A 72,089-nucleotide genomic window follows, 5' to 3' on the forward strand; every position below is an offset into this window, starting at 1 on the left:
TCGCTGAGATAAGCGTTTCTGTGCAACGGTTTGTTCCAAATGCATCTCCAACAGGCCAAATAAGCTTTCTTTCACACAAACATTGCAGATGACACAAAAAGTCTTTCTCCAGCTCAAATACGTGTTTTTCTCAGCATGTACTGGCAAGTTTCAGTGGTTTTACATAAAGTGAAAGTGTAACATTTAAAAGATGTCAATCATCAAACAGACACTGCAAATCACTCAAAAACACTTTTTCTGACTGATTTACAACAGTTCCCACTTAGTTCTTGCAGTTTCCCAACTTTTCTCTTACACTGACACTGTTTCTACTAAAGAGTGACTGTGCTTGTTCAAAAGACGTATCTCGCTGAGATAAGCCTTTCTGTGCAACGGTTTATTCCAAATGCATCTCCAACAGACCAAATAAGCGTTCTTTCACACAAACATTGCAGATGACACAAAAAGTCTTTCTCCAGCTCAAATACATGTTTTCTCAGCATGTACTGGCAAGTTTCAGTGGTTTTACATAAAGTGAAAGTGTAACATTTAAAAGATGTTAATCATCACACAAACACTGCAAAATCACTCAAAAACACTTTTTCTGACTGATTTACAACAGTTCCCACTTAGTTCTTGCAGCTTCCCAACTTTTCTCTTACACTGACACTGTTTCTACTAAAGAGTGACTGTGCTTGTTCAAAAGACGTATCTCGCTGAGATAAGCGTTTCTGTGCAACGGTTTGTTCCAAATGCGTCTCCAACAGGCCAAATAAGCTTTCTTTCACACAAACATTGCAGATGACACAAAAAGTCTTTCTCCAGCTCAAATACATGTTTTCTCAGCATGTACTGGCAAGTTTCAATGGTTTTACATAAAGTGAAAGTGTTACATTTAAAACATGTTATTCATCACACAGACACTGCAAAATCACTCAAAAGCACTTTTTCTGACTGATTTACAACAGTTCCCACTTAGTTCTTGCAGTTTCCCAACTTTTCTCTTACACTGACACTGTTTCTACTAAAGAGTGACTGTGCTTGTTCAAAAGACGTATCTCGCTGAGATAAGCGTTTCTGTGCAACGGTTTGTTCCAAATGCATCTCCAACAGGCCAAATAAGCTTTCTTTCCCACAAACATTGCAGATGACACAAAAAGTCTTTCTCCAGCTCAAATACGTGTTTTCTCAGCATGTACTGGCAAGTTTCAGTGGTTTTACATAAAGTGAAAGTGTAACATTTAAAAGATGTTAATCATCACACAGACACTGCAAAATCACTCAAAAACACTTTTTCTGACTGATTTACAACAGTTCCCACTTAGTTCTTGCAGCTTCCCAACTTTTCTCTTACACTGACACTGTTTCTACTAAAGAGTGACTGTGCTTGTTCAAAAGACGTATCTCGCTGAGATAAGCGTTTCTGTGCAACGGTTTGTTCCAAATGCATCTCCAACAGGCCAAATAAGCTTTCTTTCACACAAACATTGCAGATGACACAAAAAGTCTTTCTCCAGCTCAAATACATGTTTTCTCAGCATGTACTGGCAAGTTTCAATGGTTTTACATAAAGTGAAAGTGTTACATTTAAAACATGTTATTCATCACACAGACACTGCAAAATCACTCAAAAACACTTTTTCTGACTGATTTACAACAGTTCCCACTTAGTTCTTGCAGTTTCCCAACTTTTCTCTTACACTGATACTGTTTCTACTAAAGAGTGACTGTGCTTGTTCAAAAGACGTATCTCGTTGAGATAAGCGTTTCTGTGCAACGGTTTATTCCAAATGCATCTCCAACAGGCCAAATAAGCTTTCTTTCACACAAACATTGCAGATGACACAAAAAGTCTTTCTCCAGCTCAAATACGTGTTTTCTCAGCATGTACTGGCAAGTTTCAGTGGTTTTACATAAAGTGAAAGTGTAACATTTAAAAGATGTCAATCATCAAACAGACACTGCAAATCACTCAAAAACACTTTTTCTGACTGATTTACAACAGTTCCCACTTAGTTCTTGCAGTTTCCCAACTTTTCTCTTACACTGACACTGTTTCTACTAAAGAGTGACTGTGCTTGTTCAAAAGACGTATCTCGCTGAGATAAGCGTTTCTGTGCAACGGTTTATTCCAAATGCATCTCCAACAGGCCAAATAAGCGTTCTTTCCCACAAACATTGCAGATGACACAAAAAGTCTTTCTCCAGCTCAAATACATGTTTTCTCAGCATGTACTGGCAAGTTTCAATGGTTTTACATAAAGTGAAAGTGTAACATTTAAAAGATGTTAATCATCACACAGACACTGCAAAATCACTCAAAAACACTTTTTCTGACTGATTTACAACAGTTCCCACTTAGTTCTTGCAGTTTCCCAACTTTTCTCTTACACTGACACTGTTTCTACTAAAGAGTGACTGTGCTTGTTCAAAAGACGTATCTCGCTGAGATAAGCGTTTCTGTGCAACGGTTTGTTCCAAATGCATCTCCAACAGGCCAAATAAGCTTTCTTTCACACAAACATTGCAGATGACACAAAAAGTCTTTCTCCAGCTCAAATACATGTTTTCTCAGCATGTACTGGCAAGTTTCAATGGTTTTACATAAAGTGAAAGTGTTATGTTCAAAACATGTTATTCATCACACAGACACTGCAAAATCACTGAAAACCACTTTTTCTGACTTATTTACAACAGTTCCCACTTAGTTCTTGCAGTTTCCCAACTTTTCTCTTACACTCTGACACTGTTTCTACTAAAGAGTGACTGTGCTTGTTCAAAAGACGTATCTCGCTGAGATAAGCGTTTCTGTGCAACGGTTTATTCCAAATGCATCTCCAACAGGCCAAATAAGCTTTCTTTCCCACAAACATTGCAGATGACACAAAAAGTCTTTCTCCAGCTCAAATACATGTTTTCTCAGCATGTACTGGCAAGTTTCAATGGTTTTACATAAAGTGAAAGTGTTACATTTAAAAGATGTCAATCATCAAACAGACACTGCAAATCACTCAAAAACACTTTTTCTGACTGATTTACAACAGTTCCCACTTAGTTCTTGCAGTTTCCCAACTTTTCTCTTACACTGACACTGTTTCTACTAAAGAGTGACTGTGCTTGTTCAAAAGACGTATCTCGCTGAGATAAGCGTTTCTGTGCAACGGTTTATTCCAAATGCATCTCCAACAGGCCAAATAAGCGTTCTTTCCCACAAACATTGCAGATGACACAAAAAGTCTTTCTCCAGCTCAAATACATGTTTTCTCAGCATGTACTGGCAAGTTTCAGTGGTTTTACATAAAGTGAAAGTGTAACATTTAAAAGATGTCAATCATCAAACAGACACTGCAAATCACTAAAAAACACTTTTTCTGACTGATTTACAACAGTTCCCACTTAGTTCTTGCAGTTTCCCAACTTTTCTCTTACACTGACACTGTTTCTACTAAAGAGTGACTGTGCTTGTTCAAAAGACGTATCTCGCTGAGATAAGCGTTTCTGTGCAACGGTTTGTTCCAAATGCATCTCCAACAGGCCAAATAAGCTTTCTTTCACACAAACATTGCAGATGACACAAAAAGTCTTTCTCCAGCTCAAATACGTGTTTTTTCAGCATGTACTGGCAAGTTTCAGTGGTTTTACATAAAGTGAAAGTGTAACATTTAAAAGATGTCAATCATCAAACAGACACTGCAAATCACTAAAAAACACTTTTTCTGACTGATTTACAACAGTTCCCACTTAGTTCTTGCAGTTTCCCAACTTTTCTCTTACACTGACACTGTTTCTACTAAAGAGTGACTGTGCTTGTTCAAAAGACGTATCTCGCTGAGATAAGCGTTTCTGTGCAACGGTTTGTTCCAAATGCATCTCCAACAGGCCAAATAAGCTTTCTTTCACACAAACATTGCAGATGACACAAAAAGTCTTTCTCCAGCTCAAATACGTGTTTTTTCAGCATGTACTGGCAAGTTTCAGTGGTTTTACATAAAGTGAAAGTGTAACATTTAAAAGATGTCAATCATCAAACAGACACTGCAAAATCACTCAAAAACACTTTTTCTGACTGATTTACAACAGTTCCCACTTAGTTCTTGCAGTTTCCCAACTTTTCTCTTACACTGACACTGTTTCTACTAAAGAGTGACTGTGCTTGTTCAAAAGACGTATCTCGCTGAGATAAGCGTTTCTGTGCAACGGTTTATTCCAAATGCATCTCCAACAGGCCAAATAAGCTTTCTTTCACACAAACATTGCAGATGACACAAAAAGTCTTTCTCCAGCTCAAATACATGTTTTCTCAGCATGTACTGGCAAGTTTCAATGGTTTTACATAAAGTGAAAGTGTTACATTTAAAACATGTTATTCATCACACAGACACTGCAAAATCACTCAAAAACACTTTTTCTGACTGATTTACAACAGTTCCCACTTAGTTCTTGCAGTTTCCCAACTTTTCTCTTACACTGACACTGTTTCTACTAAAGAGTGACTGTGCTTGTTCAAAAGACGTATCTCGCTGAGATAAGCGTTTCTGTGCAACGGTTTGTTCCAAATGCATCTCCAACAGGCCAAATAAGCTTTCTTCCACACAAACATTGCAGATGACACAAAAAGTCTTTCTCCAGCTCAAATACATGTTTTCTCAGCATGTACTGGCAAGTTTCAGTGGTTTTACATAAAGTGAAAAGGTTACATTTAAAACATGTTATTCATCACACAGACACTGCAAAATCACTCAAAAACACTTTTTCTGACTGATTTACAACAGTTCCCACTTAGTTCTTGCAGTTTCCCAACTTTTCTCTTACACTGACACTGTTTCTATTAAAGAGTGACTGTGCTTGTTCAAAAGACGTATCTCGCTGAGATAAGCGTTTCTGTGCAACGGTTTGTTCCAAATGCATCTCCAACAGGCCAAATAAGCTTTCTTTCCCATAAACATTGCAGATGACACAAAAAGTCTTTCTCCAGCTCAAATACATGTTTTCTCAGCATGTACTGGCAAGTTTCAGTGGTTTTACATAAAGTGAAAGTGTTACGTTTAAAACATGTTATTCATCACACAGACACTGCAAATCACTCAAAAACACTTTTTCTGACTGATTTACAACAGTTCCCACTTAGTTCTTGCAGTTTCCCAACTTTTCTCTTACACTGACACTGTTTCTACTAAAGAGTGACTGTGCTTGTTCAAAAGACGTATCTCGCTGAGTTAAGCGTTTCTGTGCAACTGTTTGTTCCAAATGCATCTCCAACAGGCCAAATAAGCTTTCTTTCACACAAACATTGCAGATGACACAAAAAGTCTTTCTCCAGCTCAAATACATGTTTTCTCAGCATGTACTGGCAAGTTTCAATGGTTTTACATAAAGTGAAAGTGTTACGTTTAAAACATGTTATTCATCACACCGACACCGCAAATCACTAAAAAACACTTTTTCTGGCTGATTTACAACAGTTCCCACTTAGTTCTTGCAGTTTCCCAACTTTTCTCTTACACTGACACTGTTTCTACTAAAGAGTGACTGTGCTTGTTCAAAAGACGTATCTCGCTGAGATAAGCGTTTCTGTGCAACGGTTTGTTCCAAATGCATCTCCAACAGGCCAAATAAGCTTTCTTCCACACAAACATTGCAGATGACACAAAAAGTCTTTCTCCAGCTCAAATACATGTTTTCTCAGCATGTACCTTTCTAGTTACTCTAGTAAGCACGGTTTTAGTAGAGTGAAAACACCTGAAGCAGGACTGAAATATTTCAAAGAGACTGTTTGAGGAAATATGGGCTATCAGCTGAGCAGCTACAATTTTTTCAAGTATTTCTGAAAGAAATGGGAGATTAGAAATCGGCCTCAGGCTTCAGGGTCAAGGTTAGTTTTTTTAAGTAAAGGCCTGATCACAGCCGTTTTAAAAGTGGAGGGTAAAATGCCAGATTTAAGTGACATTTAAGTGACATTCAGGCACAGATTGCTGTAAAGCTGCTTTGAGACTATTTTGATTGTAAAAATCGCTATACAAATAAAATTGAATTGAACTGAACATATTTAGAAGGTTAAGCATTGTTAGCCCAGGGACTGAGAAAAGTTCTATGTAAAGTTTAGCAGGTAGGGGGTAAAGCAGGCAAGAGACTGGATTAGCAGAGTGTACCAATTTGGACAGCGCATCTAGACAGATAAGGTTAAACTCAGTTAATGGGTGCACATCCTGAATAATCAGGAGCAGTGACGGAGAGCATTCAGGCAGTCTGATTTGATAAACTAATTTGAATATCACCACGAATTCAGTCTATTTTTGTGTGAAAAAATTGTTTGCAGTAAAAAGGCTAGATTGAGGGGAGTGATTTTGGATAAGTTTAAATACGGTATTAAAAAGGAAGCTAGGGTTATTTTTGTTAAGATTAATGATTTCCGTGTAATAAGTGGAGTTGGCTGTGGAGAGGGCACGTTTATAACCTTTCAGGCTGTCATGCCAGGCAAGGCAGCAGTCTGTTAAATAGACTTAAACTGTTAACAGTAATTGCTTTTAAGATCTATAATTTCAGCTCCTTGGTGGCTATATGCAGATCAGAGGCTACTCCCTGTTTAAAAATGAGTTTCTTTTTCTTCATGCCGAACTTAATGGATTTGTTCACCCATGGTTTGTTGTTAGGGTAAATTTTTAATTTTTTAATGCCTTCTCATTTAACCCACCTCCTCTTCTTATCCCTCTTTGCACCACAGGTTGCATGAGAATCTCTCAGAATAAAGTCTGGTAACTGTAACGTGATGCCCGTCACGCCACTAAACTCGCAAAATTCAATTGCAGCAGGATATCTCTGGTGTACTGTGTCCTGTCCCAGTAGGCAGCCCCATTGATGTTGCAGGCAAACAGTAGATATGACAGTATCCATGAAGTGGCAGGATGAAGAAGATCCATTTTAGTTTAGCAGCACAAGGAGCATTCAATCATAACGACACTCAAACACAGAGCCGGCCCGATGTATAAGCGAACTAAGCAGCTGCTTAGGGTCACCGTGGCCACTAAAGGGCCAACAAGAACGCTTGAAATGTCCCACTATAAGAGAACTTGAATTTAATTTTTTTATCATATATCAGTGGCAATCATACAAAAATGCAATATTACGGCTAGCTAATACATGGTGTCATATTCATGTGCATGCGCACTGTAATGGACGTTAACTGCATTTGACGCAAGCACAGTCAGTCAGAGTAACGTTAGGTTACAGTCCTCTCCTCTGCATCAATGGAAAAAGCAACAATAAAGTAATGTCGCAAAAGGGACATATCCCTCTGTTTATCTAAGTTATTTGATTTTAATTATCGTTGATTGTTGTTTTTACAACGGAGTATATAGGGCTGTATTGAGGGATGAAAAAATTCTGAGATTTTGATAATAAGGTCAAAATATTACTAGAAGTCGTTGGCTAATATTACGAGAATAAAGTCGTAATTGTAGGCTACATGTTACTTTAGAATGGAAACATCAGAAGAGCAGCCTGCCATCTGCATTAAAATGAACAAAACTGTAAACCTGTGCTTGTGTTTGCTCAACAAGCAAAACCGCATTTATCAAATGTTTAATGATAAGATAATTAAGTAAAGTTACCTGCTGACTGATGTGTGTGGCACGGCATGACGCCTGAGACAAACAACAGTTACCAGAAGCAGGCTAAGGCTTAAATTGACTGTCCTCTCACCTGTTTTGTTGGTTGCTGGTAATATATTTTCCAAACAATTTATGTTTTTTTTCTTGAAATTTTACGCTTTTCTTCTTGTAATATTATGATTTTCCTCGTAATATAATGACTTTATTCTCGTAATACTATAACTTTTGTTCTCAATTAAGACTTTACTCTCGTAATTTTACAACCTTATTGTCGAAATCTCATAAATGTTTTTCATCAGTATGGCCCTTATACTCCGTCTTATGTTCTGTGCTTTTGCACGTGGCAAATTTTTTAAACCAAAAAATCTGCTGGCTTATTTTGTTACTTTTCAGTACACCATGTTCAGTATGCTACTTAGTACTAGGGGCATAAGAAGTCGATACTCTTGAATATAGCAGTATTATGTTTTGTGATACTGTATCAATTCTCAAAAACACTGTATCGATTTTTAATTGATAGTTACACGCAAAGATCGGTGGCAGACGGTGGTTCATTTTGTGTTGTGTTTAAACCCCCGACCACTAGATAGCAGTGTACAAGATAGCAGTCTTCAGGCATTTCACTCCTCTACTTAAACACAACAACGTAAACTGAGACAGGAAGTAGCATAACTGCGCACCGCTAACATTAGCATTAGGTTTGCTAATGCTAACATTAACCCCGATGGCAGAATCCGAAAGAGTTACACCGGCTCCCACGTCATACAGAGCTGAAGTGTGGGCTCATTTTGGCTTCTACAACAAAAAAGGCACTAAGCGGATCAACAAGAGCCATGCCGTTTGTTAAATCTGTCATGCCAAAATCAAATACTCAGGGAACACAACGAATCTGAGAGCACACTTAGCAAGACCCCATTCTGATTTACAGCGTCACGATGGAACAGTAAATGGCGAACGTTAAACGAGGGGATCTGAAATTAGATAAAAAAAAAAAGATTGCAATCTATCACCTTGCTTACAGTACTGCAATATGTCACAATATATTGAATCGTAACCCCTGTATCGGGATACATATTGTATCATGAGATTCTTGCTGAAACACAGCCCTACTGAGTACTGTATCACTTTGAATATTAATGCAAATTAACACCAGACCATACTTCTGAGTTTGCTACCTTTTAAGATTAAAAAGCATGGAAGGGTAAACACATGCCAGGCTGACATTGGTATGATGTAAGCAACACAGCTACTAATTAAAATAGATAATGGGTGTGTTAGATTTACAGTAGGTGTGCGAATGATCAAGCATTGACAATAATCAATACTATTTGCAGAGGTGGGGGGCCCCCAAATCAAATTCTGCTTAGGGCCCCATAAGCGCTTGGGCCAGCCCTGCTCAAACAAGTAGTTTAAGAAAGTAAAGGACACGTAAGAACCTTTAAAAACGAATATAAAACAAGTATAAAACATCCAACGCAACTCTCACTGCTGGTTGAGGCGTGTGCATGCACCATCCCCCTCATCCTGCTTTTCCTGTCTTTATTTTGTCTGCTAATGTTTTTGCATTATGTTTGTATTACTTGTAATTGCCCACTGGGTCAACACCTATTGCACACCTGTCTGGCCAGGAGGGGGTCTCCTCTTTATGTGGTCCTTCTCAAGATTTTTTCCATTTTTTTTCTGTTACACCTGGTTTTGGGGGAGTTTTTTCTTGCCCACTACGGGGAGTAAGTCAGGGGGTGCCGCCCTGTTTTGTTTGTTGTGAGAATGTAAAGCCCTTTGACAATTTAAATAATGATACTGGGCTCTAAATAAACTTGAATTTTGAACTTTGATATGGTAGTTAAGGCTAATGAAGAGTTGTTTTGTTGAATTTTAAGGTGTTCAGAGGGCTGAGAGGGCTGGGTTTTTTTTAGAATAAGTAATTTCACTCTGTTTAGGTTCTCAGTGTTTGTGTGAGAAATAAATGGTCTGGTGAAACATTATTTTGAGTAAAAACATCAAACATTTCAAAGGCTGCCTGAGTGTTTTTGACAAGGAGAAATGCTTTTTAGCACAAAAGAGTTGTTGGAAGCCAAAACATTGAAACTTGCAGGAACTAACGAAAAAAGGTGTAATTCACGAAGAAAAGTGTTTTTTCAGTCATTTGCAGTGTTCCTGTGGGACATTTTTTTTTTTCACACCAGAACTTTGACTAAGAACATTCAAACTTGAATGTACAAGTTGATCTTGGCTATGATAATTAACCATACACCTGGCTGAACAGGTAAGTCTTTAGATTTAAACCAAGAGAGTGTGTCAGAATCCCAGACATTAGTTGGAGGACTATTCCATTGTTTAAGAGCCATGTAGGAGGAGGAACTGCCACCAACTGTGGATTTCACTATTCTGTGTAGTGAAAGAAATTTTGCATTTCAAACACCTGACAAACTTCTTGGTGATAGTCTGATGGCATGCTTGATGGTGTCCATGAAATTTTCATTCATGAAATTTTGCATCACACTGCTGGATGGTTGATGTTGTTTGATGACAAAATATAATGAACTGTCATCAGTTTCTTGTGACCTCAGTGATAACAAAGAGCATCACTCAGGTGTTGGGCAGTAACTGGAGGAGAGACTTTTTACATTGCAATGTGTGAGCTAATAAATGCTCCAGTTATTCTGAAGTTAAACATTGTACAGACTGTCTCCCTGTTTCTCTCTCTCTGACCCTCTTTTCCTCCCCATCTGTTTCTTTGACCCAGCACCGATATGAAGTCTCGTTCACAGTCTCCTTCTGCCAACCTCAGTAACTCCAGTCTCTGATACCTGAATGTGACTGAGCCTGCTTGTAGGTTTCCAATGAATGAAGCCTTAGTGTGATGCTCTAACGTTTCCTTTCGTCCAAGTCCACATCGAGAAAAATATCCATAGGACCAGTCAATTTAACTGTTTACTTCAACACAAAAAATATTTTATACAAAACGTTCATTCCAAAGTTATCAAATCACTGGACAAAATTCAAGAGAGCATAATAAATGAGAAAGAGACCAGGACAAAAAAAGAGGTCAAAAAACTGTGTGGCTCCACTGTATTCTTGCCTGACTTCTCTCTCGCAAGAGTAACACAAGGCAATTAAAGGCGCATGTGGTTGCTAGAACAAACGATCAATCACCTATTCTCAAATATTACAAATGTAATACAAATGAAATCTTATGCATTTTAAATCATTCACAGACCTTTTAAGTGCAAAGAATCAAACAATTAACTAATTGGATTACTGTAAATATGAATTTAGTAGTAGTAAACTACTATTGTCTTACATATGAACTTAAATTATTGCATGCTAATTAATCAAATATTTATATTTTATCAATAAACTGCATTTAGACTACACTGCTCTTCTTCCCCTTTTCCTCTCCTTCATTCACTACCCTTTTGTGTGCGTCTCCACTAGAACATCACTCAAGTTTCTTTTGGTTAAGCGTGCCTCTTCGTGAATAATAACTCAACGTGTAGTTGTCCATGCATACATACTCTAGGTAGCAGGGCTATTGTTGTTGCCAACTGTTTGTCTTCTTGTGAGTAGTTTAGATGCTGTTGTATGTGTGTATAGCGGATGTGCTTTCATTCCACCTAAATTGCAGTTTATTCAACATTTGATTCATTCTGTACCGTTTGCATTTGATCATTGATCATAATAAATGTGTACGTGCACATTCCTACTCTTTGAGTACGTGATAAATTATTTCCATGTCAATGAATGTGGGGAAATTAGTTAACTAGAAGTATTGAATTTGAAGAGTGTTATTGTACTTGCTACTTTAATACTATTACTTAATATATGTTAAGGCTAATGAAGAGTTATTCTGAATAATTTCTGGGTTGAGTGTTCAGAGTGCTGAGCTATAAACAGAGTTTTTCAGAATAACTAATTCCACTGGGTTCTTTTTCTGAAATAAGGTTATGGTTACAGCTAAGTGATATTAGTATTAAGTCCAATATTCACAGTCAACCATTAAACAGAATTTCCCTATACCATTGGCATGACAGGAATATAGACTTCTGTGAAATAATATCAAGGTCCTTTTATTCCATTTTCAGGCACAATTGTTTGGTTTACTGATGTTTACCTTTCCAGCATCATGCTCATTACAGTCATACTGCAGGACATGTTTCATGTGTCCACTGAAAACAGTTTTAAAAAAAGGTAAATATGTAAATACACTGCCCTTCATTTTTAAGGAAAATAAGAAAATGAAAATGTTTTTGAGCACTGTAAAATCAGCTGTCATGTCAACTAGCCATGTACATTCATATGGATCCCAAATGACTTGATAAAGAATGTGGTGAAATGGAGGCCACTTTAATTAAAAAGGAGAAGTAAACAAGATTCTGAAAATGTTTTAGTTACAGTTATATTTCAAAGTAACACAGACTGCATATTTTGCAGAGACATCCATGTCATATTTACATTCATGTATTTAGTACTTCCATGTCATAATAAATGGAACTGACTCACCCCTCAGACATTAACATGACCAGCATAGTAATAACAACAATAGAGAAATATAGAATAATGTTCTAAGCACCTCATAACAATGTGTCTACTCCTAACAGTCTCATACTGTGCTGGCTGGGGCAATAAAACATTCAGCTGAGGAGCCCATGTGGTTGACTCCACGTAAACTGATGTGAGATGCAACAGTTCAGCATCTCTCAAACACTTTGTAAAGATCAGGAAGGTTGGCGATCTGAAGAACATTGCCATCCTCAGTGAGATGCTTTGGAGGGCTGAAGAGAGTCCGCAAAGCTTTGAAGAGGACATGTTCCACTTTCCACTGCCAGGTCATCTTGGCCTCCTGAAAGATAATTCTGGTAAGTCACTGTTCTTTGACAATGATTTTATATCAGCGCTACAGGTGGTTTCATAAACAGATGTCTTTAAATAAACCAACTCTAACCCTTAGAGTGGACCAAAAATTGAACCATTTCTCTCTCCATATTTAACTGTCCATTCACTTGATGAAGGATTCAGGTCTTTACCTGGTTCCCTCCTGCTCTCATGCAATGTCTGCCCGGTTTCCATTTATACTCTTTTGAATCTCTAAATTATTTTGAATACTAGATAGTCACTAATACTGCTGTCCCATGAAAGATAGACAGTGAAGTGTTACAAATCTTAATATGCTTGTTTGTGAAATATTATTACCTTTTAAAGCGAGACCGCCTAGGTATATTAATCACCGCCAAAGTACATTTAGCAACCCATTTTCGCATTTTTTATTTTTATTTTTTTATCCGTCCAAGAGAACGATGGCATCCGCAATCGAATAACTAGTGGACAATCTCCCCTTGCTCTACCCCTACCATACCTGTTCATTTTGCTATCACAAGAGGGGTATACTGACAATCGGACATGCTCTGCATTTACTCAGCAGATATGACTTGAGAAACCCACTGAAAGAGGAGCACCCAGCTGCATGTCTGCAAGCTCTTTGAAAAACCTAGAGAGATTAAGTGCTCTGACAAACAGTGCCATCTTTGTACACACTACAGAGTGTTTTATTCTTAATTTTTTTCCCTTTGTCACCATCAGTAATTTCATTACTGATAGTAATGTCCACACTGTTATCTAGTAAATGACAATAAAACTTGAAACTTGAAACTCTTCCTATGTGAGTAGATGGAGGGGAGAAGTAAGGGGTCGGATCTGTGAAAATGTGTTATGTTAAATTAATAGAAATATTCAATAAATCAAAATGTTGTGTTAAAGGTCACACATATGTGTTGTTTGTCATATGTAGTAGATCATTTTTGAGCCAGCAGGTAATGCTGGCCCTCTCTGCCGGCAACCACAACAAGTATATTTCAGACCTGTGGGAAACACAAAGCTGTTAGAAAAAGTTTGTGAAATTTGTGTCGGGATATGCATGAATAGCTACTATAATGCAATCTGATCTTCATATAAGTCATAATACTAAATGCAGTCTTATTTAACAAACAAAGCACATATTACACTGCCATATCCATATTGAACAGACTTATACATCTGGACCTTCCTTTACCGGCAATAAACTCAACTAAGCGTTAGGAGACATTCTGTCTCAGCCCTCTACACCAGTTGTTGTGTATTTTTGGGCTTCAGATCATGCCACAGTGTTTAAGTGGGACAGTGGTCGGGACTCAGCCATTCTAAAATAGTGATTGCCATTCAGGCTCTGAGGCTGCCAAGCTGACCCACACTATTATAATCCCTCCGCCACTCTTCACAGCAGGGGTAAGCTTTGGTGCTGGTATGCAGTGTTTTGTCTTCTCCCGATATAACACTGTGTACAATTACAAAAAAATTCAGCATTTGTCTCATCTGTCCAGACTAGTGCTGGCCCCGAATATTCGACTATTTGGATATTCGTTCAAGGGTAGGTACTCGGTTTTCAATTCTGGGATTCAAATATTCATTTTTTTGTTTTTGGTTTTTTGCTAAATGTAGGCTACCAATAAGGGCAAACTGCAAAATAACTTTTTTTCAGCACATTTTTGTACCATATTTATACATTTTAATTACACTGTTAGAATGTGAAAATAACGTAAAACTTCCAATAAACGCCAATGCATTTATTTGCTCTAATTACTTAACTTTACTGGTGTTTATTGGAGACTTAGCAATAATAAGAGACCTGTGTTTATTTCACCTAAAGCCCTCAGGCTCTGCAAGTTATTGGTAGCTGAACTTACCAGGAAAGTTCACCATGTTTTTTTCTCCCGAAGTAGCCTACTTAAACATTATACAGTGCTCTTTGGTAGCAACTGAAACAGGACTCACTAATAAACTAAGTTCAACATTGTCCTTGCAACCTACGATGGGAGAGCACAGTCTAAATAGCAGTATCACTGTGAATTCAGGCTACCATGATCCGAAAGAAAGCTGCTTTTGATCGTTTATGTTGAATTTAATTTGTGAACAGATGAACACGCATAAGGCAAACTGAACTCACCAAAACAACCTCATTTTTTTTTCAACCTATGTGCGTTTCATAGCCTGGAGAAACAATAGGGCTACTTTTTCAAAACCAGTGTTATTTTGTTTTTAGACACAAAAAAATAAATGACTATTGCAAGCATTTTACTCCTTTGCTCTTTCGTTTTATAGTCAAGAAAAATAAATACCGGTATAATTTCCCTCTGCATTTATTTGAGGCAGATGTTTGTTGGAGACTTAGCTATTATTTAAAGTTTTATGGTATATACCATCTCAGCTTGGGCGCCTGATATCCCTCTCACTCACAGCAGTGAACGTCACAGCTCAGTTCACGTTGGCCCGTAAAGGTAAGACAAAATGACGAACACATGGTGACAGCACCATTTAAATGAAGTTACAGGGGAGAGAAAGTCAAGGCGAACTGGTGGTAACAGAATAACAGAATCCTTAAAAATAAATGCCTTTAAGGAAACCGAAAGACAGATGTTGCAGTGCTATGTTGTCCATCTCAGCCAAGAACGAAGAAATGTTTGGCTGAGTCCTTCCCGAGTCATACTCAACCAAACCCCCGCCCCCGAATATTCGAATATTCGCTGTTGATTACTACCAAAGCCTTGGAGCCCAAAAAAAATGGTATTCGGGACAGCCTTAATCCAGACATTGTTCCAGTAGAACTATGTAATATCCAGGCGGTCCTTAGCAAATTTCAGATGTGTAGTAATGTTTTTGTTTTCTGGAGAGCAGTGGTTTCCTCCATGGTAACCTGCTATGAACACCACTGGTGTTCAGTGTTTTTCTTATGGTAGCCTCATGAACATGACCATATCAACTCAAAAATATCACAAAAATTCTAAGGTGTCACAATCTTTTTCCCTCATCTGTAGAGTGGTCCTTGAAATGTTGTGCTTTCATTTTACTGCAAAACTTTACTGTTTTTAAAATTGACCTTATAGACTCTCCATCCCAAACAATTGATCAATCCGCTGTGCAACAATTTCCTCCCACAACCACACAACTCCTAGGCTGCAAGCCATACTGTCTGTTCATCAGAGCACTCTGACAGACCCTGGATTTGAAGTCCATTTGAAGCTTTCACATGTGGCACAAAAGTTTGGCCAACACACACAGTTCAGTGTTTTAAATTCCAGATTTTCACCATGAAAATCAGAGACCAAAATAAACAAAAAAGTGCAATTGTAACGACCTCGTCTCCTCCCGCACCGACTCCAGCCATTCAGCGATCGGCGTCGCCGGTTTACTAATCATCGGCCCGTCCCTTCATCATCCACACCTGTGTTCACTTTTGTTTTCCCTGATTTTCCCCTCTTTATTAACGCCTCTGTTTCACCCCTTGGTTGCGAAGTCTACACGTACCATATGTGTATTCTGAGCGTCTAGAATCTGTTTTGGATACCGTCAGTATTATTCTGTGTTGTAACCTGTTTGTTTTCCGTCTTGTTTGGAATTCGTGTACTCGCTTGTTTTTTCATTAAAATTTCAACCAACTCTGCACTTGCGTCCGGCTACCTGGTGATCTCGTTACAGCAATATAAAAAAGGGTAGAGGAACGCAAAATCTGAATCTAAATTAGCAAGTGGTGAAAAACAAAATGTTTCATTAAAAACAACAACAAAAAAAATGCTTCAAGTAAAGTTTAGCAGGTAGGGGATCAAAGGGGCAAGAAGCTGGTTTAGCAGAGTGTACCAATTTGGAGAGCGCGTCTAGACAGATGGGTTAAATTGAGTTAAAGGGTGCACATCCTGACTAATCTTAGGCGCAGTAAAAGAGAGCGTGCAGGCAGTCTGATCTGATAAACTAATTTGAATATTACAACGAACTAAGTCTATTTTTTGCGAGAAAAATTCAACAAAATCATTTGCTGTGAAAGGGTTAGATTGAGGGGAGTGATTCTGGGTAAGTTTAGATATTGTATCAAAAAGGAACCTGGGGTTATTTTTGTTAACATTAATTATTTTCGAGTAATATACTAAGGGTAGAATTTATGCTGTCCGTCAAGTCGTTCAAAGATCTTTGATGATCACTGAAAGAGTTGAGAGCAGTAGGAAGCAGATCAGCGAGCGCAGGAGTGGTGGAAGCATTAACGCGACGGCAGCTACGAACCGCAGTAGAGACAACTGCCGTGAACGAACCTGAGTTACTTGGAAAGTAATAAGAAAATGGTCTGAGAGAGCAGCGGAGTAAGGAGAGACGACAACGTGAGAGATATCTAGTCCACGAGCTAGAATAAGATCTAAAGTGTTGCCATTGAAATGAGCTGATTCGTGGACATATTGGTTAAAGTCAAATGTGTCTATGATAGCAGTAAAAGCTTTATTAAGTGAATCAGAATTGTTATTGATGTGAATATTAAAGTCCCCCAGGATCAGGATTTTATCCACTCTAGTAAGAATAACAGAGATAAATTCAGGAAACTCATCTAGAAATTGACTATAGGGCTCCGGAGGACGATAGAGCACTGCTATGAGAAAAGTTGAGGCAGTACCATATTGCTTCACGGAGAGCAACTCAAAGGAGTCAAAATTAGGTAAACTAAGGGTGTTAGGAGTAAATTTAGTATTATAGATTAGAGCTACACCCCCACCTTTCTTTGCTGCCCTAGCAGCACAGGAAAAAGAATAGTTAGGGGGTGGAGCTTCATTTAAAGGGAGAAAAATGTCTGGCTTTAACTAAGTTTCACACAAACCCATCATGTCAAGGCTAAGATCACTGATCAGGTCACTAACAAGCAACGTCTTAGGTGAAAGCGATCTCCAGCGTAACCGGGCTTACAGTAATCATATCGGAGGAGGGAGTCCATTGAATTGGAACTAAATTGCTACGAAATATGGTCTGTTTGACTCTAGACCGAAATGAGCTACGTGGGCGTGAAAATACACTAATGGGAAAAATGTCACGACTAGCTTTATACATAGTCACATTAGTCTCAACATTATGATGTTCATTACAATGAACATTATTCGTTAGAAGGATACTTAGAAGAGGGCGACGGTTTTCTCATTGTTTCTGTTGTCTCTGCCTGACCAGTGCCCCTGCTCTTTTGCCTCGCTTCCTTCTCCGGCTCCGTTTACAAGGTGTAGCAGGTAGGCTAAATAATTTAAATGTAAACAAATGGAAGTCCGCTGAGTCCGTTGAACAAGTTTTGGTTATAAAATGCGTATCGACTGTAGATCTGATGTCGATCAAAGTCTCCCTATCGTAGGTGATCATAACGTTCAAAATTATAGTGTTCTTGCATAAAATAGTGTGACTAAATGAACAAAAAAAGTTCAACTTAAGATAGCTGTCGTTCTCTGAGCTCTATCTTGACGGTGCGTTACCACACTGTACCACACTACACCACACAATACCACACTGTACCACACTATACTACACTACACTATACCACACTGTACTACACTACACTACACGGTACCAAACAGTACCACACCACTCTACACCACACTGGTTCTCTGCGCTGCCATACACTCTCACTGCAGAAAAATAATATTAATAATGATGAGAATAAAGAAGATAAATCAGAAGAAGAAGAAAACTAACCATTAGCATTGGGTTCCTGCACTTTGTGGACTGTAGTTAATTTATATTGTAGCTTAATTTACGGTTCACAGGTAACTTCTTTTCTTTTTGTTTAAGGGGAAAACCATATAATAACACATATTACATATCCTAAGGCTTATACACTACATCCTGATATGTGCAAAACCATACAGGCAAATATATAGGTTGATACCTATGCCCCTATGAAGATCAACGTTATTTTTGAATCCACTTGCTTTTAAACAAAATATCAGAACACCATTCAGCGATTAATTGTTAAATGTGTGCATTTTGACCCACTGTAATAGCCAACACAGTGCCTAGGCTACATTGGGAGAAAACAAAAACAACAAAAACAAAAAACACGTTTTCAGTTGTGATGTTGCATTGAGAAAAAAATAACACTTGATCTTGAAATACACCTGTATAAAGTAGTCAAACTACTTAGAATAAACAAAGCTTACAAACAGTACCACAAACTATAATCTCCCAAGAAGAAAAAAAAAGTCTCAAGCTGGGTGAAAACTATCAAAAACTGCTGTATCGGTTACTGCTTGATTCTGGTCAATAGCATACTCTGCTAGCGCTGTCAAAATCTTTTAAGTGCTAAGTGTATTGAGCTACAGATTGTGACATGGCTTACAGAGAGGTGAAAAAATGGAAAAAGAAGGGGAATGCCACTTGTGCTCTTTGCAAGAAAGACTGCACAGGATCATCAATCAACTGCTCTGAATGCCATCTCTCATATCATGCACTTTGTGTACCCGTGTCCTTGAAACAGTTGCACTTTTGGTCCAGTTCTGAATTAGAGTTCCTTTGCAAGTCTTGTGTTGGACATCCATTTTCTCTGAGACAAAGTCTCAGAAGGATCTGTAGTGCATGTGGAATAGAGGGAGTTCAGCAGAGGAGCAAAACCGAAAAAGCTCTACTGTCATTCTATGAAGTACACCTCCCTAAGATTAGTGGAGGTTCTAATGACTTTACTAAATGGCCCACTGATTTACGTTCATTACAGATATTGGAAAAATATCAGCCAAATCTCACACTGGAACTTAGACCACTGAAGACCGGTGCTGATGGGAACTGCCTTTTCTGGGCAGCGTCTCTTGCGTGTTTTGGGACAGAGGAGTTTCATGAACATCTCAGGCTGCTAGCTGCCATTGAAATGGCTGAGCATCCCAGTTGGTATGACATGGAACACAAGGAATACTGTTCCTCCCTTTGCAACAAACCTTATGTTGTTCTGGATGAGTACAAGAATTATCTGGGCAGCCGTGGTCTAAAGGTTAGAGAACTGGGCTTGTGACCGGAGGTTTGCCGGTTCGATTCTCAGGCCCGACATCCGTGGCTGTGTGCCCTTGAGCAAGGCACTTAACCCTAATGCTCCCCGGGCGCAGAGGAATGCTGCCCACTGCTCCTGCGTCTTTTGTGTGTTCACTACTGTGTTGGATGGGTTAAATGCAGAGACAAATTCACTGCTCGCTGTTCACAGTGTGTGTATGCAATCACAGAGACTTTACTTAACTTAATCTGGAAACAACAGCAAGGCTGGGAAACTATATAAATCACATGCTGGCTCTCTCAGCTGTTATCGGCATAAGTATACAAAGCTACTTCCCACCAGGTAAGTATCAATGGTTTTTTATCCATGTAGTCTCTGGTCTCTCTCTCTCTCTCTCTCTCTCTCTCTCTCTCTCTCCCTTTCTCTGTCTGTAAGTGTGTTTGTCTGTGTTTCCATGTGTTTTTCATTAGTTCTAAGTGTTGTGTACATGTGTTATAAATGATTTTTTGTCATAGCATAAGAATAGAAATCTAAACTCATTAACATAAAAGCAGGAATTAGTAAACAGGGAAATGTTGGTGGGATTATTTAAAAAATTATTTCTAATTCCCTTTATTCCTATCCAGTTCATAGAGGCTTCGAACAGCCTCCACTGACACAGGTGCTGAAAGGGCGTGGAGTCAGATCGCGTCCTGCGAGTGTTACAATCACGTGGACATCTGTGTCTTGGCTGCTCACTGATGACAGCCTAGATGTTAATCACTTTGTTCCACTGGTCCCACATACTCCAGAAAAGATCACTCCCCCACCTAAAAATGAGCCAGTCTTCAGTGAGGATGACTTCCCTGAGCTCAACTCTACTATAAAGTCCTCACAAAGATTACATTACAACAATCCCGCACCTTCAAAAGAAAAGCTCACATTTTGCTGTTTCAGTGACATCAAGCTCACATTGGATTCAAGCCATGACTCCGAGTGCATATCATGTCCAAATGATGACCCACACAAAGAAAAGCAAGTCAGCGAAGGTGAACTTTATTGTCAAAGCCAGGATAAAAGTGTTTAAGTGTCCCACGGCCCCAGAAAGTCAACCTGCAAATCTAGCTCAAAATAGTGATTCAGGAAAGAATACTATACCTCAAGATCATGAAATGATGTGTCATACAAGTGACGATCATGACATTACAGAACAGGAGCTTCCATCTGAGCATCTCAAAGGTCTTAAACGGGAATACTTCAATGTGCAAGATCCACAACCTATCGATTTTCAGTGGGAAGATATTCCACTAGAATGTCCATCTGAGGAAGACAGCAATTCCGAATTCCACTGTAGTCATGACATTCAGTTAGGTGATTGTCCTCAAGGGGACATCACAACCACAGCTGAGTCAATGGCTAGAACTGTCTTTCTATATTAACCCAAACACAGGCAGAGAATGTGTGTAAAAATGTCCCAAAAGGAATAAAAGGAAAACAAATATTTTGTCGTAGATAATAATGAAAATCAGAGGAGGAAAGAAAACAACAAACTTTCTATTGATGACTGTGGAGTTTGGAGCAGCAGATGTGGAAAGACAACCAAAAAATATTATCTGTACAAGGATGGTTCTATAAAAAATGAAATCATCTACAGACAGGGGTTATATGGTTTGATTAAAAAAAAAACCTTTGGGAACCATTAAAACTACAGCCAGAGCCAAATGACATTGTAATTATTTGTCGTTACTACACAACTTAAAAGGGATGAAAACTTTTTGAGAAGAATATCCTGGATTGAGAGAGTCCCTGGAGCATTACAATTACATTCTTTACACCTTGCAGCATGGGAGTACCTTGGCACATTTCCGTGGTCACACAGTTATCATGGAAATGGAAAAAAGAATCCACCCCAGTACATTAGGACAAATCCTGGGAATAGGAAGAAAATAGAGGATGCAGTAAAAACACAACCACCTCATGAGGTTTACACAAGACTACTTTTGGAAGATGAGGACAATGCCCCAAGAGACTTGAAACAAGTCAGAAACATCCGCCAACAAATTTTGAAGAATGAAAAGCCTTCAGGAAACAGAATGAACACTGCAGATGAAGTTCAAACAGTCCTGAATATGCTCAAGGACAGTTGCTATGTGCAACAAATTACTTCTCAGAAGGGAAAGCCACCTTAATGAACAATTAGAGGACATTAAACTGTTTTGCTGTGGGACAGACGCTGCCTCTGTTTTAAGCATTGGCAGGACATTTAATTTAGGAGCCTGCTTTGTTACATTAACAGTTTTTAAAAATGTAACTCTGTTAAAGCGAGAGACAGGAGAGCCACCAATTTTTCTTGGGCCAGTTTACCTCCATTGGGACGCCAGCTTTGAAACATATAACTTTTTTTCTCATCTTAAAGCAAAGCTCGCAGTGGAGGAAATTACAACTGAAATCAAACTATCTAATGAAATAATTTTAGGGTCAGATCAGGAGTGTGGAATTGTGAAGGGCATACAGTCTTGTTTTCCAGGTGCCTCTCATGTGCTGTGTATTAGAAATGTCAGTCAGTATCTAACTGAAAAAGCTGGAATCAAATTAAAAAAAAGATGTGCATTGGAATCAGAAATTTTCAATGCTGATGATGGCTTGGTAGCATCAAGAGATAGTTTCGAATTTCAAAAAAGTGTTGGAAATAGAAAATGTTATACAAACACAGTGTCCAAAATTCCTACAATATTTTAAAAAATTGGTTCCTCTATAATAACCAATAATAACCAATGGCTTCCAGACAGCTGGACCAACAACAATTGTGAAGCAATTGTTGTCCTTGGACGTAGTTTTTTGTTACCGCTCGGGTGTTCCCTATGTCTCTATGTCTCCCTCTCGCTCCCCGCCCCATTTTCTTTTCAGGTTTGCTGGCGGGACACGATTGGCTGGGGAACATCCGAGGGAAGTTTAAAAGACGACAGCTGCGCAGGACACATCTGGGCGCGGAACCTCCTGCTAAACTCCTGCTGCCGTGTCTCTAGTTTTTGAAACTCTGGTGACAATGATGTGGACTCGTGAGTCCACATCCAGTGAAATTTGTAAATGGGTGTAAATAGTGCATTTTCGTGTTGGTTTCTTTTGTGTTTGCTTTTTTTATAGTCAGCACACGTAGGGGGTGGGTGCCATTTCCGTTTAAACGTATTTTCTCCTTTTTATGTTAGTTAGGGAGGAAAGTTGAGTTTGTCTTTATTTTGGTATTCTTTTGTAGGTTATTCCCTTTTTCCTATTAGTTAGATGTGTTTTGTTTATTGCTTTGGCCCGGCTCACTCCGAAGTCTTTTGTGCTTGTAAATAGTTATATATATAGTAATAAAACAAAAGCTGACTATTTTATATCGGTTTCGGTATTGGTGTTTTTCGGGTTCAATCGGGTGGCAGGAGAAGGAGGTTTTTCCCCACTCATTTATGTTCACCCCACCCTAGACGGGGTCGTAACACAATGAATCATGTCATCAAACTGACTTTTAATTGGAAACCTCAAAAATTGCCTGATTTGATTACTAAATTACTGTCCATTGCAGAGCTACAATATATTGACCTTAAAAGGAGTATTTATGCCCAGGGAAACTACAAGATAAGGAAAGAGTATTCAAAACATGAAGTTCCAAAATCTTTGTGGGACAATAAAACTGAAATGGAGAGAGAACAGTTGTTTACCAAATTTATGAAAATTAAATTAACGAAAAACAAGCAAGCAATCTCTACCCTCCAGTGACGGCCATTTGGTGATTCCCAGCATACCCAAGCTTGCATAAAAACCAGGGCAATCTGCGAAGGCTGAGAAAACCCAAACTAAACAGAAAAAACAAAAAGGCAACTCAATAGAAAGATGTGAAATTAGCTGATATATCATGCCTTGGATTTTATTTGTTGTTCATCAGTGTTCATATTAGGAAATAAGATCAAAAAGCATTAAAAGTATTTCCAAACAGTTTGCATCCCATGTTCTGTGATTAATTCAATATAATAAAACCCTTTGAGGGCAACTGGCAGGTGATAAAAGGAGATGACAGCATGAGCGGGGCTGTTATTATTGACAATAGTGCTTCTGAGACATCGAGATTATATATATATATATATAATGTGCAAAATGACGACAATATATAATGTGCAAAATGACGACAAAAGCAATTTAACTAGGCCGATGAAGCGCATTTTCGTTTCATGTAGGCCTGCTCTGGCTATAATTTTGGCACTGCTTGGACTGTGCGTACAACCACCATGCGACTTTGATGGGGACTATGTCAAGCTCAATTGTAATGACATGCCATTATTTTACAGCAACAAACAACAATTTACAATGGTACAATGCAAGTGTGTTTTGAAAAGTGGATAATTGATATATGCATTTTTGTTTCACGTCCATGTGCGCAACTAATCATTATATGACCCTGATAGTTTGTGTGTAGACTATGGTAATCTCAATTCTCATGTCATGACAGTACTTCAATTTGGAGCTGCAACAATAATGTACAATGTTGAAACACGTGGGCCGGGCTGTTATGACCATTGTATTCAATCTGAACCTTGAATCCGATTCAGGTTCAGAATCAGACTCTGAAATTGAATGTGCTGGGGGCTCATTTCAAGAGGCTAGAGATGGCACAGTATGGGCTGCACAAACTGCTGGCAACCCTCAGGGTAGAGAGTGCAATACAATGAGAGAAACCCCAGGGCCCACATGTTATGACAAGGAAAATATTACAAGTCCGCTGAGCAGTTTACTGTGTTTGATTGACACAGAAATGTGGGAAAAGATTAAAAAATACACTCATCCGGACAAATCTGGTATCAAATTCTGGGTGGCTGCTGATGTCGAAACAAAATACACGCTGAACGCATTTCCCTATCTAGGGAAAGATGACAGTAGGCCGGCCGGTCAGTGGCTATCGGACAGTATTGTAATGTGTCTCATGGAGCCTTTCCTTGGGAAAGGAAGAAATGTCACGACAGACAATTTCTTCACCTCGCTGGCACTGGCAAACAATCTTTTGGAGAGCAAAACCACAATTGTTGGCACAATGAATAAAAACAGACGAGAGATGGTCCCTTGTACACAGGCACAGTCTGAAAGATTTTCCACCAAGGTGCTGAGGGCTGGAAAAGTTACACTCACCATTTACCAGGCAAAGCCAAAGAAGAATGTTTGCATCAAGAAAGCACCAAAGCTGTGTTGATAAAGCGATGTACACAACCCAAGCACAGTTTGAAGGGAACTTAACTTGTGTTGAGACAGTGCCAAATCGGCAGATGTTCAGGGAGCAAAACTTAGGACATCTGCCAGACATTTAAACCAAATGTAATGTAAGCCTTTCAGTGGTGATAAAGGCACTTGCAAAACATTAGCCTACATCAGGGTTGGCGAGGGGGTTGGGATCACACCTAGGCTACTGTTCTAGACAGTCGGTCGAATATTTCTCCACTTGAAATGGAAACACAAAACGGTGAGGTGCAATAAAGGCGCAGCAATACCCTTACAATAAATGAATGACTAGGGACAACGACGTGATCACTGTCAGTCGACAAATGAATGTTAAAGTCGGGCTACGCAAGTGTAGTCTAACTTGCACCGTCTGTGACATCTCTAATAATAAATTAATTCTCCAAGGCAGAGGACTAAGTATTAAAAACAAATACTATGAAAAAGCTGCCTGAACTAATCTTGCCTAGTCTTGTTCAGATGGTTTTCTCAGTTGAATTTGATCAAGACTTCTTCCAGAGGTTGGAAACAAATAAATAACCAAAACATTATGCTGAATGATGGGAGGGCTGGACAACAAACGTTCTACTGAAATAATCACTGACTATCAACATGGAAATGAATGATAAGCAACTTGACGAATGCGAGTTGATCTGCAAGCAAACTCTTTGCTTTGTGCAAGAAGCACCATCTAGCAATCATTATATGTCAGTAACAGTGTCCTTGTCTAATGACTCGGCGGTCTTTTGACCGGCTAGCCGCGTTATAAGTAGGTAAAACCAGCACGGCACTACCGGTAGGAAGTCACAGCGGTCAAATGACCAGCGCTCGGCGCTTCAAGGTATAAGTAGGTCAAACCGGCACAGCACTTATAGTGTTAAATTTCAGGACAGCCAGCAGTCACACTCCCTCTCCTGGTCCCTTAACACCACCAGCATACTCATAAAAGCACAGCAGAGACTGCTCTATCTGAGGAGATTAAAGGGCTTTGCTATGAGCACAACACCCCTGGTAAACTTCTATCACTGCACCACTGAAAGTGTCCTGTCAGGATGCATCACAATGTGGTTTGGCAACCTGACAGCCAAGGACCTCAGACTTCCACAAAAAATTATTAAAACTGCATCTAAAAACACTAGCACTGACCCTCAAAAAACACCAGCACACCTACTCCAACCAATGTCTAAAGAAGGCCTACTGCATAATCAGGGGTATCACACACCCAGCCTATGCTCAGAGGTGTTGAGCCGACACCAGGGCACTCACCCGAGGAAGGATGCACATGCTCACCAGAGTGATGGCTGCAAACTCTTGAAGTAGACAGAATGGTTTGTATTCAGTCAGGTTTCACTGTACTGAGCTGTACATTGAGATTGAGTAAGTGTGAGAAGGAATAACTCCTGCTGAGACTGAATACGTGTGAGAAGGAATAAATCCTGCTGAGATTGAATAAGTAGGACAAAATCACCTCTTGTTTGGTAACTAGTGAACTCTCTGCCTTTGCTGAACTATGCCTGTTCTCTTCCCTCTTTTGTTTACTGCAATGTCTGCCATGGTCATGGTGGGTAGACACTGCTGATAAGTCTGCCCCATTAAGTTCACCTAAATAACACAGATGACTGTGGCATGTCACTGCAAGTATATTATTCCATGAGTCAAGTCATTCCCATACTTGATCAAACAAAAAAGCAATGGAAAAAAACTGACATACATATAGATAGAGCAATGCTATGTTGACACACTGTTGCACCATTAAATGCTATGCAAGTGGAACAGTGAGCAACATGAGACAGCTTTGCTGTGATTTGTTTGTGAGTGTCTGTGTATAAGTTTGGTCATGCTTCCTCTACAAAGTACTCACAGATTTGCAACTCATACTGCAGGTCAGCATTTTTCTAAAGACTGCACTTTCCACCTTACAGACATGTACCACGTCTTTAGCCAAACAATGTATCACTGCCTTTACGATTTCCTGGCAAACTTTCATATGATATAGAGTTTGAAAAGGGCTAGGACAGTGTGGGCTGTTGTCTAGCTGCTTGCTCTTTAGGGCTGAGACTTCAGAACATGTTAGACCCCTATAATTTAATCTAATGTTGATATTTAACTGCATACTATGGTCTTCAGTGCTGAGAGGTTTATGGTGGTTTTAGGTATCTTGCAGTCAATTATTGACAGAGTTTACACACATCTGTGCTTTGTTGAATACCATCTCTCCTGTAACATCTCTCTTATAACATATCATTTTCAACCAACTAATTTAAAACTTACTACCTTCTCTGGGGATTGTTTTGAGACCGACAGCTCATAGCTATAATTTGCATGCAGTTTCTAACATTCAACAGACGGAAAAGAACTCACTAATGTATCAGTTTCAAGCATTTCAAAATGAATGGGATTTGTAATTTTATGCTACATAAAAACAGCACATCAAGACATAATTCAGTCCAACACAACAGAACTCAGTGTTTTGCCATCTTATACTTGTCAGCACACAGTCCAATAAATCGCTTGCTCATTCATACAATTCTTATCACCAGTAATGCTAAACTGTTTTAAGACTATTATAACGAAGTAACCGATTTCAGTTTTGGTCTGCTTGACCCACATACCTGTGGCTCCTCTGATGTATCTGCCAGCAAAATGAACTGTTTCCTGATGGAGTAGAAATGACTGCATTCTTTGCAGAAATCATGGAAGCATTCTTTCTCATCGTTCCAGTTTACCTACGTGATTCAAAATAAAAACAAGTACTTAAGAATAGGCTGAAAATACAAAGTATTAAAAAAAAGTCCTGAACCATATGAACTTGCTATGGTGTCTTGATTCAACACCCAAAGTCTTTGGTCAAAGTATGGCTCAGGATGACTATTACAAATGAACAAATTTCACACGGATGTACCAATTAATGTTCCATCAACCTGCTGGGATGGCGTTGTGTGTGAATGCAAACAGGAGTCAAAATGCCAGCAAAGTTGATCCAGCAATTTGCTGAGACCAGTTTAAGTGTAATTTCCAGCAATGTTTGGATAGACTCCATTGTGAAGAAAAAGCAAGAGCATTGCCAGACAAGAACATGTTTTTTGATGACAATGTAGGTACAACTGCAACCCTAACACAGGGCCACCAAAAGATGTAAGTGTGATAGGGTTAATAGATCAGTCTCATAAAATCAGTCTCATATAATTTGTTAACCATTAATTTGGGTGTTCAATATTTTATAATTAAACAGCCAAGATTAATGGAATAAGCTAGCTGTAACACTGTGCTACAGTCTTAGAGAGTATTGCAGTACTAATGTACTACATCTACACTACTAAGTCCATAACACTCATGCACAACCAGGTTGGTGAAGGTAATTGGGAGTGCTTTGACGGCAGAGGTTGGCATTCAGTGAATACTGTGGCAGAAACAGACAGGACAACAGTTTATTTCAATGATACTATTTATTAACATAATCAATACTACTTGGCAAACTAATGCTGATATGGTGCAATCAATAATCAGCAGCAAATAGAATGATCAAAGGGTAAATGGTAACAAAATGGTGATGAGTCTATGTACAGGTATTCAGTGTAGGACTGAATGAGTGTTAGACCAGAGATGAGTGAGTGTGTGTGTGTGTGTGTGTGTGTGTGTGTGTGTGTGTGTGTGAGTGAGAGAGAGAGAGAGAGAGAGAGCGCGTACGTGTATGTGGGCGTGTGCCCAGCTGCGCACTGAAGAGAGAGGGAGGAGTTCTTTGGAGAGAAGCTGTGCGCAGGCGCACAGAAGAGAGGAGGAGCGAGGGAGAGAGGCTGTGCGCATGTGCACAGGCAAGAGGTATGTGTGGTATGAGGATGTAGTAATCCCAATGTTGGAGGTGTGCAATCAGACAAAGGGAGTTAGAGAGAGAGAGAACGCATGCCAGATCTATCCTTCATAAGAAAATAATAAACAGCTAAAAAACGCAGCGTACATGAAATACAGTGTGAACATTAAAATCATAAAAGAATTCAAATGATAACACTTTCTTCACGTTAACCGCATATAATCTTAATACTAAAGTGTGCCCAGATGCCAGCCTTACTTGGAATAGCTCATTGCGTGGCGACCGAAAGTGCGTCTTTGGTGGCCTAATGCAGTGCGATTCACAGGTCCAGGGAGAAGTTCCTTTCCTTGTCACTTGAAGATCTTCGGGGCTCCGTTACTCGTCCGATGATCTTTAAGGGTTCTTGATTTAGTTCGTCGACGTTTAAAGAAATAAAAAGGGATCCGGTCGCCTTTTCTTCCGTTGAATACTGTGTGCGTTACAGTGTAACTAGCCGGTAGAAGTTAAAGTCGCAACTGCGCGAGAGAAAGTAAATTAAACTTTGGTTGTACAAATGTCTCGCTTCGTTGTTACTTTGTCCTTTTCTTTGGCAGAGAAAAAGAGACACCCACTGCTAGCGAGCTGCTGCTAGAGCGAGCCGCTGCTAGGGAGTAGCAGAATTGCGGAGCTGGAAAAGAGTTTGGAATTTTCCATGGTTTTATGGCGAAAATTGCGTCATCACTGTATATGGTATCTGGCTCCATTGCTGTATCCAATACCGTTACAGTGAAATCTGAGAAGACGGGTACAGATTCCCCATGCGGTCGAGCAGGGAATTGTGGGTAATATAGTATACGGGCCTGACAACCCCTACAACAGGCTATTTGTCCTGTGAATTGAGCTGGCAGATTTAAATCAGTTAAGCAAAAGCTCGAGAAACAGATATAAAAGATCGGAGTTAGGTGTTACAAATGTTTAGAAACTGGATTTGGAAACCAGAGAGCTTCTACCCATTCGAGCTTCTATCCATTCGAGCTTTTCTAGGATTTTCATGTCATGTCTGAACAGGCTAAACCCAGCAATAGGCTGCAAGTGAAAAAAACACTTTAACCTCGACCGCTCAAACACTACAAAATTCTCCAGACCAATGAAATCATCAGAAACACTGCAACAATACATAAATGACTTTGGTCTCAGTGACAATTGGCGACTACATAACCCCACCAGCAGAGAATATACTTATTACTCTCCACACCACAATTCACTTTCCCGGATCGATTACTTCTTAATAAGTAATTCTATTATATCTAAAACAGGAAATGCAAAGATTCACCCAATTATCATTTCTGACCATGCCCCAGTTAGCTTCAATCTCATAAACAAAATCTCCATAAAACCACAGACTAGATGGCGCTTCAACACATCATTACTGCAAGATTCAGAATTCAACACATACCTGATACAAGAGTGGACATCCTTTATTGAACTGAATGACTCCCCATTCACCTCATCTACATTATTATGGGAAACAGCTAAGGCAGTATTAAGAGGAAAAATCATTTCATACTCCACTCACAGAAAAAAGAAAGAACAAGACTTGGAAAAAAAGCTTGAGCAGAGAATTGGTGAGCTTACTCTGTCAGTAGCTGAAAATCCATCTGATGACCTTCGTAAAGAACTCATTGAAACAAAATACGAACTTGATACCATCATAAATAAGAAAACCCAATTCCTTATACAGAGACTCCGGCATAACCATTTTGAACAAAATGACAAATCTGGACAGTATCTGGCAAATCAACTAAAAAGACAACAAGAAAAAACAATCATACCAGTCATTAAAAACTCTGAAGGGAAAACCGTGTCCACTCCAAATGATATCTCAGCAACCTTTCAGTCCTTTTATTACAACCTTTACAAATCCAACTGTACATGTGATCCCTCTGCAATTCAAACTTTTCTTGACAATATCAAACTCCCCAGGCTAAATAAAACTCAAGTAATAAATCTAGATCGACCACTTTCATCAGACGATTTTAAAAAAGCACTGTTTTCAATGCCAAATAACAAAGCACCTGGAGCCGATGGTTTCCCAGCAGAATTTTACAAACATTTCTGGCCAACAATATCACCATTATTCATAAAAATGACTGCTGAAATTCAACATTCCTCTGTCATTCCACCCCATATGAATACAGCACTTATATCACTCCTCCTTAAGCCTAATAAAGACCCAACTCTCTGCTCAAGCTATCGCCCATTATCTCTCATTAACACAGACATTAAAATCATCAGTAAAGCACTAGCTATGAGATTAGAAACAGTCATCTCTTCTATAATACACCCTGATCAAACAGGCTTCATTAAAGGTAGGCATTCATCAAATAACATGCGCCGTCTATTCAATCTAATCAGTATAGCCAAAACCCAAACAAACAATACAGTCATCCTGTCATTTGATGCAGAAAAAGCATTTGACCGTGTTAACTGGACATTCTTATTCTCCACATTAGAAAGATTTGGTTTTGGGGATTCATTTATCCAATGGATTAAAATTTTGTACAACTCACCCACAGCATCAGTAATCACAAATGGCATAATTTCACAACGTTTCACACTTCACAGAGGTACAAGACAAGGATGCCCACTCTCACCCCTACTATTTGCCCTGTTTATTGAACCCCTAGCAGCTGCCATCCGCCAAAACACCCAAATCACTGGTATCACCACTCTGAACACAACCCACAAAGTCAGTCTATATGCAGATGACCTATTACTATATGCACAAAACCCTCTTACATCACTCCCAGCCATTTTCAATCTGATTGGGACATTTTCTGCCATCTCAGAATATTCAATCAACTGGTCAAAATCCATTATTCTCCCAGTTAACCAGGACCAGTGGAATGCTGTGACACCCAGGCTCTCACTAAACATCCCTACAGGTAACATTCGATATCTTGGCATTGATATTTCCTCCAACCTTTCAGATTTGTTTGAATTGAACTTCACACCAATTCTTAAAACCACTGAAAAGTGTTTAAGTTGTTGGAATAACTTACCACTCTCACTTGCTGGCCGCATAGCTGCAGTGAAAATGTCAATCCTACCAAGAATCAACTATCTCTTTTCAATGACTCCCGTCTTCCCAACACCCAACTGGTTTTCTACTCTAAACTCAATAATCACAAAATTTTACTGGAAAAATAAACAACCAAGAATTAAACTCTCAACACTCCAGGAAAGCAAACAGCTTGGTGGCTTAAATGCCCCAAACTTTCTCCATTACTTCTTAGCTCATCAGTTACAGTACATAATGAAATGGACATATTCAGACATGCAACAAGATCCTTGGCTTGAAACTGAACAGTCAGCTTGTGAAGAATTCTCTATTAAAGACTTGCCATTCTTACCCCAATCAATCAAAAAACATAACTGCTATAAGGTCATCACCATTTCAACAACCCTGGAAGCTTGGTGGAAAACCAATAAGATCACAAATCACCCACTTAAACCATGTAAACTCACACCAATTTGGAACAACCCCGATTTCTTAATCAATAAGACCGCCTTCACATTTAATACCTGGAAAAGTAAGGGAATCACCCACTTACAACACCTGTTTGCAAATGATAAATTCTTAACCATCCATGAACTAACACAGAAATATAACATGACCCAACCAAACTTTTTACAGTACCTCCAGCTTAAAAATGCACTAAAAAATAAAATACAACTTTCCAACATTGATTTACAACCACCACCATTAATAGAAAAGATAGCATCCATTTCAACATCTGAGAAACCTTTATCTAAAATATACAAACACTTATCATCACCAAAAGAAGAAGCACTACCTATACCAATAACAAACTGGGAAAAAGATTTAAAAATTAAGACTGATCTCAGTTTCTGGAAACAAATATGTAGCAACATCTTCTCCATGACAAACAACTCCCAACTACAGCTAATCCAGTATAAGGTCATGCACAGAACACACATCACCACCCGTAGAATGCACCTCATGGGCTTCACCAATACAGATATCTGTCCACAATGCACCCTCAACACAATAGATTGTTATTATCACTCTTTCTGGCAATGCACACCAACCAAAAATTTCTGGCAAGCCATAATATTTGAACTCTCCAAATTTCTGGGTCACAGCATTCCACTGTCCCCGTCCCTTTGCCTTCTAGGAGATCTCACACCCATCAGTCATATTCACAAATACCACAAGATCATACTTGTCACCTTAACAATAGCCAAAAAAACAATACTCCTAAACTGGAAATACAGGCACAAACTTTCAATATCACAATGGCTTAATCTGTTAACAGACTACCTCTCAATGGAACGAATCACAGCTAAAAACAATAAACAGACCAAATTATTCAGTAACACCTGGGAACCCATCCTTGTAGCTCTGAACTTTCCAACAAATTGACCCCCCCCCCCCTTTTTTTTTTTTTTTCTTCCTCTCTCTCCCCCTTCTTCCTTCTTCTCCCCTTTTCCTTTAATGGTATCTAAATGTTATCTTCCTGCTTCATTACTATCACTACATTATTATTATTATTATCATTATTATTATTATTTATTATTATTACTATTATTACTAGTACTACCATTATCATTATTACTGATCTTTCCTACTAGTATCATTGTCACTGCTATCACTTATGATTACTCAGTGTTATAACTATACCGATGATGATGATTATTATTATTATTGTTGTTATTGCTGATTGTCCTTTTTCTTCCTCCTCCTCATCTACTCCTCCTTCTTCTTTCCCCTCTTCTTCTTCAACTGTACCATAATGGCTCTGTGACAGGATCAATGTGATGTCTTGTTCTATGTTATGTGTCCCATGTGTGTGTATGTATGTCTGTATGTATCAACAATTAAAAAAAAAAAAAAAAAGAAAAAAACAGCCTTCCCAGAAAAACTAACCTGGCAACATACCAGGGTTTAATTTAACTACTAACTTAACAGTTCTGCATATCTCCAAAATGAAATCCATGCCTACAAAAAACATGGCTTAGCTTATAAACAACTCTATTCAAAGAAAATAATTTTGTGTTTGTGTATCTTTGACTTGTGACATTTTCTATAGGGCTGTCAAAGTTAAACGTTAATTAATGCATTATTAATGCATTAACTTTGATACTTTCACTTTGACTATTAGAATCTTGCTGGGGGCGGCACGGAGCACCCACAAAAAAAGCGGAATGGTGACATTTGCACAACTGGCTTACTATCACTATCACTCATTTGCACATCATGTCAGTGATATTATGTCACTGTGTGGGTCAATTAACCAGGAGAGAATGATTTTCTGAACATTGTAACAACTGGGATTTTCTGTTTTAAATCTGAGCGACCAAACTTGAGAGGACGACACATAGGAATATTAGGAAACACACACACACACAAATACTAAGCCATTAGGAAGCACCCACTTCGGGTATTTATTCACTTTAACCAACAAAATTCTGCCATTCTGTTGAGTTCATTCATAACCAATCTGAGCTGTATGAATTATAACTGGTGTTCCCGTGTTGAGAAATTAAATTCTCAACCCAGTCAGTATTTTCTTCTTTGCCTGATTCAAAATAATAACGACTTCCTCTTCTTACTTCCTTATATAATCACAATTACAAGGCGTAACAGACTTACTAAGAGTCGACTATCTTGGTGTAACCCTTTAATGTCTATGCTTGTGTTACCATGCAAGCCGGTGACTTGTTCAGGGTCAAATGAATCTGTGCTTCAACTGATTGGCAACCGAGGGCTGTAGGTTGAATGAGAGATTGGCCACAGCCATCTGTCTCTTATAACAGGCTGAAGTTTTCAATGAAAAGTTCAAGCAAAGGAGAGGCACACGATTTCAAGGCAACTCTTGGATGGCTTTTCGAGAAAGAGAAAATCCAACTTGCTGATGAGAGGTCCAGTGTTTGGAACATTAAGATTTTTCCGTATAATGGGTTTCAAAGGAGACAAAAACGCTTAAATGTGAGACAAGTTTAACGGCCATACTCCTAGGATTCCGTTTTTCATTTTTTTGACAGGAGCAGGCGTTTCTGACAAGAGATGTCCGAGAGAAATTAGTTGATCACTGATTGCAGTTTTGGAACATTAAGCCACGTTAAGCTTTTCTCACTTTAAGCGTTCAGAATGTCCTCTGTACTGGCAGCATCCAACTCATCAATTAAACCACACACAAACCTGCTGGCTCAATGAATCCAAACACACATGCACACATTAACTAAATTTAACTTTTATTAAATTGTCAACTTGATTCATTGTATTACCTTGCTATTAGTAGTAGTGGCTAACATAGCTATGATGACCAGCAATGGCTAGCTGTGTAGCAACGCTGACCAGGTGTCGCGTGGAGCAGTGCAGAACATCAATAATTCAGTGTAACAAGTAATTTTATTCATTGTGTATGTATGTATGTATGTACGTATGTGTGTGTGTGTGTGTGTGTGTGTGTGTGTGTATATATATATAGATATATAGATAGATAGATAGATAGATAGATAGATAGATAGATAGACACACATACACACACACACACACACTAGTGCTGTCTAATGCATTCCCAATATCTTCCTGTACCTGTTGTGTAATGGTCAGTACTTCAGCAATCTTTGTTTGGTGAGAATCGGATCTGCCTGTCAGTGTACATTTAACCCTGTGAGCAGTTGAAAACACTCTGCGCGTGGTCAACATGCTTTCACTAATAAGCTGTGCGTCACGATCATGTTAGCCCCATGCTTAGAGCAGCCAATAAAAAAAAAATAACAGAATGACATATGTCAAGACGTTTAGTAAACGCTGTTTTTATGAGCAGTTTCATGAATAAATCGCACTTCATCAGTCCTCCGCAGCATCCAGAAAACAGGGGCTCAACTGTTGGCAGCAACAGTGCTTGAGATTTGTGAAACGATGCATATCTGTGCTGTCACGACAAATCGATCAACAGAGCCTCTGTCAGTCTGTGGGCTAACTTAATAGACTTAAACAATTATTTCTATTTGTCTTTGTTACTTCCTTTTGATATTTATGAGTCTTATTTTTGTATATATTTCCGTATTTATATAGTTTGGAATGTTCTGATTATTTGTTTGTGTTTTTCCAAATGTCTGAATAAAAATTACAGTTAGTGCAGATGTTAGGGCTGAGGGGGGGTTTGCCCAGTGTGCAATACAAGCTAGAACCGCCACTGACCATTAGTCAAAGTCAAAGTTAACTCGTTAACTCTGACAGCCCTAATTTTTTAATACAGGTAAAGCGGCTGGTGTGCAGTTACAATCTTAAACACTACAATTAATAGTTCAATAATCCAGAATATCCTGTATTACTCTAAGGACAGGTTTCTATGTTGACCTTTGAACTATGTGGCTAAAAGATTGACCTTAACATTGTAACTGAACTGACCACTGAAAGGTATGATTCTGACAAGCCAACGACAGCAAGAAAGATAGAGGAATTTTTTCAAATATAAATGGACAGAATCATTCTCACAACAATAACAGAAAATGGACCAGCACGATGTAATGTCCAAAAAAATTGGATCTTTGGTGATAAAATCTTGACAAGCAAGATTTGCTCTGATTGAATCACTGTTGAACTGTGAGGCTGAATTACACTTTGTTTTCTAATACTCACTAATGAAGGACCATACCAAACTTAAGGATAAAGGTAGGCCTTCAAGCCATGTTTTCTGTGATTTGTGCTTATAGCTCTTAAAATCAATATTAAATCACTAATTTCAACGTCCCACAAAAATGATTAACATACGGATATCTGTCGAAATCTACAATATTTTACTTGTTAACAAGAACATATGACTCATTTCGGTGGGACTTACTGTTCTGCACTCCTCTGGCACTTTTGTTCTTGTTGGCACACAAACCAATTAAATATTCATTCAGAACACACAATACTTAGCCGACATGAAAAAGTAGACTTGTGCATATACCTAGGATGGGTATTATTTTTCACATTATGTTGGTGTTGCGTTTAAATTTTTACAAAGTCTTTGTGATACGAGAAAACAGAAACAGAAGAGAAAAACAGACCTCAGTGGCTAACCGCAAGATGAACATAGGAAGACCCTCCATACATGGAGTGTAGCCGTCGAGCAACAATGGCAGGCCATTTAAGTTACCTTCCTGAAAAACAATTAATGAACCAAGCTAAATACACATAAATATCTTTAGAAAATATTATAAAACAGCTAGTATTGAACAAAAAGTTATTTCACAGCTTCATAACCGTCATAAGCCGGTGAGCTCAGTTCAGTAAAGTTTGATGGAAAATGTGCAGTTTGTGATTGGTGTACTATGCCACATGTTATCAACAGCATCTCTCAGGCTTATCTCCACACTGAGAGTTCTCTCCTCGACAGGCCCTGTACTGATGTCATAATGTGTATGGAGGTTAAAACAGAACAGGGGAGCAAAAAACTTCAACATTTAAGATGGCTGAATTCAAAGTCAGCTACTGCTGGATATTGCTTCTGTTTCAGTAAGATAAAACATATTAAATATATTTGCATTGCTAGACACAAGCCCAAGAGGAAGTGCCAGTTAGCTAACCACCTATGTGTCAGGCTAACCAGCTAACAGCTTGAGTAACTTGAAATGCAATACGAAAATAACTATTTTACCAATTGTTGAGAACTACTACAATGTTTTGTCTAGGTTTACAATGAGTTAAATGCATAATTTTAACTGCATTGCTTACTGTGGAATAAAATCAATGGCAAAGCCAGTCAGTATCTATAAAACTTTCACATCTGTGGCCACACACTTAAATGTCCTGTCTGAGTATGTGGGTGAAGTTTCAGAACGGAGGACAGGCTTGAAGTCAGAGCATTCTCTGTGATGCATTAGCACAAATTAAGCTTGATATGTGGTGTGAAAGTCTTCTCGTTCTGTTTTTGTCCTATTAGAGTAAAATATATTCATATCTAACTGTTCCACAGAGACAATAGATTACATTCCTCTCAGTTTGCTGTTTCAAAAGGTACATGAGAGTTATGGCAAGATTTAATTAAAATCATCTGATCCAAAAAAGGATTTTAAACATCATATTGTTAAGCTAATTATTCTTCAAAAAATTAATTAAATACCAGGTTTGTTTTCTTTCCAATTTGTTTTAGTGTCTAATTTACTCATCTGAAGTTATTTTACGGTATGCATTTCCTGTGTTTCTTCATTTAAGACTAAACAAAGACCAGTGAGCAACAAAGGGGTGATAATGACCAACCTCATCTATCTCCATAGAAAAGTAGTCCTCCAGCATTTCAGCTTTTTTCCTCAGGAAGTTCACTATGTATCGGGCAAGTTCTTCTTTAGGTCCATCCTCTTCAGACCACCCACTCTCTTCTGAGTCAAGACTGAGCAGGGCTAAGTCATACAGTGGGGCTGGTGTCTGCAATTTCAGATTATATCAGCATTTCATATTTTTTAATTATCATCTTCTAGCCCTACCCTGTCTCCTGATACAGAGAACAATAAAGAACAATACTGTTTAGGGGAATGTTTTCTGGTTTTATTTTTGAGGAAACTTTATCAGTTTGTTTCAGTTTTTCATTGTATATTTTTTCACATCAATCAGAATGAGCTGCAACACACAATCATTTGCTTCAGTTTTCACATACTTTCTTGAAAAATATAATGTTTATTTAAATAATGCCTTATATTCAATCTGTAGCTAAAGGATAAACACCACACTGTGCATTCCATAAAAAATTACCATGATGGAGCTGCACAGTTTTACAATTTACAATTTAGCATTTGGCAGACGCTTTTAGCCAAAGCGACTTACAATCAGTGCATCAGTCGAATTCCTAATACCTCATAAGCAGACATCGCAATAAGACTGAGCGTCAATATACCCCTTCGTATTGCGCCCCTGGAATACTTTGACAAACATAGATACAAGACAAGGTTGTTTTTTTTTTTTTTTTTTTGGTAAGTAAGGGAGGTCAGGCATTGGGGGACAGGTGGGTTCGGAAGAGAGGGGTTTTCAGTTTCTTGCGGAAGATGTTAAGGGATTCCGCAGTCCTAACTGTATGAGGGAGGTCGTTCCACCACCGCGAGGCAATGGCGGAGAAGAGGCACGGTCGGGAGGAGCGGCTGCCGGGTTCCCGAAGTGAAGGGACCGTCAGCTGACCAGAGGTCGTAGAGTGGAGGGTTCTAGTAGGGGTATACGGAGTTAGTAGGGACTGAAGATATGATGGGGCAGAGCCTCTTGAGGCCTGGTAGGCCAGCACCAGTGTCTTGAACTGGATGTGGGCAGCTACTGGAAGCCAGTGGAGACAGAATACTTAAAGCATTGCCCCAAAAAGGTGCATTTCTACTGAGGTTCAGGAACTTTTTCAGGAACGTAAGAGTTCCAGAATTATTCTCAACAGGCATTCATGTGTGTTTTTCCAACGCACCACAAGAACCATAAATATTATGTAAGTAACGAGTAAGTGAGGAAAAAACTGTGAGTTTCAGCCTTTTCTGTTATTTTGGTCTTTACTTTATTCTCTTGTAATTGTCTTTCTTTTTTTTAATGTTTCCCAGCACTGCTTTGCAATATGGTGTATGTCAAACTCAGCTAAATGCAACATAACTTTCTGATTCACCTTTTTCAGTCAACAACTCAAACTGTCTCTGGATCTCATCCTCCGAATAGATACTATCTAAGGCTTGAACCTCCTTGCAAAGACCAACTTCCAAAAATTCTGATATTTACTACTATCGCCAGCTTACTAAATGGGGGTATTTAAAATTGGCAATCGGTCTCTTTGGTCACTCTGAAGCTTGTGTTTGGACAATCAGGGATGTTGTACTCCAAACACGACCAAAACAGTTGCTGAAGACGAAAATTTCTACTCTCACTACAAGTAGGCTGCTGGCTCTTTACATATTATCAGCTCTGGCTGATTCAGAATTTATACTACCCAGCATGAAGGTTTTCCAACATTGTCACGCTTCTTTGTAGCCATAATTTACCTAATTTCAAAATGAAATATAACTGTCAACTACAGACCACCATATTATTATGCCTTTCTAGACAGTAATCCCAGAACATTTCATGCTTCCATTTGGCATTCAGCAGATAAACTGAGGAACAAAAGAGACCTGTTCAAATGGACTGAATTCTGTATGGCTCAGTTTGGCTCTTATATAATGTGTAGTATACACACTGCATGAGTATGCAACACAGTTTGGGAAAATAGAGAGCGTATCAGTGTTACAGGTTACCTGATAAAGCAGTCATATAAACTACTTCAGAAAATCAGAAAAATTCACACTTACTGACAATTTCAGGACACCAAAGTTTCCAAAATCGTAGATTAAAATCTGATAGAACAGCTCCTGGCTAAAAGAGAAATGTCCCAAAGATCATTAATTTGAGGATGCCATATGCATCAACATGTACATACAATGCTTTACAATAAAAGATGAGCTGTCCACAGGTGTATTCAGAGTGAAACCAAATATCCCTTAGGTCCACGTAATTCTTCTTAATGAGATGGTCTTATAAAACAGAATTAGACGCAGATAACTGGACAATCATAGATCTTTGTAATTTGAAGCACTCCTAATACAAACTGGCTGTCTCCTGCTCATTTTAAGTTTTAAAACAGAATCTTACATATAATAAAATTGCTCCCAGGCAATCATAAGGAACTCAAGATGTTTTTCTTTTTATACCTGAGTTTTGTGGCATTTACGAGGTAGAGTTTGGTGTGGTGCTGGACTAATGCCCACTGAGGGTTCACAGAGCCAACAAAAGTATGGTTGTGCAGCATGTCTTGAAGACCTAACAAAAACATCATTTGCATATTTATTCAAGAGCACGTCATAAAGAGAGGTTAGAGGTCAGAGAGGTTTCTACTTACACATGTACATTCTCATTGTGTTCAGGGAGATTTGTGATTTTATATGGTCACACTTAAAGGCTGTCACTTCTTAAATTAGAATTACTATTCTAACATATAACACCTTACTGATGTTTCAATGGATTCAGCTAAAACTCACTGTCTCAATTTTACCCTGTACAAACCCTCCATCTCCCAAAGAGTATCAACATTTGACTAACCTGTTTTTAGTCCTTGTCGAGAGTGATAGTAATCGGTCAGTTGACTACATGGACAAAAACTAAGAACCTCGGTTTTAAAACAAGTTACATTTAACTCAAAGCTTGACAAAAAGGTGTGGAAATAGCTGCCAGAATACTTGACAGCTGCTCAATGCTAGTCACCTTTGTGGGCATTTTCTGAAATTTCCTCACGAAGTTCCTTCACACTGGTCAGCTTGATATCACGCCTCTTTGGGGTGGGTGCAGCCATCAAATTCTGCTCATCCTCACCAACAAGATGGCACTTCCTAGTGTGACATGTAAAGATCCCTTAGCCCTTTCTGAATATCTTTCCTTTCCTTATACCCATTCCTTAGAGATCGCTTGTTCAGATTAAATTATTTACATGTAAATTTCACGACTCCCTCTCCACATTTAAGTGGCATTAGTGGCGTAAAGTTTTCTTTTTTTTTTTTAAACAAATATAAATTAACACAAAAAGGACCAAATTTAACACAAAGGGCGAAAAAGTTCTCAGAAAATGAGAATGTAGGAAAACTTATTTTTAATATCTTTTATTTTATGTTTTTTCTTTTAGAAAGTAAATGTAAGAAAGCTGAAAATGAGTAGTGGTATTTGACCTTTTTCAATTCAATGTACAGCTACTTCGGTATGAGAAAAACAAATTCCAGCCTCAGGAAGCGTAGCGTTTTGACCTACTTTATTCATTTATGTGGATTCACAATGAAAAGCCTTGAAAATACTGATGTTTTGGTTTCTTCCACTCACTGCCAAAAGCCTTAAAACAGCTGTTCAAATTTAGTATCACTTGGTAAAATAATAACCTTAAAATAAAATGTACTGAAGATTAGGTTTTTTCATTCTCATTTTGAAGAGCTTTGTTGCTATTTGTGTTAAACTGAAAAGGAAGAAAAGCTAAAGTTCTGAGTTGGCTCAATTTGGATTCAAGCCAAACCCTGGCACAACCAAACCATGGACAAAAAACTGAGGCACACAATGGACCGTAAATAGAGATGAACTGTTTTACCTCTAGCAACCAGAATACACAGAAGACTATTTGTGCATCATTAAACAGATACCCTTTCTCAACAAAACAAACCATTTTTATCTGAGCGTTTAACATCCACTGCTTGTGACTGAACACTAAATCGGTTTGTCTTCCATTCCCCCGTTACTCTGTGCAAGTTGGACATCCAACCCTCTAACTGAAATATGAATGAGTTAACATAAATAAATAAATTTAGAAATGGGAGCTAACTATTAAAGCCTTTTTCTAACTGGTCACTTTCTGATTTATATTTATGCAAAAGAAAACAAAATAAAGTTAAAGATAATAGTTCACATGTAGATAGGGAGAATTCCAATAACTTAACACTGCAAAACATACTCGCCACTTTAAATGGCTAATTCTCTTATTGACAAACCTTGGGGGTGTGTCTGCTGATACATGCTTATTGTCCATCTTCAATTCCCCTTTGACACTGGGCTCATATTCATCCAGGGCATCGGGCGTCTCTAAACTGTCCAGTGTCATGCAGCCCATGGCAGGAGAAGGCACATTGTCTGTTTCTCCCTTGTACTGGTCGTTACTTGAGGCTGAAGACAGCTTACTCACTGGCTGAAGAAATGCATCTAGTTTCTGTGCTTTGCTATCAGTGCGTACCATTTGGTGGGCATATATTCGTTCACTGCAGTCTGCTTGGGAACTGGATGTGAGTTTCACCTCACTGGTGGAGACTGTCAGCCCAGGAAGTAGGGTCTTTAATAAGAACACCACAACAGAGTGGATTAGATATTAAGTCATGTGATGTAGCTGAGTGTTATGGTACAGTTATAAGCATGAAGAGAGTGGAAGTCACATTAAATGAACTTTACTAACGTGACTGCAAGCAAGAACAGGGCAGTTCCACGTTTGTATTTTATCAGAATATAAGACAGGATAAGCATTCTTAGACTGCAAAAGACTGCTTCATCCTACCCTGGCATTTCCATTGAGTATCCTTAGAACATCTTTGGCATTACCACTGCGGGGGATTAGGGCCCATTGTTTCTCCTGTGCTCGTTAGTTTAGGATAATTCGCATACATCACATACAGCTAAAGCATCAGGTGTTTTAAATTTATACGGTTTTTAGGTCAGCGTACTCCAACAACATTAATCCTCAAGGCTTCTAACAACAACCAAGGTATCATTTCAAAATTAAAAGTTAAAATAACACCCATTCGCCTGGAACTCAGTTTGCAGAATTTGGAAGTACCTCTGTATTCACTACCACAGTCATGGGCTGGTCATCCAAAGCGACTGATTCAATTACACTCTCGGGAATCTTTTTGGCCTTGTCGCTGTCTCGAGGAAATTTCTCTCTCCTTTTAAATGTATATCCTCCAATGTGTATTGCTTCGGAGCAGCATTTACCTGAGTGAATTCACTGTATTCCATTGAGTGTTTATTTTTTAAGTAACATATCAAAAGGGTAGTAGCCTATTGAACGCAGCTTCTACCACCTCGCAAAATGCTCACATTACAAACATTACAAGTGGCTGCTGGACTGCTTTCGTTTCCCAATTTAAAGCATTTCCACACTGCATTTTAGCCGCGTCCTGCCACATATTACGTTCTCCATTTACGACACGTGTGACAGCTGACGTAAAACAAAGGATCGGGCTTAGAGTCCTGCTCAATAAAGCCGATACAGATCAGTTAAAAAATGCCTTGATCGGCCCCAATACCGATCTTAAAGATCGGATCGGGACATCCCTACTCTTTACTGTAAACAGAGCAACTTTGTCACCCCTGTCATAAGACAAATTTGACACTTCTGAATTTCAAGGACATGCCAGTCAGTCAAGAGGAGTAAAAGAATAACCTAATAGCACAACATGCTGTGGTAATAAAGCACATTACATTCTCACTTCAAGCAGTATCGCAATAAAAAAGTACAACTATATGATACCTGTGTGAAGTAGTTGCGTGAGGAATTGGATCCCAGGAGTTTACTCTCAATGTGCTTCTGAATGCTTTCAATAATGCAGTCCTCATGCAGGAAGTGTACTTCATGCTTGGTGGGGTGTACATTCACATCAATATTGTGAGGGGCAATTTCCAGACTTGGAAACAACAGGTTATTGGAAGGGGTGACAAAAAAAAAAAAAATAAAAAGATTTTAATTGCAGTGGCCTTCCACCTTGTTAGTCACTAACAATAACAACTAACTAATAACTTTTTGATAACATTAATTATATGTGCCATCTTTTAATCTGGAGAATTAAGTGCCCTGTTTCATTAAGTAAGAACCAATAACATTAAAAATGAACTACAAGCTGTGGTTAAATAATTTGAGACAAAACAATGCAAAACAAATAAAACATTAATAACATTTGATGTCTAACCAAATAATACAGTCAGGAAAATTTTGTGAAGATACAAAAAAATTCTCTATGGGACGACAATTTCTCCAGCTGTGACGTAAATTTTAAAGACCAAAATCGTTAAAAGATTAAGAGCAAATAATGCTAATTTATCATTCAAATACTTTTCTAAATCGAGCATTGTAAGATGTCCAAGAGCCATTCTCAAACACACTGAAATGACTTCTGAATAATCCATAGTACCAAAACTCCAACAGTCTACTTATAACTTTGTAGAATTTGTTCTTACAAGCATTTATAAGTATTTGTAGTGTTTATTCGCTTACTTAGCAATGTAACTTTTCACATTTCACCAATTCTAACTTAAGTGAAACAAAACAAGTGTACAGATTTTTTTCTTTTAATTCAATTTTTGTAAATTTTCAGGAGCAAGTTGCAAATCAGTTCTTAAATGTTTAATATATTCTAAGTATTCAAAGCAGTTTTAGCCTACTCCTACAGAATGATCCAATGAATAAATTCGTGTGAAAAGTGTCATGGGGCACGTTGAAATAAAATATTTCCAAATGGTTTACAAGCTCACTTTTGCTATGACCAAAAAAAAAAAAAAACAAGTGTGGCAGAGGCATTCAAATTACCTGAGATAGAGAAAGGGATGTGTGCCCTTAGGAAGATAAGAGGTGTAGACATTCTCAACTGCTTTTCTAAGGGAACTGGATTCCACCAAACGATCTAGAGAAAAAACAAACCAAAAAGTACCACTTAAATGTTTGTACCTGTTCTTATAACTACGTTCTAGCCATCAAAGTGATTTACCACGAAGGTATATTCATATCGTACAGTACAATGCTGTTATTTTGTCTTTCTTGCAGAGAGCACTTCAAAGACCTTCTCATATTTACTTTCCCTTCTATCCTGTTCAGTATTGATGTCAGATAAAGTCTTTAGCCAAAGCTGTTTCTAAGGGCGTTGTCACACCTGAAATTCCGCACCAAGGTCCGAACCAAGGTTCATGTTTTGCTACATTGTTTACATTTGATCCGGTTGGTTTTGGTATCACACTGCAATTTTGTGAGCCAACTAAAGAACTTTGCATGACATGCCTACGTGGGCTGCGTTTCCCCCGATATAACAAGTTTCAGCATTTTTATGCACTTTTTCAAGTTGACTTTTGATGTCTTCGTAGGACCAAATTTCAATTAAATACTTCGTCTCCTCTAAGGTGCTACCGTGGCTCTTTACTTCTCTTCCGGTTCTTTTTCTTCTTCTGTTGTGTAATGGGTGATAATAGCCTGCCTCAATTTCCTGTTATTGGTGCAAAAGTATGAACCATCCAAAGTGTTTTCACACTGCAAATGAACTGAACCATGGTTCAGTTTGATCCGGACCGAGACCACCTCTTTTGGTCGGACCAAATTTTGGTCCGTTGGTCCGGACTGCGGTCCAAAGCAGCTTTCACACCTGCTATTTTGGCTCGGACAAAACTGAAAAGTCCGTAAGTCCAGACAAAACAAGGTAGGTGTGAGAGCACCCTAAGTTACCCTTGCCTCCTGGTGACCAGTCTGATCAGACCACCTTTAGCTTGGTCACCCTGTCCTGGTAGTGGTTTACATATTTCCACTTGTTTTTGAAAAGCAAATGGGTTCAAACTGAAAAACTGTTCAAAGCTACCCCCTGACTTGTCATAACAACCTATTAAAACTGTGTCAGCAATCAGATTTATTTTCTGATGAGGGCAGCTAACTTCTAAGCTAACTTTAGAGGCACCTGGTTACAATAGAGTTAATTTGGCACTGGTATCACAAGACAGACTGAACATATATTAATGATATTTCATTAAATTTAATAAAACAACATGTAACTTTTTTTTTTTTTTTCATTTGGGTATATTTCAGCTGCAGACAATGCAAACATTCTGAGGCTGTGTACTTTCATTAGTCATTGCAGACTAATATGGTCATTATACTTGTTATTAGAGGAGAAAATTAACACTCACGGTTGATGAAAAGGATTAAAGTACATTTCTTGACAGAGTAGTTGGCATTGGAAATATAACCATTCATTCTAAAGGCAAGTTTCTGATCTTCACATTCCACTTCAATCAGCTCTCTGCAAACAATCATGAATTCACAATCAGCAGAATTAAACATTGAACTGAACAACCAATAATGAAATGAATCTACCAGCACTTTTCTTAAATGATATTTTCATGTCAAAATACACTTTAGCCTGGGATATGCTATACCTTCACATTATTCATAACTTAATTAAATGTTATGCAGTTAAACATGAGTGAAACAAAGCTATTTAAACAATAAAATGACAACGTGCAGGTTTTCTGTGAGGTATGACCATTGCACATCACTACCTGCAAACAGTTACTCCAAACAAACCCCGGACATTATCCAGTATTGAGGCATTGGGTAGAGTCTTCATATCTGCCATCATGTCCCCTTGCTGTGAGTTGGGAGAAATTTTTATTTTCATCTAGTCACATTCTAAATATGTAAATGTAGGAGTGAAAGATAATTTATGAAGTAGTACACATGAAGTTGAAGATCTCACCTTTTTGACTGTAAAGCTTTTTCCAGAGTTATGTATGGCATACCTACCAATGCATGGGAAGAATAAGAGAACAGAACAAAACTTAAATACTAAATACGGCAGATTCAAGATTAATAGAATTTCGTTAAACATATTTGTGACATGATTGTGTTATTGAACAAGAGTATGTACAGAGCCATATGTACAGAAGAAATCTTGAGACTTTGAGCATATTTAAAATAATCACACATATTTGTGACATGATTTTGAACTGTAACAGGTAATGTTTTGTAACTATATGGAGCCATATTTAAACCTTGAGAACTAGAGTATATACTAGGGGTGTAACGGTATGTGCATTCATCCCAAACCATCATGGTATGGACGTGACTGTTAAGTGCATGCAGTCGTACGGAGAATACACGGTAGCCCATGTGTGAAGATTGATGAACGTAATGTGGAACCAAATTTCACAGGTACGAGTCTCTCATTTCACCCTCTCATAGTTGGTTTGTTAACTTCTCTCTAAGATTTGGGATCTGATTGTGGTGCAAACATATGACGACAAAAGGTCCTTGAAAACTTGTTTACGGGTAACATTGTTGTAAAAAGTAAACCGCATTTCTTAATGAATAATAGATGGCAATGCTGGCGATCAACAGCCTATGACTGGCTACACGCGGCTGTAGGCGGCCATGTGCGGTTGTGACATCACAAACACATGAAATTCAGAACGTGCGGTAGAGAGGCTTGCTTTCTTCACATAGATCATCGTACAGCTATATGAGGAGAATGCATGCTTTCATACTCTGACAATGTTTCCAGAGCACATTCATCTCAGTGAATTCAAAACTGCAAGGAAAATCATGATTTCCATTCTATGGCACCTTTAATGCACAACAGGCTGTACCAACTACCTCAGAGGGGACTATACGACACTAGGTGGAACAAACTGTGACTTGCGCTACTGTCTGATCAAAATAAATTAAAGAAACCTAGCTTTATGCATTAGGGTTTTTTGCTGCTTTTTACCCGCTGTACCAAACTCATACCGACTCGTGATGTCCAAACCATGATGTTAACCGAACCGTGATGTCTGTGTACCATTACAGCTCTAGTATATATAGAGCCATATGTAAAGGAGACACCTTAAGGACCAGACTATACACCGAGGAGCCAAACCCGTATGACCACCTACCTAATATGTTGTTGGTCCTCCATGTGCTGTCAAAACAGCGCCGACCCGCCAACGTATGGACTCTACGGGACCTGAAGGTGTCCTGTGGTATCTGGCACCAAAACATCAGCAGCAGATCCTTCAAGGTCCTGTAAGCTGCGACATAGAGCCGCCGTGAATCTGACTTGTTGGTCCAGCACATCCCACAGACGCTCAATCAGACTGAGATCTTGAGAATTTGGAGGCCAGGGAACACCTTGAACACTTCATCAGGTTCCTCAAACCATTCCTGAGCAATGTGTGCAGTGTAGCAGGGCGCATTATCCTGCTGAAAGAGGCCACTGCCATCAGGGGATATCATTGCCATGAACAAGATTTGAAAAAAAGCGTTGTTAATGTTTTGGTGCCAGATACCACAGGACACCTTCAGGGATCTTGTAGAGACAGTGCCTTGGTGGGTCAGCACTGTTTTGACGGAACACAGAGGATCAACAGCATATTAGGCAGGTGGTCATTATGTTTTGGCTCATTGGTGTATATCTAAGTGTTTAAAGTCAAGTTTCAGTTAAACATTCACTATGTAATAGATTTAAAACATGAGATGGAGCATTACCACATGAGACACCATCAAAATATTGACTGCTCTTAATGCAAGGATGAGAACTTAAAGATATTGCTTCCAACATGTATTTATTACAATTTATTTGTTGAATACTTGATTCTGATTGGTCAATCACGGCATTCTATGGTCTATTTCTGAATAGCAGACCGTGCTATGGACACAGTTCTGATCACTAAGCGACATGGTGATGCACGACCTTGACACGAATGACCCTACTGCGCTTCACGTCAGGGTTCTGCATCACCCTGTCATGGTTTAATTCGCTATAATGACTGGCTCGCTGTACATTATCCTGCTTATTACATGGCTCCTTACTAAAGAAATCAATAATTTAACATAAAATATTGATAGTTCAATAGCAATGGCCTGTTATTCATAGCAGTGGTCTGCTATTCAGAAATAACAGATCGTAGAATGCCATAATTCATCAGAGTATTGATCAAAGTCATGTAATAATTCGCAAGAATGACCAGCTCGCTGTACATTATCCCTTACTTCATTGGCACATAGCATAGGACGATTGATCATAGAGCAATTATCACAAAAGCTGTGACTATGTTAAGTTAAATGAATGAAGCAATAATATTTTTTTAAAAATTGTCCAACATTGCATCTTCCTCAGCAGAGGCCATTTTTCATACCATTTTCCTTGGGTTTCACGTGTTTGTTGTTGGTAGGCATATACACAGTCACCCTGGGTCACTTCTGATTGGTGAGAATGACTGGCACACAAGAAGAACGGTATGGATTTTTGTAAAATCATTGACACGGCAGTTTAAACCCTGGGTCAGATGCGCTGCATCGTGTATATCCTAAATTGCAGCCTTTTGCGATGTGCTAATTGCATTGTTTCAAATCGCGATTTCAATTTGCCGTTCAGCCCTATTGTCTATAGAACCATATATAAAGGAGAAACCTTTGGAGTTTGAGGTGAAGTGTGCAACATCACAGCCCATTTCACTTCCTGAACTGTTTTATCAGGTAGAATTATGGTGCCAGTATAAGCACATCACTGTAAAAGCAATTTTGAGACAGCGTAACTCAGGTCATAGTTTTACTACTGCTGACAATTTAAACATTTTTGGAGCATTTTTCAATTTAACAGCACAAATATTGTAATTAGGGTAATTTCTTTGTTGACTCGTAATTGTAATAATTTTACACCAGATTCAGTGTCAGATTACAGTAACAGAGTCACATGCATGTCAGTTTGTGATTGTCCTTTTGGAAATATATGAAAACAGTTTAGACCTACTTTTAGTAGTGTAGTATTTTAATTAAACTCCTTAAAGCTTTCTTCTGGTTGCCATACAGCAGAAAGACTGAGTAAAACAGACACTTTGACACCATCAGAGCATAGACACACCTGCTGACAACTTCCACAATCCTGGAGTACTCTTCACTGGGGCTCTTAAGTGCTTTTCTTCTAGTAGATACATTATAGAACAGGTCTTCAACCTGAGGACAGAACCTATGGCTTTAATTAGGGCCAAAATGTGTCTTAAGCGTTGCTAAATGAAATCTAAACAATGCACTGGTCAGCTGACCAATAATGCAGATACACACAAACACTGGTTCTCTGCCCTAAAAAAGTTCTAAACTCCAGAAAATCTGGTGTGGCCACAAGGCCACAGCTTCTCTGCCTACAGTTTTTTTGCTTAGCATGCCACGCAAATGTTTTGGATGAATAGAATGTTCACCAGGGTTCATTTAATGAATTAAGTGCACCCTGTTGCACTGCTTTTAATGGTTAATTTTTACAAAGCAGGTATAAGAAATATATGCAGGCAGTCATAAGTATCACCACTGACTCCAAAAACAATTTAGATTGCAATGTCATTCCAGTGCTTCCATAAATGCATTATGAGGCCATACACATTTCATTGCAACAATGTGATCAGTGAATATCATTAATGGCCTAAAACAAATGATAGCAATCCATCGTATAAACCATAAATCAGTTATCCAGGTTGTTATAGTAATAAACTGTGTGACTATTACAAGTCTTTTCTAACATGTTACAAACTAATCCAGTTCTGACAGAAGCTACAATGCTCATGAAACTTACACATATCAGTGTCCCCTGGTTTCCAGCACAGGGTTTGGGGATTCCCTTCAGTTTCCCATCGGAGTAGCTGGCTCTATGAAAAAAAGAGAGATTTATTTCAAACTCATCTATCAAGTATGAAGAACTTGATAAAAACTTGCAACCCAGTCATACAATTATATTACCAAACAGCTACAAGGTGGTATTAGCCCTAAATGGCATAATGACATTGGAACAACACAAAAAGTTGGAATTAGATTCTGTCATCGCAAATTACCAAAAGTTGAAAACTTTTGGTAATCTGCTGTCACATAAAATAAAAGACATGCACAAAGGTAAACATGAGATGGCTCTAATCTAATTTTGAGGAAATGCTTGTAGTTTTTCACCCTCAACAAAAATCACTGATACCCCTGAAAATTCTTAACATTAAAACTGCTAGGTTCCAATCGCAGACTGTAATTAAAGATCTTGTTCATGTGCTCCACTTAAAAATGTTTGCGTTCACTATTCTGGACCACTCTGCTTTCACGTGATTTAAATAGAGTAAGGGGGGAGGGGGCATGGTGAACATTGATTTAAATAGTCTAAGGCCCTATTTACACCTTGCGTTAAGATCCGATTTTGGTGATCCGATCACAAGTGGACAGCTCAAAAGTACAGGTGTAAACGCATCCAATGCGCATTTAGGTCGCATCGAGATCTTATCACTCAGACCACATTTGGAGGTGGTCTGGACCGCATGAGACCACATTCTTATAATAGTGTAAACGCAAATGCGGACTCGACCACATTGAGCGACTGCCTACTCAACTGACATCCTCTGCTTACGCGGGAGTACAAACTCATTCACGTATGTACAAATTCGCTCGCCAGTGGCATCATATTAAAGTGCAACAAAAGACAACAGGCAAAATGGACATATTTTGATGTCTTCTTCTTCTTCTAATTTCCAACAGACTAGGCACGGGAAGTGCATTGATGCCTCGCCGGTTACAAACAACGTTTCACATGAAAAAGCTGAACGTGGCTTAATGTTCCAAAACTGCGATAAATGATCACCAAATTTCTCTCAGACATCTCGTTAGAAACGCCTCCTCTTCTCAAAAAATCAAAATCAAAATCCTAGGAGTTCGTGATCTCACGTTAAGCGTTTTCCTCTCTACTGACGCCCATTATAAGGAGGTCATTCGAGACACGGATTCTAAAGCTAGGTGTAAACAGACGTACTTAGAGCTGTCCACTTGTGATCGGATCACCAAAATTGGGTCTTAATCCGAGGTGTAAACAGGGCCTAAAGGAGTGGGGGGCCTGATAAACGTACTTAGTGATTTAAATAGTGTAAAGGAGAGGGGGGAGGAGAGGCATGGTGAACATACTCAGTGTCATCCTCTGTAATCAAAGCAGTGTCTCACAAAAAACTAGCAGAATTTGCCCAATGAAGAACCTAACTCTCTCTTTAAACCGACCAAAAAAATAATGTTGACGCGTTTTAATGACAGTCAAGCTCCAAACAGATGGATTTGGATTAAATTTGCATAGAATTTCCCTCCTAGAACATTTGACACTCCCATGAGGATACCAAGTATTGGATATTATCACTTGCTCTTTTGACTGTACACAGGCTCCAGTGACTCATTTATACAAAATTAACTGAAATTCAGTCATGTCACATCTCATCTGTGATGCAGAGGAAGTTTCCTAGCTGTGCTCACCTAACTCTCCAACAACTGTATTCTTCTGGACAAACTATTGTTTTTTACAGATCACTCAGACGTGAAAAGGTCAAAAAGACTGCTCAATCACCAGACAAGAAAATGGTCAAGGAACCATTCAAAACTTTGAAGTGGAAGCTGGATGGCACCAGCTGGGACAAATCACTTTGGGAGCTGCAGCTTTTTTTGAGTCATCTCTCTCACACTTGTAAAAGAAGTAATAGATTCTGTTGTCTCACTCCTCTCTTAAAATGGACACTGTATCTTCCAATGAAACATAATCACAAAAGATCGCCAGCATCTTGCCAAGTTCCTACAGAGAACACAGAAAAAGCTATCCTACAGAGAAAGCTGTACTAAAAACTGTCAAAACTCACAGACAGAGCACAGGCTAACCCTCTTAGGTGACTCTGCCAGAGATCTGAACAGTGCCACCACTTGAATGACAGCAAAGCAATGAGCATCACTGCATAACCTTAAACTACTTTTCTCCTGTTGAAGTACACAGAAAGCCAAGAAATTCAGAGAGGGGAAAGCGACACGACTCATTTTTTCCAGATAATAGTCTGGAAAATAGGACCACATCCAGAAACCCCTGGGAGTGGAAAATTTCCCACAATCAACTTGCAAAAACACAGCTATGGATACCACTTTGTCTGCTAAAACTAACGAGTCCAGAGGCAGAGTGAGGAATACGTCAAAAAGTATTGGGTTCTTGCAGGAAGAAGCCGCAGTGAGTTTCCTTCACTTCTATTCTGAAATGAGCCACAACATTCAATGGTTACAAAACAGACATTACACAGGTCATCTCTATAAAATAAAACTAAAGGGATTTTTAACACCAGCTAACAGAAGACTATAGCTCTGTTAACTACACCTCCTCTGATAACTGTACTATTAACACTGCCTGTCATATTGTGTTTGTTAATGTTTCTCACACCGAAACTGTGTGAGCATCTACAACATTTATGACACTTCTGTCAACTACATTTTTGTAAGGCTCTCATTTGCTTGGCTTCTACAAATATGATTCCCATTTTATTATCAGATCATGCATTTACTGTTTTCACTTTTTTCTGATAGTACATCCTAAGAAGCCACCAGGAGGAGCTTTAATCGTTCTCCTTTGACAGAATGCAGAATTTTTAATGCAACAGAACAATAAATTGGCTGAATTCCTCAAGTTTAATGTTAGAGAATGAGATAACCCACAGACTTAATGGGAAATGTATAAAACTGTTTCAGACACTATTTTCACATATTTTTTTTTTTTTTTGTACTTTGCATCTTCCTTCAACAAAGAATAAAAGATTCAATGAACTGGAGGCGTAGCAAATGCAAAACTCAACCAAAACTAGAGCTTACACTTTATCTGTCCTATAAGGGGAGTACAAGTTAACTTTGTTGAAGGCCAAGTTCACTGTACATCATACAAGCAAAAAATACTATGCAAAAGATGAGCAGCCAAGTGAATTACTTCCACTTAGTCTGGAAAAAAGAACATTTTCATGTAAGCAGAAACAATTTGGGATAAACTGCCTGCGATCCTCTGAATCTTTAGGAATTTGCATGCTTGTTTATACAAAATAGAAATTCTCTCTGATCCCTCCAAATACAAACTGTTTCTTGACCATTTTGATCAAACATGCACCTATAATGCCAAATCACAAGAGGTACCAAGAACCAACATCTACCAGTATCTAAGAAAGCCTTGTTTCATTTTACTCTCTGTAAAGGAAGAAGTCAAAGGGAATAAATGCATCTGCTTCCAGAAGAATACATAGCAATCTGACAAAACATGCCCTCTAATTCTTAGTTTCTTTAACCAGACAATATGGCACTTTTTATTAAGACCATAAAACCACATTTATCTTTCCTACAAATAACTGCAGTGAAATACAAGCATTTGCTAATAAAGTTACTAGTTATGACCAAGCAGGATTTCTAAAAGGGAGTTCTGCATGTATTTGCCTGTGGTAATGTGCAATAGTGTGGTAGGGAGCATGTTCACTGATGGATAAATTAAACAACTAGTTGAACACTTACCTATAAGCACATTTTCCATTAGCTGTTTTAGTGGTTATTGTAACATGAGCTACATGGCTTATACTGGCAAGGGCCTGCAATACACAATTGAGACAAGATACATTTCAGACTTATCATTCAACTAACAGTACAGATTGTGTTAAGAACCATGTTAGCTACTAGGTGTGCCACAAGCAATGTGCCTTAGGGATCAAAACAAAAAATATCCATGGTTCACTACACATATACCGCACAGTGAAATCATGGACATCACAGATTTGGTTTTTAGAACAATGCCATTACCAAATTCACTAGAAAAAGCACAAATGGTGCACAAGTAGCGCTTTTCCACTAGGACGGTGCTGGTGCTCGTGCCGGTGCGGTGCCAGTGCTGCCTTGGTGCCTTTTGAGAACCAGCCCGCATTTCCACAGGTTTGGGAACCGAACGCTACATAGCGAAAGTTTGGGTAATTTCCGTGGGGAAGAAATAATGTCAGACAAAATGCATCTGCTTGCTTTTTATAAATTTACTTTTACGCTAGGCTTCCACACAGTGAAACACCTCACGAATTTTGCCCTAAAATTTTTCACTCTGGCGGCAAAATTCATGAAAATAGTAAGTCTGTCACCTAGCTCAAAATTTTAAACGAGTGTCTAAATGAAGGCCGGCAGTGGTCTATTTGCACCAGCCAGAGCCAAGAGAGAGAGAGAGTGTTTTCTACCGCTCTGGGTCCAACTACGTTCGTGTAACATGTAAACAACAGCCCGTGTTGATGTAGACACAAATTGTTGCCTATACATCGTTTAATAACATACATATTTTCATGCTATAGATAGCCTTTAGCTTACCGCTATCTTGGTCAGACTATTTTTGTCACTCCCGCCTCTCTAGAGAACATCACGTACCAAACACATCAAACGCTGAACTGATTGGTTCTCGCGTGGTTTTTATTTGCATAGCCTCTGACGTCAGCGGTTCCAACTTTTAGGACCAGCAATTCTGTGGTGCCATGCCGGTGCCAGCTTTTTGGCACCAGCACCAGCATTTTTTCAGTGGAAAAGCGCGGCACCGGTGCTCGATTAGGCACCAGCACCAGCACCGTGTCAGTGGAAAAGGGGTAAAGGTCTGTACAAAATGAAAGTCACACAAATATAGAGATGTTATCATCCTCATGATATCAATCACCACAATAAAGCTGCACAAAGGCAAAACACAGCAACTACATATTGGTCAAAAATGAATGATGACCCTTGAAGTGAATGAATCAGCTTTTGAAGTAAATTTTCTTCATTCAACTATGCTCCATTCCAGAGAAATTTACCACGTTCCCCATCTTCAACTTTCTTGGCTGGAGAAAAAAAAGAAACTTCAAAGCGACCTTTCCCAGGTCCCCCTTTTGCACAGTTACTGATGTTGCAATTGTATTACATTCCTCCACTAAAAAGTAGACAAAGCCTTAAGAAAAAAGGGTCTCAGACTGTCCTCACATGTTTCAATTTATGGGTAAGACTAGGCAAAGTCAAGCTGATATGTCATCTGAGTATTCCTGGTGGCTCTGGGGAGATGCAGGGCTCTATTAACATGTAAGTCTTTTGTTTTTTTCTTAAACCACATTTTAGTGTGGGTGAGTCACAAATGCAGGAACAGACTCAGATTCAAAATTATATCTAAAGGCTGGTGGTACACAGTGGCAGGGGGTGGGGTGGGGACAAACTATAAGAAGATTCAGGAATTTGATCATACTCTGCAACTACATCAACCTCCCAACACTCCCTATGCTGTTAACTGATTGTATGACCCTCATGAGCTATGATGTATAACCCTGGAACACACCTCTCCTCTGAAACCATAGGTTGACATAGCTTTGAGGTCTTCAAAGGTTTGGAGCTTGCTTGTTGTGAACCTCTCACAAACTATGTCCAAGTCCTCCTTCTGTAATTGATACAATCAAGATGATTATAAAAAAACAACAACAAGAATTCTGTTGCTAATGACACATCTGAATAACAGGCCTTTACTTTTTGAGCAAGTCATAATTATGAAACTTATGCAATTCACAGCATGGAAAACCAAGGTGAAAATGAAAACATGGAATACAATGTCAAAAATGAATTACCGGTAAAAAAAAAAGTTCTCCATTTCAGATATGTTGGAATGAAATTACTGCTTTCCTGAACCATAACAGATGTCAGTTTATAACAGCACTCCTCTCCTTTAAAGCGTTACAATGACTAACATTCCTAAAGCCTCCGTGGTCTATACCACACAATGGAATTCATCCACTAGGCCTATTTGTATTATTTGGAGGAGGTAACACACTCTGTACAGGCCACTGCAATGTTCTCCTGAATACAAGGATTGTCTGTTTGTCTCATACAGCATTAAAAGTTAAAAGGTTGGTACCATAAAAGCTCCCCAACGTGGGGTGTCCATAATTACTCCCAAAGATGTTTAGTGAGTAGTTTAACATTCATCCTCAGCTCTTTGTACTCACCTCTGTTCAAAGAGCTGAATAGCAAAAAGAATATAAAAATGGTGTTAGAACTGTTCAAAACTATTTCAATGGCAGTGTCACGAAGGCTGAAAGAGCGTCGCAGTTCTCCTCTTACCCTGATTCCTGTGCCATTGTCTTGGATCTGTATCAACTTCAGGCCGCCCTCTTTGATAGTAATCTGGATATTTGTGGCCTTGGCATCAAGACTAAGGGAAAAAGAAAATATAAGATCTTCACAACTTTTATTTTAAGTTTTCGGGCCAAGGCGAATGTAATGTAGGTAGCATAAAATATAGATGATTTTGCGAGTTCTTTCTTAACGTGAGCTGTACATGTCATATCTCAGGCACTGCTACTTTAGCCACCGTTTGTAAAAACACTGTGCGCTTCTTTGTGGGGGTTCTTATAGTTCTCTGAAACGCTAGCTACGTTGGGCTAGCATTTAGAATGTCGCAGAAAGCTAGAACATGCAATCGGAGAACACGGCCGTTTAATAAGACTTGTACAGTTATCGTTAAGACTCACCAGTTTTCAATCAGTTCTTTAATCGCGTTACAGGGCCTTTGAATTACTTCCCCAGCTGCAATACGGTTTACCACTGTTTCATCAAGTCTCCGGATCACTCCAGCCATGGGTCACTCCGAATTTCCAATCCTTCAAAACGTGAATGTATCAGTGTTACTCTGAATAACTGTACACCTAATTTTAATTTGATACCACGAGTAAGCGCAACTCAACAAACGCTTACGCTACTTAGCACTACTTTCGTTTGACCAAACATCTAAATTTCTGAGCGCCCGCGTGAATAGAGCTTTTTTTTTGCACGATCTGGTGCCGTTGGAATCACGCAGCATGCAGCTTAAACCCGGAAGAATGCGGGAGATTCACGCCCCCGAAAAGTGTCGTCCAATCACGGCAACTCTCCCGCAACTGGATTCAATTTGCTTTCCTGTGAAATCCTTCCGCCCCTCTCAGCAGCCCGAATCAATAAGCGTAAACTTAATTTACATAAAGTTGCAGTGGCAAGAATCACAAATAATCCATTTTGAAGCGTTTTGTCTGGGAGAATATAACTTATGTGGATGAGCAAAGTAAGGTGTTACTTCTTGGTTAAACTAACGTCAGGCACAAGTTTGCACATAAAAAATAATATTCATTAAACAGAAAAGTAACTGGGCTAGGGCCAGGACTGTTTTAATTGTAACAAATGTTATAGTCAGCAATGAGCACAAGGACGGTAGTGAATGGAGAAAAGGAGCTGTGAGCTGACTGCATACTACCTCTGTAAAACAGCACTTCTTTCAGTATGTCAGTTCATTTGTTGATGTAACTTTACAAGTATTTATGTTGTATGTATTTTGGAAAAACACACCCACACACACATAGTTTTTATGTGAAAGCATGTGGCTCAAAATGGGACTGTCAATTGTTCAAATATCAAATATCATATATACTTTGGTTTTCAAGTTACATACTCTAATTGATGTATTTACTGAAAAGTACATAAAGACTGTATATAACACTGAATTTTTGTCTACAGAGGGCAAAACATGCTTGTACTTTTTTTCTTTAATGTGTTTAAAAGTCATATCAGTTCATACCAAACAGCCTATGAGAGATGAGTCAAACAAGTGAAAATTGTTACAGTCACCTCTGGGTGTCCCGAGAGTAAAATTCTGAAAACCACATATACATAATAAGATTTTTAGGTTCAGCTATGATTTCCTAACCCTTAACTGGTCCAGAGCAGCAAGGCACAAAAAAGACACAATAGGAGTGGAGGCTTGAGAAAAGCAGTGTCTGTTGTATTCATGTCGCCACTCCAAATTTCAGATCCTGTCGTTTTGTCAGCGTGTGAAGGCAACTTCTGGTCTCCTTTACTTCTTTCACTGGTGTCCAGCCGAGGAGCTACAAGATCAGATCAACTTTTGATTTAAGATTACTGTCACAGCCTACGCCTCATTTTGGACTTTTAGTTTGATATGTCTTTGTGCTCCTGTTCTGTGTCTGTCTCCGCCCCACACCTGTTCCTGTTTGTCTCATTTATTAACCTCATTAATTTGTACCAATCATGTTTTGCCCTGTTTAGTTCTCCCTCTGTATTTAAGCCCTAGTGTTTGCCTTGTCCTTTGTCTATCGTTGTTTGTGTTTATACGCACACTGTTTGGCTGCACCTTTTTGTCATCGGTTTTGTTCCAGTTTGCATGTATATTTTGATCTTTTGTTTGTAAGTAAAGTCCTCCTTTTGTCACCTTCAATCTTCATGTCTTGCGCATGGGTCCTGCACCACTCCACCGGCGTGACAATTACGTAGTTATTCGAGGTGCAAAAACATTCAACAAAAATAGTTTCAAGTATTTTGAATGCTATGTATATTTTTTCTTGTCAGTGAAAAAGTTCCACTGGAAAATGTTAGTGGTGCTTGGACCACAGCGTGTACTTTACATCAAATTTCACAGACTTTCACTGAATACCTACACTGTGAACACCATACTTTAAGACAGCTGTCCCAAAGAAAAAATATACAAGAGAAAAGCAAGGGTTGAATTCATAAAATAGGCTAAATGCAAATGGTTCACTCTCCATGCATCAAATTCTTAGAGGGAATGTATTAGTACAATGGAATAAACATTATTCCCACTCAATAAGGTCAGCATAATTTAAACAGCATAATTTTGAGAAAAAAGAACAAAGGGAAGGTCTCGTCGCTTTTGTACACAGATTATCATCCTCAAAATACGTACAAGCTTATTCCCCCAAAGCGTCTTTAAGCAAGGAGTTCTGTCATAACAATAAACAGAAAAGTAGTTCAACCATGGTGATAGACAGAGGTGGGCAGAATAAGCTAAAACTGTACTCAAGTAAAAGTGTTGTTACTTTATAATAGAGCAATTCCATGGTAATGTTAACCTGGACATGTAAAAAAAAAAAAGGTCACTATAAGTAAAATTATTTTTACATTTATCTTTCAGATATGTATTTTACATTTCAGGCCTAATTTGAAGATTATATTCATAGTGTTGCATGTAATTGCGATGACAGTGTAGGATACAACTCTCTTTAATCAGGCGTTTACATCAATGCGATTTTGATGGCTCTTGTAATGTGTTGCAAAACTTATTGTTTTCATTACAAGACTGCTCCTTGTCATGTTTTCCTAAGTAGGAAGAGTGTAGAAGCCATACATAGAGGGTTGAAGTGTCCTAATTGTTTTTGCTAGAATTGTCAGACTGTTTATAATTGTGGCACTTTCTGGACAAGCCTCTGTCACGTCCATAACATTTTAAGACAAAATTTCAGGCTGGCATTGACTGTCCTATTGCCCAAATATTGCTCAAATATTTTCCTAAAAATTGTTTTGCTTCGTTTTTTTTTTTTTTCAAAATTTTATTCTCATAATATTATGATTTTTCTTGTAAAATTACGAGTTCATTGTCGTGATATTACGTCTTTTTATTGAAATATTGTGACTTTATTCTCATTAAATTACGACCTTATTCTCGTAATATTAAGACCTTATTCTCAAAATCTCAATTTTTCCCCCTCAATGTGCCCCTAGTACTCCATCATAAGCCTTTATTAGTTAAATTTTTAAAACCAAAAGCATTCAAAGTGGTTAACTTATTTACAGCAAATGCATTGTCTGCTAGTTAATTTTGTTATTTTTCAGTACATCACATTCAGTGTGCCATTTAGCACGGTGTCACTTTGAATATTAAAGTTAACAACAAATTAACACCAGACCACTCTTGTGAGTTTGCTACCTTTTAAGATTAAAAACCATAGAAGGGTTCAAAACATGCCAGGCTGACACTGGTATGATGTAGGCAACACAGCTACAACTAATAAAACTGATAATGGGTGTGTTACATTTATAGTAGGTGTGCAAATGATCAAGCACTGACAATAATCAATAGTATTGGTGCCGCAGAGGTGGTGGGGGGCCCCCAAATCAAATTCTGACCTGTAAGCCCCATAGAGGCTTGGGCCGACCCTGTTGATGACTCATGAGTGACTCCCTCTTTTGCATTTTATTTCCTGTCCTTGCCTCCAAATTTTCTCGTGTCCTTTTTACTTTCAGTCCCATGATCTCCATGCAGGTCAGATATCTTAACTGGAGCACTCGGTCACTTTGGTCTGTTTGCCTTTAATCAGTATTTTACTGATCAATTAGTCCAGTGTAGTCCTTGAGACAGATGAGTCCGCCCTCTCTCACCCACAGAGAGTTTGGAAATATGCTTGGCAGTTGTGTTGAAAATCAGCAAGTATTGATCTGACTCTCACACACATACACACACACACACACACATGTACACATACGTACACACGTGCGCCTCTACACATGCGCACACGCACACATGCACACACAAACATACACACATAAATACTGAAACAGTAATACAAACTTGATGGCTGCTTTAGATTTCTGAATTTTAACTGACATTTTACTTTATATTTATTCGACTGGATATTTAGTCACTCTCATTTGTAGGCTGACATGGAATCCCATCAAAATGTGACTTTTATTTTTCTTTATATTTTGTTTATTGAAGAGTATTTTACCTCTCCACAGACAGTGTTGTAGACCTTAAATGAAACTTGATTCAAAATGAAACGTTGTGTTAGTAACCAAAGAGCTTGAGGGTTTGTAACAGTAAGTTCACTTCAAAATCAATACTTCACACTGGGTTGCTCAGTCCTTCACAACATACTACCCTCCAAAAGTCATGGGTCAGTTGCTGGAAAACAGCTACAGCAAGAAGTTGAATACTACCACCCTAAATCACTTTCTACAGAAGTATGAATAACACAGCAAATGCTTTTTTTCCTTTTTTCCTTTTAAACAGCAAGATCAGCAGAATCAGCTTTGTTCCTGAAAAAGCAATATTCTAGTGCTGAGCATGCCAATTAACTAACACTACTAAACTATTAATAACTACATAAGTGCATGTGCATACCTAGGCTTAAGGAACAAAATAAAAAATATGCCCAGAAATCCCAATCTCACAACCACTCTATAACCCAGTAATTCTAACCCAAATATTGATAATCCAATAATCCTAACTCAGATAATATTAATGATCCCTTAACACTCAGTAGGGTCATTTTGCCTCCTCAGAGACCATTACAGGATTGTCATGCACAAAATATCTACAGTGGATAGAAAATGTCTACACCCTCCTGTTAAAATGGCAGGTTTTGTGATGTAAAAAAAATGAAACCATGATAAATCATGTGAGAACCTTTTCTACTTTTATTGTGAAATTGTAACCTATAAAATAAAGTGAAAAACAAAAAGAATAATTGTAGGGGGAAAAATGAAAAATAAAAAATGTACAATAACCTGGTCGCATAAGTGTGCACCCCCTTTTATAATAGGGAATGTGGCAGTGTACAGAGTCAACCAATCATATTCAAATTCCTATTAAATACTAATTAGTATATACCTGCCATCAATTAAATTGACTGAATAACCCCAAATAAAGCACAGCTGTTCCTATAGGATTTTCCTGACATCGTCTTGGTAACATCCAACTGGAAAAGCCACAGGCTGCAAAGAGATTACAAAGCAGGTATGGGATCTCATTGTTGAAAAATATCAATCAGGAGAGAGTTACAAAAAAAATTCCAAGGTATTTGATATACCATGGAATACTGCAAAGACAATAATCAACAAGCTGAGAAAATATGGCCCAACAGTGACATTACTAAGAACAGGACATCCCAAAAAATTGATGAGAAGACCAGGAGAAAACTAGCAAGGGAGGCTGCCAAGAGGCCTGCAGCAACATTAAAATAATTGCAGCAATCTCTCGCAAGTACTGGTTGCTCCCTACACATTTGACAACAATCTCCTGAATTCTTCATATGTCTGGGCTAGGCAGTAGGATGGCAAGATGGAAGCCTTTTAACAAAAAGGAAAAAAAACAAACAAACATCCAAGCTCAGCTAAAGTTTGGAAAAAATACATCCAGTTTCCCAAAACATGTGGAACAATGTGTTATGGTCTGATGAGACGATACCAAAAGGTAAGTTTGGTGCAAAAAACCGCCACAGTACACCACCAAAAGAATACCATTCCCACGGTGAAGTATGGAGGCGACAGCATCATGCTTTAGGGCTGCTTTTCTTCAGCTGGAACTGGGGCTTTAATCGGGGTGGAGGGAATAATGAACAGCTCCAAATACAAGTCTAATTTGGCGCAAAAATCTTATGGCTTCTGCTAAAACACTTAAGATGAAGAGGAATTTCACCTTTCAACATTACAGTGACCCAAAGCACACCTCCAAATCAACAGAGGAATGACTTCACCAAAACAAGATCGAGGTTTTGGAATGGCCCAGCCAGAGTTCAGATCTAAATCCCATCGAAAATCTGTGGGGTGACCTGAGGAGGGCTGTACACAGGAGATGCACAGCCAGTTTGACAGAGTTAGAAAGCTTTTGCAAGGAAAAATGGCAAAATATTGCTAAGCCACGATTTGCAAAGCTGACTGACTCTCTTACCCCAAAAAATTGAATGCCGTGATAAAATCTAAAGGGGCTTCAAGTAAGTATTAGTTTAGAGGGGTGCACACTTATCCAACTTGTGCATGTTTTTTATTTTTCATTTTTCCCCTAAAATCAATTTTATTGTTGTTCACTTTAATTTATAGGTTAAAATAAAGGTAGAAAATGATTTCTTTGTTTCTTTTTTTTTTTACATTACAAAACCTGCCATTTTAATAGGGGGGGTGTAGACCTTTTCTATCCACTGTATAAAGGAACACTGATGTCTATTTTGCCTATAATATGCCTATCAGACTGAAGATATTAACGTGTGTAATGGCCTGGAAAAAGAGGAAAAAGAGAGAGGAAAGACAAAAGTACAGAGAAGATAGCAGACGTTTATAGTGGATTAAAGGGAGAATATCAACTGACATTACCAGGTGTATCTACCAATTTCCAAACATTCCAGCAAACAGAATCATACTAAAAGCAATTACTAAACACAATCATTTGAACTCAATTCTGTTTGTAAATCTAACACTTGGTAATGTATTGTTTATAAACATCACATTTCTTATTCTACATCGCATGACATTATCTCTCGAGGTTTGTTTGAAATCTTGATTAAGACCAAAATAAGACATGCTTGTGTGAATTTGCTTTTAAATGTCACTGTAGATAGCATAGCAGATACAGTATCTGCTAACTCACCTGCATAAACCATTGTGGAGGCAGTTATCCTGCAGACTCAAGCAGTTGGGCTTGATTTTACACCTCTGGAAAGAGCAAGAGGGAACTATGGTTTTCTTCTGCTCTCCCCACAGAGTGTATGAGCAGGGGCAGAAGAGAAGAGCAAAGACATATTTCAGGGACATGTTCCAGGAAGCACCTGATGGCACTTCTGCCTGTTGCAGTTGCTGACATCACTGCCTTGGATGCGTTTGGTACAGGCCACTACATAGTTCTGTGCTGCTGTGAGGCACTGATTCTGATAGCTTGCCACTGGAGTTAGAGACACTGTTTTTGAGTAAAAGAGAAGAAATCCAGTAATATGTTGAGCAAGAGACCTGCTGTGAGGAGGAACTGCATAAAGATAAGTGGAATTGTGGTAACAGAAGAGTGTATCAGTTATTGTTTAGATATCTCTGAGGGTTGGAGGAGGATGTGCATGATTATTACTGATGCGAAGAGGACCCATGAGAATGTAAAGAAGTTCCTTTTTTTTTTTTTTTAGCACACTTCAACAGCTTTATCATCCCACACAGTCATGTCCATAAAGCCACTAGAATATTATACATCTACTTATTTATTTGTTTTATTTGGTTGCTTATTTATCAAAAAACATAACAGGTTTTGATTTCTGCAGGGACTTAAGCTGTGTTATTTTTTATGCTCAAAACCCCAGGAATATTGGCTGTATAGCATCCGTCTGAGTTGCTGTGATCACATGGTGAAGATAGTTATTTTGGATGACACTGGTATGATTTATTTCTTCACACTATAGCAAACTGATCTCACATGTTGTCGTCATTTGTCAGTGAAGCACAAAGTTTGAAACCTTCATTTGAATCTGTAATAAGGACTACCCCAAAAACGCCTGCAAATTGTGTCATGTAGCATGCTTTTTTTGCAGTGCTTATCCCAAACACTACTTTTGTTGTTTCTGACATAAAGAGTATAGAGTTGATGTTCAAAGATAACTTGCCTCTCCTCCTGCAATAACAATGCTGTCCTTCCTTCCAGCACAAAATATGTTATCACGTCTGATCTTCAGCAATGGTCATAAGTGAGATCTTGTTGAGACAAGTGTAAGTCTTTGCCCAAGCGTGCTAATATAAAAATGTTCACTAGTTCAAATATTGAAGTCAAGTAATCCAGAAAATTACTGGGGTTATCTAAAAACTGATGTCACTAGCCATTATTAACATATATGTGCAGAGAAAAGAAAGAAGCAAACCAGTGTTGTTTGCTGCTGAAACGAGTTCGACTATCATTTCTATTATTGTCCACCAGAGGGCAACATAGTCCTAGTGTTTCACCTCTTGTAACTATGTTCACCAGTATCAATTTATGATTGCTTGCTACTGTGTCTTGGCATTCACCTGTTCCTGCTAATATTTAATGCTTCTGCTTTATTTGAAGTGGAATCTTTGACCAAGCCCACAGCTACATTTGCCACCATGTTGTCTGATGCCTTTTCAGAGTTTCTGAATTCCCCATGTTTTGCTTCAACAGAATTCAGCTAATGTAATTTCACTCTGTACCTCAATATGGTCAGCACTTTTCCATTTTTCTAAATGTCCTTGTTTTGGGGGAGAAAATAAATAAATAAATAAACATGGCAAACGCTTCACATCTGTGGTAAATGGTTGGCTGGGTATTTACGAACTCCATTAAGAAACACAAACATTAAAAGTTGGAGGAAAGGCAAAGGCAAAGGCAAAAAGAGTCATGCCCATTTTTCCTTCAACCCCTTTACAGATGTGTCTGGGATGGCTACGTCATCAAAGTGTATTAACACTAGTTTCATTAAGTTCATCAACAGTATGTATAAAAGCTTTCCCTTCAACTCTTAAAACCACTACCAATCACTTTTAAATAATTCACTTATTCCTGGTCCACCATCAATCTGCTTTCATTCACAAATCCATTGACTATCACTGACTGGACAATCATACGAAAATGCTGCAAATACTGTAGTGCTGCACTCAAAACACTCAGACTTAAATTTTTGCATAACACCACACTTCACAACCAAATGGCAAAAAGTAATTCATACTTTCCTTTCTCAAATGTCTCTGGCCTGTCCATTTTTTTCTTATGTGAGCATTTGATTACTAACCATACATTTCTAGCCATTAACTCACCCACTGCCGTGATGCGAACCTATTCACAGGCCCTTGAAGATGTCAATTAAAGTTTTAAGAGGAAATCTAGAGACTGGATTTGGTGATCTTCTGATCGGTCCAACAAGAGGGACAATCTACATAATCTAAAAACATCAGTCTTCTATTTTCAAATATTAATATTTGACATAAGCAGTAGACTAAACTTTGACCAACACCTATATGAATCCAAAGTCTTCTCTTCCAATTTGACTTCATTTGATTTTGAAAAAGCATGTATGATTACTATATTGTCTGTCACTATATTTCAGAACACCCTTTACAATGGAAAATGAAACCAAAGATTTTTCTGTCATTTTTGCATCATCATTTAGTCAAAGAATTATGAACAGTAAAGAGGTAAAAATGCCATTAGTTTTGTAAGACACTTTTCCAAATGTGCTAATTTTTCCGCCTTCACTACATGAGCTGAGAATTAGTGTCATTAGAGGTTGGAGGTACAGCAGTGATAGAACATCTTGACTGCATGTCAGTTTACCTTAGCAGCACTAAAATCCTTGATAAAATTGGATGAAATCCTTCATGAAATTCTTCCTTCATCTTATAGTACAACTTTCACAATATTTATGAAAACGTCACAGAGCCTTCATGAGTTCTTATGACTACCTAAAGTATGACCAATGTTAGTAATATAAAGCTAGTTGAAAGTATCTCAAAATTTTTATTAGGACCTAGAAATACTTTTAAAATTCTAAAAATACAAAACTACCAAACCAGGAGAGGAAAAAAGCAACAATGCCTGGTATCTTGGAGGCGATATGTGACATCTTGGTATTTTTCAGGGCAAATTCAACCTCACATTGGGAAGCACCATAATCATCATTGGCTAAAACATAATTGAAAATACACATACAAGTAACTAGAACATTGCATTGCAATATTGTTCATTTTCCAAATCATGTTACACCTAAATATTAAAATGCTTAAAACTACTTGTGACTGACAAAAATCCAAAAGTTAGTTACCAGCAAAAGTTTAAAAACAAAAGTGTATGCTGCCCAGAAAGGACAGTTATATTTTAAATTAGCTGGAATGTGATTTAACAGGTGTAACAGCCGTGAATTTTAATGACAGACTGAGGTACTTTATTGTCCAAAGATTTACAAGTTTGCAAAATGAAAGTTTCCACAGTAAACTATGTGGTCATCATGGGGAAATGTATATTAGCAGCAAAGGTACAAAATAAGATTCAGCAGAATCTGTTGAAGACACTGACCAATTCTGAACAATTAAAAACTTCAGTTTCAGGTGTTTGATCAGCCTTATGCCATTTTGGCATATCTTTTAAGCCTTCTCTATGATCACCATAGGGGACACTGCGCACAAATGTCAAATTTAGGTCTTCATGTTCGAAATGATAATGCTGATAATACATGTACAAGATTGTATATGTACTTGTGATCTATTCCACACATCATGAAAGCCAGCCCATTCTACCTGCCTATAGTTGGAGCTCCACTGGTGGTAATTCCACACAACCTATCCCATGGAAAATTAACATTTTCAATGGCAACTGACATTGCATTAAAAATGTGCTTTCCTCTCACTGTAATCATCCTAGTGATCAGTTGTTTCTCCTCTTGTTCTCGCTCTGCACCAATGTACAGCTTGAAAAAGTTGTTTTGTTTCGTAGTGATTATTCATATTATATTACTTCATGAAGTCAACTGATTGTTGACACATTAAACAGACACCCTTGCCTCTGAATTAGGTGAAAAGCATTCATTTGTGTGGCTGCAATCTCCCTTTTGCCTTCAAGTTTTTGTTCCTTTGAAGCTGCCGTTTTGAAAAGCTTGCAAACATTAATGCACAGAAGTTCTGAGGCAAATAGGGGTAGCTAATCAATTTTTAGTTATGATTTAATTGATCGCGAGCAGGTCTGGAGCAAAATGGGAAAGAGATTTTTTTTTTATTTTATTTTATTTTTAGCGGGCCTGATTCAATGTTTCTAAATTAACTCATGGGCCTTTTCAGAAATGCTGCAGTTGGGCCTGGGGCTATTGTTCATCCATCTCTGCCATCAAACACTTGGATTTCGCTCTTCATACAAATTGCTTCAAGATTTTTGTAGTGCTCTACTTGATTTTTTCTTAACATATATATACATACACGCACACAGTATATATTTATATACTTTTTGTTTAATCCCCCATAACTTTGGTGACTGCTCTTGTAGCGTGATTGGACAAATAAAATTGTGTGATTCCTAATCAACAGCATAGCTGCTTTACATAAAATATACGTAGGAATCTTCAGTATGCAGAAACCCTCGGGGTTTAACCTGAACATACAAGATACACTTGCATACATCCATAACTGAGTATTTAAAAATAATTTAAGAGAAGGCATGGACACATTTGAGAGAACAGATACTCACTGGCAAATCAGACAGTCCAGTAAACCCTGAGGCAGGCCTCCTCTTGAGAGCCACAATGGCATGTGCACACCTGTAAGAACTAATAATATTGCAAAGAACTTTGGGCATCCAGGCACTCCCAGCGAGTATCAGGGTCTAGTGGCATCACAGTCTCCTCTGTTATTCAGTACTCCAGCATTTAATACAAAGCGAGGCAGCCTGGGTCCTGTAGACAATTCTGCTCTGCATCAACACAGTCCATGGAAGATGCTGCATGCAGACTCCCTGCAAAAAGGATGAAGAAGGATGCCACAGACAAACCACACTCCTGTTAGTACTATTAGTATTACTATTCTTGTTCCAACCGATATTAGCTTCACTGTGCCCGATGAATGTTTTCAATGTTTCCATTCATACTTTAATTAGATTAGTTGTTTGTAATGCTGACAAATGAAAAAAGACATTACAGAAAATTCCCACATGTAAATGGTATAAACTCTTGAAGCTCTATGAAAAGATGACCGGGTAACACACCAAGCAAATTCTTTTGGATTAAATCTAGACATGGGCTCACCAATACAAAAAAAAAATCATTAGAAAGTCAGTCAAATTCAAAATAAAAGTGGAGGTTGTATTATTTAAAGGTCTGTTGAAAGGTATACATCTCTGAATGTGAACTTAAGCACAATCAAACAAAAGAAGAATTTGTCATTTTTGCATCACCATTAAGTCAAAGAATTACAAACAGTAAAGAAGTAAAAATGCCATTACTTTTATAGGACACTTTTCCAAATGTGCCAAATGTGTTCATTTTTCTGCCTTCACTGCACAAGCTAAGAGTTAGTGTCACTAGAGGTTGGAGGAGGCACATAAAGAAGAAAGTATGCACACCTGCAACATTGTGCATATATCATCATGACTGTTTTATGCTATGTATATATCTGCTTTCTCAACAGGCTCAGTGTATATGGTCTGTGCTCTGGTCATACCTACACCAGTCAATCTCTCTGTGATCCCAATAGGTTTTGTACAATGATGTCAATTTATATTTCATATTAACCCTTAGCTCTTGTTCAGTTTTTGTCTGCATACCGGAAAGTGGTTCACAGAGCATCAGCATAAATGAGGCTCTTCACCCGTATGTTGTATATTGTTACAGTAAAATCTAGGCCACTGAAATGACTACTTAGGCATTCACATGGTCATGTCATTGCCTTGGAGCTTGTCAAACTGGTGTATACCTGTTGTTTGTTGGAGTGACAACCAGTCTCCATTCTTTCACTTCATCCCCAGGGTCTGGCCTGCTGTACTGTACTGGCCAGAACTGTTCCCTCTCTGTCATTTGGGAGGCTTTGCTCTGCCAGTTTTACCATGTCTAAGGTCAATTTCCAGCAGGTCACAACGAGAGGTGCGTAATAACGTGTCACGTTTACTCCGTTACTGAACTTAAGTAATTTTGTTTTCCAATAAATGGGCACAGCAGTACTTACACTCGTTGTTAACACTGTGCCATTATGTGCTAGAGGGAAGGCAAGTAGGGGGATAGTGTCAGCTAACTGAGCTTCATGAAACAAAGAAGAGTGTTGCTAAAGCATTCATTTCACCGATGGAGAAGAGATTTTGGATGTTGCACCAAACTTTCAGTAAGCTCTCTACCTGCATCCTCTGGTCTCTTGTGATGGAGTAGTAGCAACATTCTCCGCTTCATATTCTAACGTCCCCAAATAAACAACAGCGGAGAGACCTTCTTACTGTTTGCTTTATGTTATGAAATAAACTCAAAAAAGGTTGTTAGTTGTTAGAGTACTTTTACTTGAGTCATTATTATTATAAAGTAACAATACTTTTACTTGAGTACAGTTTTGCTTACTCTGCCCACCTCTCGTCACAACTCAGCTATGTCAGCTCAAAATAAACCAGTGACCAATGAACACCTATAACTGAGGACTGAGAATTCAAAAGATTAGTCAAACATTTCTTCGTATTATACATCATCAGCTGTAAATTCAGTGTGCATGACATTGTTATGTTTTATACGTGTGGTAAATAGAATGTTCTTTGTCTCTCCCTTATGGCTGTTCCAGTAATTCAGTAATTTGCGTTAAGTATATTGCTTGCCATAAGTTTCCATGGTCATGTGATCTGCCCCATCAGAAATTTTTAAATTACTCCTCATTGATAAATGCCCTAACCATTTAATCCTTGTGAATCCTATTTTTCTTGCCCCTCAAAGAGCACTGGTGGTTTGCCCTGTCTAGGAATAAGTCTGTTCTGGATGAGACTGACTGTAGTGTTTTGTCTGGAAGGTGTTTAGCTGTCTGTCAGGTTGTACTTTGGACAGTATAATGAGAACAGGACAGGCATACTTAAACAATCAAATCTAATCAAATCAGAACAAATCTGACAATAAACCAAGTACAAATATAAAGAGACAAATTTATCTTAAGTTTGACCAATGGCTATGTTCATCTGAGACAATACAGAGAACACTGATTACGTTGTTGTTAATGACAATGCCAGGTTTCCCCGTGTGAAAATGAGAAAAATCTATAATCTATGAGAAAATCACAAATGATGATGATTTATTTATTTTCTGTCAGAATGTGCCTTTAGCTTAAATCATTGATTGGAACATAAATCTCATAAATAATACACTAATAATACGAACCCTCAGGGAACAAGACAGGGATATATTTCTGAGGAGGGTTTTACAGTTAATGAGCTCTTGTATTGACTTTAAACTATGTCCAACATGAACCTACTCCATGGATTGCAATGATGATACAGTCTCTTCAATTGATGAAGATTTGTAGCAACTTGTTTTATCTTTGTTTTTATAAAAGTATTTTTCATAGAACAGGAGTCAGTGAATCATCACTTTCTTTTTGTGAACTGACTGCATCTAACAGTCAGGATTCCGAGTGAAGATAAGGTCTGGCACTGAATGCTACTCATAATTTGGCCTTTACTGGGCCTGATAAACCTGGAATTGCATAAACTACTTCAGTGCATTCCATATCTGTTAGATTTCTGATTTGATTATTTCTGTTATTACAGACACATATCAGTGATTAACACTAACTAAAATCAGACTGATTAGGTATTAACTGTAACCATTTGTGAAAATCCATCTGAATAAACAGTATCTTGTCCAGTGCTATTCAATTCAATGTTCATACACCCATACAGGTTTGTTACACATACAAAGAATGTTTTCACACTGACAGGCAGGTTTTTAACAATGCTATATAGTCTGTTAGCGGGGTTATTATTCAGTAAATCTCACATTTTGAGAGGCCATATTTATGCCTTCCTCAGCTTTCCTTTCAGGATCAAAAACATCACACGAAAGTGCGTATGAAATCCTTTTGTTATCCATCATCATGGAAAAAGACTAGTAACAAATTAAAATAGTTGAAAGGTTGGTGGTCCTCATAAATAACAGAACAAAGATAGGGAACAGAAGACAAAGTTTAAAAATTAAAAAAAAAAAACACCTTCCTACTATAAAACCAATAATAAGTTTTAAAACATTGGATAGAGTTAAAACTGCCTTTTAGAAGAATGCATCTTGTTCCTGTACACAAAAAATAGTTTGGGAAGTGAAGAAAAACTGCCTGAGTCACTGAATTTAGAAGAGTTTTGAATGAAAGAGGACACTACATAAGAGCAGTGTCAGAAAACCGAAACTGAGGCGGGACGTAAGTGTGCAACACAGGATTTCATTCACAAAAGGCAGAGAAGAACGAAAGGATCTGGTTAAATCAACAGGGTTTGTCTCACAAAGGACCGTATCCCTCCCAACCCACCAGGTACTGCATGCGGCCCTGCCATC

General features: G+C 38.4%; 1 protein-coding gene across 1 annotated transcript; it reads right to left on the reverse strand.

The window, feature by feature from the left end:
* Positions 1 to 12,099: 12,099 nt before the first annotated feature.
* Positions 12,100 to 57,263, reverse strand: mlh1 (mutL homolog 1, colon cancer, nonpolyposis type 2 (E. coli)). Its single transcript, XM_030765760.1, has 19 exons — positions 57,030 to 57,263; positions 56,620 to 56,710; positions 55,844 to 55,942; positions 54,031 to 54,104; positions 50,291 to 50,363; positions 49,589 to 49,680; positions 46,445 to 46,487; positions 46,248 to 46,336; positions 45,876 to 45,988; positions 44,518 to 44,611; positions 43,465 to 43,618; positions 41,936 to 42,270; positions 40,674 to 40,798; positions 40,124 to 40,232; positions 39,725 to 39,788; positions 37,680 to 37,844; positions 36,488 to 36,580; positions 27,192 to 27,338; positions 12,100 to 12,426 (listed from the first exon to the last, which is right to left on the reverse strand). Exons 1-19 carry the CDS (start codon positions 57,134 to 57,136, stop codon positions 12,277 to 12,279), a joined length of 2,217 nt encoding a protein of 738 aa, XP_030621620.1. The 5' UTR covers positions 57,137 to 57,263; the 3' UTR covers positions 12,100 to 12,276.
* Positions 57,264 to 72,089: the final 14,826 nt, after the last annotated feature.

The sequence above is a fragment of the Chanos chanos genome, chromosome 2 (genome assembly GCF_902362185.1).
Source record: "Chanos chanos chromosome 2, fChaCha1.1, whole genome shotgun sequence".
Lineage (NCBI taxonomy): Eukaryota > Metazoa > Chordata > Actinopteri > Gonorynchiformes > Chanidae > Chanos > Chanos chanos.

What these genes read in the sequence shown, in the direction of transcription:
- mlh1 (XM_030765760.1), bottom strand. Translation starts at nt 57,136, where the DNA reads ATGGCTGGAGTGATCCGGAGACTTGATGAAACAGTGGTAAACCGTATT. An exon ending in ACAATGGCACAGGAATCAGG is followed by an intron (nt 55,943 to 56,619) that starts GTAAGAGGAGAA and finishes TATCAATTACAG; the next exon opens with AAGGAGGACTTGGACATAGT. An exon ending in TTTAATCCTTTTCATCAACC is followed by an intron (nt 44,612 to 45,875) that starts GTGAGTGTTAAT and finishes TTTTTTCTCTAG; the next exon opens with ATCGTTTGGTGGAATCCAGT.